At 43.9% G+C, this 72,089-nt stretch overlaps 1 protein-coding gene across 1 annotated transcript; it reads right to left on the reverse strand.

Moving 5' to 3' along the window:
- Nucleotides 1–15,420: 15,420 nt before the first annotated feature.
- LOC140493728 (junctional adhesion molecule-like) lies at nucleotides 15,421–52,055 on the reverse strand. Its single transcript, XM_072592531.1, has 4 exons — nucleotides 51,777–52,055; nucleotides 38,641–39,027; nucleotides 30,128–30,475; nucleotides 15,421–15,842 (listed from the first exon to the last, which is right to left on the reverse strand). The coding sequence occupies exons 1-4, from the start codon at nucleotides 51,835–51,837 to the stop codon at nucleotides 15,421–15,423; spliced, it is 1,218 nt and encodes a 405-aa protein (XP_072448632.1). The 5' UTR covers nucleotides 51,838–52,055.
- Nucleotides 52,056–72,089: the final 20,034 nt, after the last annotated feature.

Below are 72,089 nucleotides of genomic sequence, written 5' to 3' on the forward strand. Positions count from 1 at the left end.
AGAATGTACTCTGGGTGGGAGACGTCACTGTCCAACACCAAGACAGACTCAGCAGCTTTCCTACTGCCTGAGCTGGTGGAATCTGAAATGACATAGCTCTTGGACTGGGTCTGTGGCGGGTGGTGAGGGAACCAACAAGAGAGAAAAGCTTGACCTTGTCCTCAGCCGTCTATCTGCCTATTATAGGATTGGGAGGAGTAACTACCACACAGTCCCATGGAGACAAAGTCCCATCATCACATTGAGGTACATCCCCATCATGTATGGCACTAGCCCTGTGTTAAATAGGACAGACTTTGAACAGATCGAGCAAATCAATTCTGGGATCCCTGATGCACTGTGGGCCATCAGTACAGCAGAATTGGGCTGTAACACAATCTGTAAACCCATGGCCTGTAATATTCCCCCACTCAGCCATTAACATCAAGTCAGGACATCAATCCTGGTTCAATGAACAATGCAGGAGGGGATGCCAGGAACAGCACCATCAAACCTGAAAATGAGATGTCAGCTATAAAACAGGGTTACTTCCGTGTCAAACAGCATGAGCAGCAATTGATGCTCTGGGGTAAGTGATTCCACTGTCAGTGCATCAGATATAAGCTCAGCAGACCTGTCACATGCAGTTATGAATGGTTGAGGACAATTAAGCAACTAACAGGAATATGAGTCTCCACAAATATCCCCATCCTCAATGAGGGGGAGCCCTGCTCATTAGTGCAAATGTTAGGGCTGAAGGATTCCCAAATCACTTGACCCAGAAGATGTCCCCAGCATCACAGATGATTCCTTACCCAGCCGCCAAATATAATTCAGTGGGTCAGCATTCACATGTAGATAGGGCTAGGGACAGAAATCATGGGACCTAGTGCTGTTCCTCACACAGCCCCTGACCCAACCTCCAGGACCCACACTTGCTTCCACTGACCTGAGACAGTGAACACCCTTCTTCAATACTGATGTACTGTCCACCCCTGTCCTGGAGACCTGACCAAGTAAGGATGGCAGAGACAAAAACAGAAATTGCAGGAAAAACTCAGCAGATACAGTGGCATCTCTGCAGAGAAAGTAGAGTTAATGTTTTGGGTTCAGTGACACTTCTTCAGTGGACCGAGAGGAGTGTGGATCTTGCAGCTGCTCCTGAGATTCAGATTTATTTCCAGATTTACTTTCAGATTTCTTACGTTTATTAAATTTCAGTCAGAAAAGCTTTTCATTTGATTCATTTTTAGCTCTTTTCTCGTCAAAAATGCCAAAGAAGCAAAACAAACTGACACAATTTTTTATGAAATGGAGTTTTCTCAATGGAAGTTTTGGACAGGCCCACATGTGGACTGTTCAGTCTTTTTCCACTATGAAATTATGAGAGAGATGTTTTAAACTCACTGAAGCAATTTTTTTTTAAATTGCTGAGGAATGTTTTGTTTCAAACCAAGTTGTAGTTTACACACCTCTTGGACAGGCTGACACATGGGATTTTACTTTTAATCAGAACATTGATAGCTGTCTGCTGGACCACTTGTGCTTAATATTAACTCTTCAGATAAAGAAATGTAGTTTATTTGAGAGTTAAGATGTGAGTGTGAGTTGCTTCTTTTTAGACTTAATGACATTGAGGGCATACAAGAGACACAGAGTTAGATGGCCAGTAGATTTCGAGAGGTGATAACACAGCAGGATCAGTCAGATAGAAGGATGACTGTCATGAAAGGTAAGAAGGTAGTTCAGAAATCTCTCATCCTGTTGAAAGGATAATCTCTCAGAGGAAAGTAGAAGGGTCAGTCAAATCTTGGGCTGTAAGAATGTATCTTATGTTTGAAGGGGTTTGACAAAATTTAAAAGAATAATTGTTGTCGGTGATTCTAATGTCAAGGACACAGACAGGAGGTTCTGCAGCAGTGAGCATGAATCTAGGATATTATACTGTTTTCTTGGTTCTAGGATTAAGGACATTACAAAATGTTTGACACATACTGTTAAAGGGAAGAGTGAGATACTGGAAGTTTTTGTACACGTTGATGGGAATGACATAGTTAGGGAAAGAATAAAGGCTTTACAAAGTGAATATCAGTGGTTAGGGAGAAGATTTAAAAAACAGACCCTCAAAAGTAATAATCTCTGGTTTACTCCCAGGGCCAAGCTCAGATGAGGGAACAAAAGGATAAAGGAGACAAATCAATGGCAGAAGAGGTGGTGTAATGTTCAGGGATTCAGATTCTTGGATCACTGCGATCTCTTCTGAGTCAGAAAAGACCGTTCACAAAGGATGGTTTTAACTGTAATGCTTTCGAGAACAACAGGTAAATAAAGAGATTGAGGTTCCAGTCAGGGATAAAAAAGAATCATATACTAAATATAAACAACTGGGTGCAAATGTATCTCTTGCACTGTATAATGAGTGTCAGAACATTCATAAGAGGGAGATCAGGAAGTCAAAGAAAAGATATGGGATAGCCTCAGCAAATAAGGTTAAGGATAATCCAAAGGGATTCTATAAGTACATTAAGACCAAGACAGCAACAAGAGATAGAGTGGAAGTCTCCTTAAAAAACAAAGAGGTTGCCTTTGTGTTTTAGATTCCCTACAATGTGGGCAGCACGGTGGCACAGTGTTTAGCACTGCTGCCTCACAGCGCCAGAGACCCAGGTTCAATTCTATGCCTCAGGCGACTGTCTGTGTGGAGTTTGCACATTCTCCCCATGTCTGCGTGGGTCTCCTCCGGGTGCTCCGGTTTCCTCCCACAGTCCACAAAATGTGCAGGTTTGGTGAATTAGCTAAGCTAAAATTGACCGTAGTGCTCGGTGAAGGGGTAAATGTACGTGAATGGGTCTGGGTGGGTTGCGCTTCGGCGGGTCAGTGTAGAGTTGTTGGGTCAAAGGGCCTGTTTCCACACTGTAACAAATCTAATCTAATCTAATGTGGAAACAGGCCGTTCAGCCCAACAAACCGTCATCGACCCTCGAAAGAGTAACCCACCCAGACCCATTTCCACTGACTAATGCACCTCACACTATGGACAACGTAGCATGGCCAATTCACCGAACCTGCACATCTTTGGACTGTGGGAGGAAACCCTCACCACACAGGGAGAACATGCAAACTCCAGCTGCCTGAGGCTGGAATTGAACTCAGGTCCCTGGTGCCAGTGCTAACCACTGAGCCATCATGCCACCCCTCAGGAGATGGGAGAGATATCAAATGAATATTTTGTGTCAGTTTTTACTGTGGAGAAAGAAGTGGAGGCTAGAGAACTCTGAGAAATAAATATTGACATTTTGAAAACAGCTTGTATTCCAGAAGAGGAATTGTTAGAGGTGTTCGAAAATATAAATATAAATCTCTGAGACGTGATCTACTCAATCCCAGGACTTTGTCAGAAGTGAAGAGGAAATTGCTGGGCCCCCTGCAGGAACATTTGTATCATCCATAAATAACAGTCAGGTGCTGAATGACTGGAGAGTGGCTCATGTTCAAGCAGGAATGTCAGGAGAAGCCTGGGAACTTCAGACCTGGGAGTCTGACTTCGGTGGTGAGGAAGTTGTTCTGAAAGTTTAGATTTATATGCATTTGGAGAGGCAAGGAATGATTCGGGACAGTCAACATGGTTTTGTGCAAGGGATATCGTGTCTCACAAACTTGATGGAGTTTTTTGAAAAAGTAAACAAGAAAATTGATGAGAGCAGAGGGGTTAACATTGTTTACTTAGACTTTGGTAAATCCTTTGACAAGGCTCCGCATGGTAGACTAATTAGTGAAGTTAGATCCCATGGGATTCAGGGTGAGCTTGGCAAGTGGATGCACAATTGGCTGAAAGGCAGAAGACAGAGAGTGACAGTGGAGGGAGGGTTTTGTTCTGGAGGCCTGTGACCAGCAGTGTTCCACGGGGATCAGTGCTGGGCCCACTTTGGTCAGTCATTTATATGAACAATTTTGATGAGACTACAAAAAGCATGTTTTGCAAGTTTGTGGTTGATACCAAAATTGATAGAATATTGAACAGTGAAGAAGGTTATCTTAGAATACAAAAAGATCTTAGTCAAATGGGTCAATGGGCTGAAGAGTGACAGGAGTTGGGATGTTATGTTCAGGTTGGACAGGATGCTGGTGAGGCCTCTATTGTGTCCAGTTCTGGTCACCCTGTCATTGCAAGGATATCATTGAGCTGGAGAAGAGATTTACCAGGATGTTGCAAATAAAGCAGGCCTTGAGTTATCGGAAGAGTACGGAGCGACAAGGACATTTCTCACTGGAGCGTACAAGGTTGAGAGGTGACCTTATTAAGATCGATATAAGCATGAGGAATATAGATAAGGTGAACGGCAGGTGTCTTTTTGCTCAGGTGGGAGATTTCAAGAGTCAGACATATCTTTAAGGTGACAGAAGAAAGATTTTAAAAAGACATAAGGAAGGAGGCTGAGGGGTGACCTTATAGAGGTTTACAATATTACTAGAGGCATGGATCGGATAAATAGGCAAAATCTTTTCCCTGGGGTCGGAGAGTCCAGAACTAGAGGGCATAGGTTTAGGATGAGAGGGGAAAGATATAAAACAGACCTAAGGGGCAACCTTTTCACGCAGAGGGTGGTATGTGTATGGAATGGGCTGCCAGACGAAGTGGTGAAGGCTGGTACAATTTCAACATTTAAGCGGCATTTGGATGGGTATATGAATAGGAAGGGTTTGGAGGGATATGGGCCAGGTGCTGACAGGTGGAACTAGATTGGGTAGGGATATCTGGTCGACATGGATGGGTTGGACCGAAGGGTCTGTTTCCATGCTGCACATCTCTATGACTCTATGCCTCTAAGGGGCAGTTTTATTTTACAGAGAGAGTGGATTATGTGGAATGAACTTCCAGAGAAATTGCTGGATGTGGGGACAGTTACAACGTTTAAAAGACATTTAGATAATTTCTTGAAAAAGAAATGTTTGGAGGGATATGTACAAAGCGCAGGCAGGTGGGACTACTTTAGTTTAGGATTATGGTCAGCATGGACTCGTTGAACTGAAGGGTCTGCTCCTGTGCTGTATGATTCTATAACTGATTATAGCTGGGAAAAGGTTGGTATAGAGGCTGAAGATGGGGAAGGGGGGTGAAGGGGCAGGAGTAAACACTCAGTGGAAACAGACCCCAGACAGAGAGAAAAGCAATTGGACAGACAAACAAAAGGGGAAAGGTCAGCCTGGGAGAATGAACAGCTGCTGATGGAGACCATTCGTCACTGACAATGGATTGTTTTGGTGGTAGCCCATGTGATGACAAGGCCTGGTGTGTGGGGGTTGGGGGAAGGAGGTAGGAAAAGGTGCTGAGGCCGTAAAATTATTCACCTCAATATTGAGTCCAGAAGGTCACTGGGTCCCAAAACGTGGTGTGTGGAAATGGCAGGCAACTGGATGCTGATAATCATTTTTGTGGGCAGAACATTTCTGTTCTGCAAAGTAATCACCCAGTCAGTGTTTTGTTTTCCCAATACAGAGTTAGAAGTGGACTGTGCAGAGTTGGTGGATTATGAGCAGCCCTGAGTCTGTGTGAGGTGGTGCTGATGGAGAGAGAGGGCTCAAGATTGTGCATATGGCAACACATGACACTGAGTGTGTATGGCAGATTTCATTCTCTAAATCAAGTTGCTATATTATTACCAGACCATGGGCTGCTTTCTCTTGAGAGAGCGATAGAGAGAGAGAGAGAGAGAGAGACAACTGGTGGTGGTTTAACCTGAGGGCCACCACACCTCAGTGAGGGGAGAGTTGAGAAGGAGGGTCCTTCATGGTCACCTGAGCCAATGTGGGGATTGAACCCACACTGTTGGCATCACACTGCTTTGCAAACCAACCGTCCAGCTAACTGAACCAAAACCCAGATTCCCGAAAGTGTATGATTGAATCAGATCGGCTTTTCCAAATCTCAACAATGGTCACATGCAACCATTAGGTTAGTTTTTTTTTAAAATCTTGATTTTAAAAAATTCACCTGCTGCGGTGGGATTTGAACCCATGGCCCCAGCATTGGGTGTCTGGATTTGTCACCCAGTGACAGTAACAGTGCACCACCAACTCCTGGTATAACCCAAGGCTGAATGCAGGGCTAGGATAGGTCCCACATGGCTGGGATTTCTCACACAGTCAGATGGACACTGGGGGAATGTACTTGCATTGATGGAACTATTCCTGATGAAGGTTGGAACCAAGAGGGACACATTAGTCTGTAGCACCTTCCTGTTCAAGGAGATGATCTTCATGTCAGTATAACTTTGGGTCATTTGGAGATTGAACTAAATATTCTGAGTGTGTCAATGTCTTTCAATACTGACATCAGAAGCACCTAAAAATACCAGCACATCATAGTACATTAAATATTTTTAAAAATTTGAAACCAAAAGCTAAAACACTACAGATGCTGGACATTTTAAATAAACATCAAAATGCTGCAAACACTCAGCAGGGCAGACAATACCGATGGAGAGAAACAGGGTTAATGTTTTAGTTCCATGTCCTTTCAGCAGAAAATCAAATCACAAAACATTCACAGAATCTGTTCCACTCTCATTGTGCACCTTCTACAGGCTAAAGAATGTGTGAACGGTTTCTTACCGTGTACCTGCAACCGAGTCTCTTTCTGGATCAGATACAAAAGATTGTGTCTTGACCTGTATTCCACCAGACACAGGTAAGTGTGATTGTCCCTCACCCTCAGCTGGTTTATCCTGGTCGAGGCGTTTCCCTCCTCTGGGTTCCCGATGAGCTCGTACCGATTTCCACCATGTCCAGTTGTCCAATTTCCCTGTGATTGGGCTGTAAATGTAACGATGTGTTGGTAGGGCTCCTTCCTCATCCAGGTAACAGTGGTCAGGGTGTGGGAGTCCCAGCTCCTGAAGATACAGGGTAAAGTAACTGAATCTCCCTCTGTCCCAGTCACCACTGAGACATTTCCCTGAGCAGCTGAGGAAAGGACAAACATCAGAATGGATGAGGTCAGTGTGCAGAAGGTCTTATTTCAATATGTTACATTCCTTTCAACTTCACAATAAAATGAACAATTAAAGACTCCACTCATATCTCTAACAGGTCTGTGCTGGACATTCCCCAAGAAGAGTCACCCTGATCAAAATGTCTCCTCGCCACTCAATTTGAAAACCTTGATTACAAGATTCAGAATCAGACATCACCAGGTTATAGTCCGACAGGTTTAATTTGAAGCACTAGCTTCCGGAATGCTGCTCCTTCATCAGGTGATTGTGGAGTATAAGATTGTAAGACACAGAATTGACAGCAAATGTTTACAGTGTGATGTAACTGAAATTATATATTGAAAAAGACCAGGATATTTGTTAAGTCTCTCGTCCGTTAGAGTGACCATGTTGGTTTCAGTTCTTTTAGATGTAAATCACAATTTTCTTTTAAAAGTTACATTCACGAGTGAACTTTAACAATTGGTGTTTGTCAGCCCAGATAATGTATTGAAGGTGTGAGCTCCCCTGGGTGATACTGTCTGTGCCACAATGTTTAGACTGATTCTAATCTAAAAAATGACTTTATAGAAACTTACATGGATTCATGCAGTTTTTGGAGCAAAGTATGATGAAACTCTGAAAGTACAAATTCACCCCACAAACGTATAAGTGTGTGTGTTTGTGTTTGTGTGTGTGTGTGTGTTTGTTGGGGGGTGGCTGTGAGTGTCTTTGAAAGAGTGTGCGCATGTGTGTGAGTATGAGTATAAAGGGGTCTAAGTCTGTAAGATGGAGCATGTGTGATTGTGGGAGTGTATTTGTGAGCGTATGAAAGAGCATCTGCGCCAGTATGTGTGTCTGGAGGAGTGTGTATTTGGGAGTGTCTGAGTGTGTGTGGGCACGCGCATGTGTGTGTTTGTGTGTGTGTGTGTACGCACATGTGTGTGTTTGTGTGTGTATATGTATGTCTGTGAGTGCAGGACCATTGAAGTGTTCTCTGACTGGTTGAGGGGCGGGGTGGGGGGGGGGGGGGGGGGGATGTGGGGAGCACTCCTGTCTGTTGATTGTTGTCCGGTGCCCATCCATCCAATGCTGTAGCCTCTGTTTGCTCTCACCAATGTAGCATGCCTCAGGGCATCCTTGCCTGCAGCGAATGAGATAGCCAACATTGGCTGAATTGCATGAGTACCTGCCACATACAGCAGTCTGGGACATTCAACCTTGGACTTTCAGGTGACCATCCTCCAAGGCGGACTTCGGGACAGGCAGCAACAAAAAGTGGCCGAGCAGAGGCTCTTGGCCAAGTTCGGTACCCATGGGGATGGCCTCAACTGGGATCTTGGGTTCATGTCACACTACAGGTGACCCCATCACGCAACACACAGACACAGACACACACACACACACACACACACACACACACACACACACACACAGACACTCCTACACACACACACACACAGACACTCCTATACACACACAGACACTCCTATACACACACACACACACACACACACTCCTACGGTTACACACACTCTCCTATGGATGCACACACTGATGCATACCCTCACTCATATGCTCACACATTCACTGCCACACTCACGCATTCACCCTCTCACAGACTTTATACTTACACTCACACACAGGCACACACTCCTCACAGACATTCACAACCACCCCCCTCACCCCTTCCCCACCCCCCCCCCCCTCCTCCCCCCCCCCCCCCCCCCCCCCCCCACACGCACACGCACACACACACACACATGCACATATAGGTTTGTGGGGGTGAATTTGTACTTGCAGAGTTACATTTTACTTTGCTCAAAAATCCATGTAAGATTCTACAAATTCATTTTCTTAGATTAGAATCAGTCTAAACATTGTGGCACAGACAGTATCACCCAGGGGAGCTCACACCTTCAATACATTATCTGGGCTGATAGACACCAATTGATAAAGTTCACTTGAGAATGGAACATTTAAAAAAAAGTTTTGTGATTTTCATTTTAAAAAAATGAAAGCCAACATGGTCAATCTAATGGATGAGAGATTTAACAAGTAATCCAGGTCTTTTTCAATATATAATTTCAGTTACATCACACTGTAAACCTTTGCTATAAATTCTGTGTCTTACAATCTTACGCTCCACAACCACCTGATGAAGGAGCAGCGCTCCAAAAGCTAGTGCTTCCAAATAAGCCTGTTGGACTATAACCTGGTGTTGTGTGATTTTTAACTTTGTACATCCCAGTCCAACACCAGCATCTCCATATCTTGATTACAAGATATTTCCATGATGTGGAGATGTCAGTGTTGCACTGAGGTGGACAAAGTCAGAAGTCACACTACACCAGGACTTCACCTGATGCAGGAGCAGTACTCTGAACCTTGTTATTTCAAATAAACCTGTTGGACTATAACCTGGTGCCATGTGCCTGCTGAAGGTACTAACAGATTGGATCCATTGAACCCTCCTGAATTCATTCATGCAGAACCCTCCACCCATTGCTCAAAGTTAATTTTCTTTAAATGAGGTCAAGGATTTTACAGCCTTCCCCCTCACTCTGTCCAGCAAACACATTCAAAGTATTGACCACACTCTGTGTGAAGGAGAACCCCCTGGTGTCATTCCTAATGGAACCATTCACCAGCTCCAACCTGTGACCTTTGAAATGAGCACAGGTTAAATTAAACTCAGAGTCCAGATTAAACTTTTCTACATTAAGTAAGATATTTGGGTGCAGGAGGAGGGGCATAATCAGCCATGTGGTTCTTTGCTTCATCAACTTAAAAGAGAAGCTGAGAGATTAAATGTTTCCTCATTTCAATTTAGAGAAAATCCGTTATTTTGCAATTGTTCCCCTGTTTGACTTCTGTTCACAAGAACAAATATCCTCTCAGAATCTGTCTTGTCAAACATCTCAGCATCTTGAGGAAGGGTCACTCTGCCTGAAACATTAACTCTGATTTCTCTCCACAGGTGCTCCCAGACCTGCTGAGCTTTTCTGACAATTTCCATTTTTGTTTCTGATTGGCAGCATCTGCAGCTTTGTTTTTGGTTTTTCCTCAGGATGTTCTTTGTTTCATTAATTTCTCCTTTTGTTTTATTCCATCATGGGTATCGCTGGCCCAGATGATGTACATGTATTGTCCATCCTGATTGCCCAGGTGAAGCTGCTGTTACGAGACGGCGGTGAAGCCTTCTGCTAATTAAACCAAAACCCCAGAAAAGCTCACCTCGCATCGCCATCTGTTAAAGTATGAGGAACAGAGAACTCCCAAAATTCACTTTTATATTAAAAAAAGCAATTCATTCTTTGACTTGAAAACCAAAGAGCTGTGTGCCAACTGTACCATGTGATCTTTCCATGACTCACTAAAGATCACTGCATCATCCAGATATACTGCACAGTTTGTTACCACAGCCACACCTCTGTTCACGAGCCTTTTAAATGTGGCTGGTGTGTTCTTCATTCCAAAGGGCAGCACTTTGAATTGACATAACCCATTTGGGGTGACAAACGCAGAAATTTATTTCACTTTCTCTGATAAAGTGATGACAATACCCAAACAGTAAGTCCAACTTTGTGACGTAAGGGGCTTGTCCAAATTTCTCTATACAGGCCTCCAATTTTAGTATTGATCTGAGTTTGATTTTGTAACTGCCTTAACCTTCCAATGGTCCACGCAAAATTGTTGAATCCCGTCAGGTTTGGCAACTAACACGATCATCGAACTCCACTTGCTTTGACTCAGTACGATGATAGCTTCACTGAGCATTGCATCCACTTCCTTCTGGACCTATGTGGCATTGAAAGGATTAAGCCTGTAAGTGTGTTGTTTTATTGGAACAGCATTTCCTACTTCTACCTCGTGCACAAGAGGATCAGGCCTCTCCATCTTATTCCTGCAAATGTCCTTGTACTGCTGCAACAATCCTTTCAACTGGTTCTTTGTTCCAGTTGACCTCCGACTTCAGTCCTGTCAATTTCTCTTTAATTAATTTCAAAGTACCTCTCACTTCATGTCCGAATATTAACTCAAAGGGAGTGAACTGAGTAGATTAATTTGAGCCATCTCTAATGGCAAACAATATGAATGGGATACCTTCATCCCAATCATTCAGGTAATCCTGACAGAACACTCTTAACATGGTCTTCAGGGTCTGATGCCACCTTTCCAAAGCTCCCTGAGTTTCAGGATGATCTGCACTTGGTTTAATGTGCTGTATGCCTAATCTATCCATGACTTCTTTAAACAGCTGAGCAATAAAATTAGACAATGGTCTGACTGAATCTCTCTGAATAGCTCATACCAAGTGAAGAAAGCTAATAACTTCTCTACCACCCATTTTGTCTTCATGCTCTGGCAAAAGTTAACAACATCTTTGTGCATTCCAGGCCAATACAACTGCTTTTGTACCTTAATCTGAGTCTTCCTTAGACTGAGGTGACCTCCTACTGGTAGTTCATGTGCTCCATGGAACATCTCCTGTCTGTATACGACCAGCAACACAATCTGGTGGAAGTTGAGTGATGTGAGTTTTTAACCTCGTCAGCAGAATAACCTCTTCTAGAGCCTCAAAGGTCCTATCGATCTTTAAATCATGTTCCCATCTGTCAAAATGACTGATTGATTCTTTCAAACTCAATACAAGTCTGACTTGATTCCTTCTTTATATTTCTGAACCACTGTCTATACATTTCTGGTACCAATTCAGAAGCACTCAAAATAGCATGTTTGACATCATCATAATCTCTTGACCCCTCATCTGACAGCACTGCAAATACCTCACTAGCTCTGCCGACCAGCTTATTCCGAACTAACATTACACAGAGGTTCCCTGACCACTCCCTATGCCGAGCCAAATTGTCTAATGAAATAAAAAAGGCTTCAACATCTTTCTCATCAAAATGTAGCAGAGCTTTGACGTATTTGTATATATCACGACCTTCACTCTTCATCTCCTTCCTGTTAACTTGACTTTCCTGACTAATTCACAACTTCGAAGTTCAAATTCTCTCTCCCTTTCTCTTTCTCTTTCTTCGCTCTCTCTTTGCTCTGCTAACAACATTCTCTCTTTCTTTTTCACTCTCTCTCTCTCTTTCTTTTTCCTTTCTCTTTCTTCACTCTTTCTCTCTCCCTTTCTTCTCTTTTTCTCTCTCCCTCTGTCTCTTTCCCTCCATTTATTCTATCTCTCTTTGTCTCTCTCTCTCTCTCTTTTTTCTCTCATGGATCCTTTTCTTTATCTTGAAACTCCATTTTCCTCAATTGTAAACTAAATTTTTCGAACTCTCCTGCACTTCTCTTTTTCTCTGACACACCAGAGTGCTTGACTAACTCCCTTACAATTTCAGCTTTCCCATGTCCCTGGTTCGATCCAATTCTAAGGGGGATTTAAACAATCCTTTGATAAGTACATGGATGATGATGGGTTAGTGTAGGGGGATGATCTGAGAATAGTTCACAGGTCGGCACAACATCGAGGGCCAAAGGGCCTGTACTGTGTTGTATTATTCTATGTTTTATGTTCTATGTTCTAACCTCAATGCTAATTCTAAAATTATGGTCTTCTGCTGTCTTTCTAAACTTTCTTGGCAAATTTGGAACCATTTTCAAACCACAGAACGTCTTCAGCAATTTTAAGAGCCATTTCTCTCACTTTTAATTTAACCAACCACAAATAACTGAAAATAAATCAATTCTCTCACCCAAATTTTCTTTAAAAATCTCGGACACTAATCGGCAAATGTTTAAATCTGCTGGGATCTTTTGTACCCAAATCTTTCCAAATCTCAGACTGGATCTGTCTAAACCTGTCCAAATCGAAGTTGAGCCCCCAAACTGTAACGACATGGTGGTGAACCCCTCTGCTAATTAAACCAAACACCCAGAAAAGCTCACCTCGCATCGTAATCTGTTAAAGTCTGAGTGAGAGAGAACTCCAAAATTCCACTCCTTAAACAAAAAAATCAAATTATTCTTCAACTCTCAAAGTGAACATTAAACAACAACTATTTCCAACTCTAAGACTCCTTTCCCTTAACTGATTTCTCACACACACACACACACATACACACACACACACACACACATTCACTTTCTCACACTCACAACCCCCATCCCAGACAGACACACACACACAGATAGACAAAGACCCACATGCACACATATATTTTGTGTGGTGAATTTGTACTTGCAGAGTTACATTGCACTTTGCTCAGAAACTGCATACATTCATGTAGAACTCTGAGCTCAAAAACTGCATGAATTTATGTAAAACTCTGTTGTCTCACTTTTTAGATTAGAGTCAATCTAAACATCAGGTCATAGACAGAGAACACAGGGGGCTGACACCTTCAACATATTGTCTAGCTATCACCACTGTTAACAGCTAAACCGAGAATGCCCTTTAAAAAAAAGGTTTTGTGATTTACACATGAAAGAAGTGAAACTATCACCGTATTCGAACAGATGAAAGGCTTAACAGACAATCAATTTTTCAATGTATAATTTCAGTTACATCACACGGCAAATTTTTGCTATAAATTCTGTGTTACAATCGAGATCTCCACAATCACCTGATGAAGGAGCGTCGCTCCGAAAGCTAATGTGCTTCCAATTAAACCTGTTGGACTATAACCTGGTGTTGTGTGATTTTTAACTTTGCCTTAACTGCTTGCTATCTGCCTCCAATTCTATAATAATATACTGTTCCAATAACCACCTGTATTAAAATTACATCAGCTTCATTACAAAACCACACAGTGGCTGTTATTCTCAGTGTGTTTCTTCATTCAGCTAAAGATCTCCTGGGTCGACTTCTGTCTTTCACTGCAAAGATGTTTCATATGAAGAAGGTCCCTTTGATTGAGAATGTTTTGTACAGCAGTCTCTCAATGGCAGTTACTCTCTGTCTAACTTTCAAAATATCTGCTTTTTTTAATACCCCAAACATCAGATTGTCTCATTAGTTTGAGGTTGGCAAAAACAATAAATTCAAACTCGATTGGGTTTTAGTATTCTGGGGGATAATTTAATCTGATTGTTTAGATTCAAATCATGCTCAAAACAACTGAGGTTCCTCGTTTGCAGTGACATGTTACATATTTTCAATTTGGCCAATTAAACTGCTGGAAACTGTCAGTGACTGAATTGAATTGAATTGAATTGAATCGAATGGAATCGATTCGAATTGAATTTATTGTCACATGTACCGAGGCACGGCAAAAAGCTTTGTCTTGTGAGCAGTACAGGCAGATCACAGAGTTAAGTAGCATAGATAGTAAATAATAGGTAAACAACGGAAAAAACAAAAAGACAGGTACAGGCGAATGTGCCTGTTGTTAACATCAAGGCTGTATTTGAGCGAGTGTAGCATCAAGGAACCTGAGCAAAACTGAATCCAGTGGGAAGCCGAGGGGGGAAACCTCCATGGGTTTCAGTCAGACCTGGCACAGAGGAAGCTGGTTGTTCTTCTTGGAGATCAGTCATCTCAGCTCCAGAACACATCTCTGCAGGAGTTCCTCAGGTTAGTGTGTCCTTGGTCTAACCATCTTTAGCTGCATCATCAATGACCCTCCCTCCACCATAAGGTCCGAAGAAGGGATGGTTGTTCACTGATGAACATGGGACACAGGAGAACATCTCCATCTACAAGCTTCCCTCCAAGACACTCACCATCCTGACTTGGGAATATTTCATCATTCCTTCAGAGTCACTGGGACAAAGCCTTGGAAATCCTTTCCCAACCGTATCGTGAATGTCTCTGCAGCTGAGGGAATACAGCAGTTCAAGAAGGATAGCAGATTTCCCTCCCAAAAGGACATGATTAACCCAGATTCTTTTTTTAATGGTGATGGTTACACAGTCATTATTAGACTAGTTTTCAGTTCTAGATATTTTCAAATTCAAATTTCACAATCTGCCACAATCCCCAGGACATTAGCCTCTGGCAAGGACAGTTCCCCCCATTTTCTCCTCAGCCAATAGAGGGGGAGGATAGCAACAGTGAGGTTCTCAGCCAATGTGAGCTGAGGGTTCCTTCACCCTGAGATGAGCTCATCCAATGAGGGTTCAGGAGGTGCCAGGTCTCTCTTGTCCTCACCCAATGCTGATAAAGCTGGACCCTCATTGGTGGGGATCTTGGAGCTTGGATTGTCAGTGATGTTTTCTCTGTTCCCCATCCCAGAGCAATGAAGCCAGTTTGAACGTGATAATGAACGAATGTGACTGTGGGAGGTTTCAAAGATGGTGATGGAATGGTCTCTAAATTCCAGTCATGTCTCTCTCTCTCTCTCTCTCTCTCTGTTTGTCTCTCTCTCTCTCCTTCTATCTCTCTCTCTCTCTCTCTTTGTGCCTCTCTGTCTCTGTCCTTCTCACTGCCTCCTGCCTGAGACCAACTGGAAGAGCCCAGGAGAAGGAGCCAACCCAAGAGCTCCCAGACCAGGTGGAGCCTGTCCCCATTGAGCTGTCAGGGCAGTGACACATCAGAACGTTGTTCCTCACCTTCCACTTTCAGGCGTGTTCCTTTTCCAGATCCAAACTTGTCAATATTGAGCTCCACACGACACCGATAGGAACCACCATCCTCCTGGCTCAGTCCCTCCATCATTATTGAGGCATCTTTGTTGCTGAGGTTCCCCACGAATCTGAATCGATTCCCACCGTCCCACTGTATCACATTCTCACACAGCTCACCCTGGGAATGGTCTGGACCAGGAACCGTCCACTTAAAGATTAAAGCTCGTGTTTCCTCCTTGTACCATAAGATGGAGCCGGTGAGTGTGAGGTTAGTGTCAGGGTGGGTGAAGCTGCAGGGTAAGACAGCGGTGCCTCCTTCCTCAGCCCTCACTTCATCCGCGATTGTCATTGACCAACCATTAGCAGAATCCGCTGTGAAGGGAGAGAGAGAGAGAGGATATGAACACAGCACAGACACCAAACAGTGAGGTAAAACACTGAATCTGTTATTTAGTGAGAAAAGATATAATATGATACAATAGTGGTTTCTGAACAGACTAGTGACAGAGTGGAATGAGCTTCGGGCTGGATACAACAGAGGGCTTCAGGTGGTTTGTAAACATCCTGAGGTTAGACTGTGGGGGGTTGTTGCTCTTGGTTGAAGAGAGGGTTTGGTGCCTGAGAGTTATCTGAACTCTCCATTGTTCCAGGAGACCCAGAGTGATCTGAAGAGCAGGACTCAGGGCCCTCTCTGCAGAACCTTTTCTATTTCCCATCACTTTCTACTCTATTACCCAGCCAGCCTTCAGCAACCTGGCCCATTCATCAGTCACAGCAGAGGGATGGGGGATGCAGTGGAAGCATTGTGGGGGTGGGGGTGGAGGTGGAGACAGACAGACATGAAGATGGAAAAAAAGTAAACTGAAGTAAAAAAGTAAACTCATCATTGTGCGAGAGAACTCCTATCTCGTTAAAGGAAGTTATGACTGGTAATGATTTAACCTGAGAGTCACTCTGCCTCAGACAATGGGCAAGGTTGAGAAGATTCGAACTTCATGGTCACCGCAGACAATATGGGAATTACACATCCCTTGTTGGCATCACTCCACATCACAGACCAACTGTCCAGCCAACTGAGCTAACTGACATTGAGAAGGCAATCCAAGTAAATCCAGAAGGCAGTGTGAATATCGTCAAGTGAGGGCATAAGGGAGTGTGGCATGGCTGGATGGCATTTACTTGCGAGTAAGGCAGACGAGCTGAGGGTGTAGATTAATGAGTGGGGATGAGATATTGTTGTTATCACAGAGACATGGTTGAGGGTGTGACAGGATTGATAGCACAATGTTTTGGGCTATTGAAATGTGAGATGAGACATGTAGGGGTAGGGGGAATGTCAAAGAGGAGGGGGTGTTGCAACATTGATGAAGGAGTTAATCACTGACATAAGATGGATGATATCTTAGAATGTTCCTCAAATGCGGTCTCATGGATCAATGTAAAAACAAACCTCCATCACTACACTCTGTCTCTTACCATCAAGCAAATTTTGTATCCAACTGGCATTCTCTCCCTGAATCCCATGCCACCTAACTTCACTAATTAGTCCACCATGTGGAACTTTGACAACAGCTTTACACAAGTTCATGTAAACAATATCTCCCCTTCTGCCCTCACTGGTCTTTTGGTTACATTTTCAAAAAGCTCAGTCAAGTTTGTGACACATGATTTCCCCTGCACAAAGCCACTTTTATGTTTTTGAAGACCTCCAACACTTCCTCTTCAGTAAAGTGAGTTGCTTTCAAGACATTAATATTTATTTGCCTGAGTTCCCTTGCATCAATTTCTTTCTCCACAGTAAAAACTGGTGCAAAATATTTGACAATAGACAATAGACAAAAGACAATAGGTGCAGGAGTAGGCCATTCTGCCCTTCGAGCCTGCACCACCATTCAATATGATCATGACTGATCATTCCTAATCAGTATCCTCTTCCTGCCTTATCTACAGAACCCTTGATTCCACTATCTTTGAGAGCTCTATCCAACTCTTTCTTAAATGAATCCAGAGACTGGGCCTCCACTGCCCTCTGGGGGAATGCATTCCACATAGTCACCACTCTCTGGGTGAAGAAGTTTCTCCTCATCTCTGTCCTAAATGGTCTACCCCATATTTTTAAGCTGTGTCCTCTGGTTCGGCACTCACCCATCAGCGGAAACATGTTTCCTGCTGCCAGAGTGCCCAATCCTTTCATAATCTAAGATGTCTCAATCAGATCCCCTCTCAGCCTTCTAAACTCAAGGATATACAAGCCCAGTCGCTTCAATCTTTACGTGTAAGGTAATCCCGCCATTCCAGGAATTGACCTCGTGAACCTACGCTGCACTCCCTCAATAGCCAGAATGTCTTTCCTCAAATTTGGAGACCAGAACTGCACACAGTACTCCAGGTGTGGTCTCACCAGGTCCCTGTACAGCTGCAGAAGAACCTCTTTGCTTCTTTACTCAATCCCTCTTGGTATGATGGACAGCATGCTATTAGCCTTCTTCACTACCTGCTGTACCTGCATGCTTGCCTTCATTGACTGGTGTACAAGAACACCCAGATCTCTCTGTACTGCCCCTTTACACAAATTGATTCCATTGAGGTAGTAATCTGCGTTCCGGTTCTTGCCACCAAAGTGGATAACCATACATTTATGGTAAAAACAATAACTGCAGATGCTGGAAACCAGATTCTGGATTAGTGGTGCTGGAAGAGCACAGCAGTTCAGGCAGCATCCAAGTAGCTTCGGAATCAACGTTTCGGGCAAAAACCCTTCATCAGCAATTATTCCTGATGAAGGGCTTTTGCCTGAAACGTCGATTTCGAAGCTCCTTGGATGCTGCCTGAACTGCTGTGCTCTTCCAGCACCACTAATCCAGAACCATACATTTTTCCACATTAAACTGCATCTGCCATGCACCTGCCCACTCCCCTAACTTGTCCAGGTCACCCTGTAATCTCCTAACATCCTCATCACATTTCACCCTGCCACCCAGCTTTATATCATCAGCAAATTTGCGAATGTTATTGCTGATACCATCTTCGATATCATTAACATATATTGTAAAAAGCTGCGGTCCCAACACGGATCACTGCGGTACCCCACTGGTCACTGCCTGCCATTCTGAAATGGAGCCGTTTATCATTACCCTTTGTTTCCTATCAGCCAACCAATTTTCAATCCAATCTAGTCCTTTGCCCCCAATACCATGTGCCCTAATTTTGCTCCCTAACCTCCTATGTAGAACTTTATCAAAAGCTTTCTGAAAGTCCAGGTACACTACATCTACTGGATCTCCCACATCTATCTTCAGAGTTACACCTGCAAAAAATTCAAGAAGATTAGTCAAGCTTGATTTCCCCTTCATAAATTCATGCTGACTCTGTCCTCTCCTGTTACTATGCAGATGTGCCATAATTTCATCCTTTATAATAGACTCCAGCATCTTTCCCACCACTGAGGTCAGACTAACTGGTCTATAATTTCCTGCTTTCTCTCTCCCACCTTTCTTAAAAAGTGGTAGAACATTTGCCAACCTCCAATCCTCAGGAACCGACCCCAAATCTATCGAACTCTGGAAAATAATCACCAACGCATCCACGATTTCCCGAGCCACCTCCTTCAGTACCCTGGGATGTAGACCATCAGGCCCCGGGGACTTATCAACCTTCAGACCTAACAGTCTCTCCAACACCAAATCCTGGCAAATATAAATTCCCTTAAGTTCAGGTCCTTCAGCCACTGTTACCTCCGGGAGATTGCTTGTGTCTTCCCCAGTGAATACAGATCTGAAGTACCCATTTAATTCTTCTGCCATTTCTTTGTTCCCCGTAATATATTCCCCTGTTTCTGACTTCAAGGGCCCAATTTTAGTCCTAACCATTTTTTTGCCTTGCACATACCTAAACAAGCTTTTCCTATCCTCCTTTATATTATTGGCCAGTTTACCTTCATACCTCATTTTTCCCCTGCGTATTTCCTTCTTAATAATCCTCTGTTGATCTTTAAAAGGTTCCCAATCGTCAGTTTTCCAACTTATCTTTGCTATGTTATACTTTTTCTCTTTTAACTTTATATGTTTCTTCACTTCCCTCATCAGCTACGGCCACCCATGCCTCCTCCTAGGATCTTTCTTCCTTTTAGGAATGAACTGATCCTGCAACTTCTGTATTATACACAGAAATATCCACCATTGTTCCTCCATGGTCATCCCTGCTAAGGTATTGCACCATTGACCTTTGGCCAGCTCCTCCCTCATAGCTCCATAGTTCCCTTTATTCAACAGAAGTCCTGTCACTTCCGACTGTCACTTCTGACTAGGAAGCTTTTAAAGAACAACGGAGGAGACAAAGGTTAATCCAGGATATTTAGCATGAATTTGTTTTGGATATCTCCCCCCTCTCCTCTGGTTCTACACATAGATGACCTCATTGATCTTGAAGAGGCCCTATTCCCTCCCTGGTTGCTCTCTGGCTTCTAATGACTTTGTAGAATATCGTTGGCTTATCCTCAGCCTTATCTGCTGAGGTTCTCTGATGTCCACTTTTTGCACTCCTGATATCCCTCATAAGAATGCCCCGATACCCCTTACACTCTTCAAGAGATTCACTTGATCCCAGTTGTCTACACCTAAGACATGACTCTTTCATATTCTTAACCAGAGCCTCAATATATTTACTCATCCATTGTTCCCTCATCTTACTGGCCTTACCCTTCACTCTAACAGGAGGACAGTGTCTCTGAACCCTTGTGATTTCACTTGCCAATCATCCCTTTACCTGTTACCCTATTGTTCAAGGGTGGTCGTGATAAACCAGGACAGTACAAGCCAGTGAAGACAACATCAATGGTGGGGAAAATATTGGAAATCATTCTGAGGGACAGAATGAATCATTACTTGGAGAGACAAAGGTTAATCCAGGATATTTAGCATGAATTTGTAAAGGAATTTGATTGAGTTGGATTTGATGGAATCTTAGAGGAGGTGTCTAGGTATGAAGATGAGAATAATACAGTTGATGTCGTCTACAGTGACTTCAGTAAGCTTCACTTAAGGATGTCTCACTCAACTGAATCTCAGCATTTTCACCAGATAGGATTCTCTCTGTCTCTCTATGAAATGCATTAACATAAACCAACTCATTGACTCTTTCTCTCCCTCTTCCTTTGAGTACTGAAACAGCTTCAGACTTATTTTCAACGCTGATGATCTGGAGATTTTTTTACAACTCTCAACCTGGAGACTTTCGGAATTTTTTTAAAACAACTATTCTTCCGACTACTGTTCTTCTGAACTCAGCTGACTGGTGGTATTCAAAAATCTGTTTGTATCGACTGTAAAACTCACCTTGGTAAATATTCAGCAATGAACGCTCCAGGTCACTTATCTCCAGGACATGGGCGGCACGGTGGCACAGTGGTTAGCACTGCTGCCTCACAGCGCCTGAGACCTGCGTTCAATTCTCGCCTCAGGCGACTGACTGTGTGGAGTTTGCACGTTCTCCCCGTGTCTGCGTGGGTTTCCTCCGGGTGCTCTGGTTTCCTCCCACAGTCCAAAGATGTGCAGGCCAGGTGAATTGGCCATGCTAAATTGCCCATAGTGTTAGGTAAGGGGTAAATGTAGATGTAGGGGTATGGGTGGGTTACGCTTCGGCGGGGCGGTGTGGACTTGTTGGGCCGAAGGGCCTGTTTCCACACTGTAAGTAATCTAATCTAATCTAATCTAGACACTTTCTCAGTGTCTTTACTTCAATGTTCCAGATCACATTCTGACCCTTTGTTTCAAATGAACAAGTCACTTTCACTGAACTGAAACCTAAAATCTCTTTTCACTCCACTTTTGAACCCACATTCTGAGTGAACAATAATATTTTATAAACTGCCATCCCACTGTGCCCTCTAGTTCTTGATCCCTTCATGAGTGGGTACGGTCTCTCTATCTACACTATCCTGACCCTTCATGAGTGGGTACAGTCTCTCTATTGACACTATCCTGACCCTTCATGAGTGGGTACAGTCTCTCTCTATCTACACTATCCTGACCCTTCATGAGTGGGTACGGTCTCTCTCTATCTACACTATCCTGACCCTTCATGAGTGGGTACAGTCTCTCTCTATCTACACTATCCTGACCCTTCATGAGTGGGTACGGTCTCTCTCTATCTACACTATCCTGACCCTTCATGAGTGGGTACAGTCTCTCTCTATCTACACTATCCTGACCCTTCATGAGTGGGTACAGTCTCTCTATTGACACTATCCTGACCCTTCATGAGTTTGAACATCTCAATCAAATCTTCCCTCAGCCTTCCCTTTGGCCCAAATCCATTCTGACCTCAGTTATTCTGATGTCTCCAATTGTGAAGTTCAAGGGGAAACATTCTATCCACTCTATCTAAAGATTGTATGATTTGAAATATCTCTGTTCAATTATCCCTTTATTATGTTCTTCTCTTCGATGCAAAAATAACAGGCACACACAGGATCAGTGTGTATGTGAAACAATAATGTGTGTTTTTATGTGAAGGGAATATTTTGATTGACTGGGATGTGATGTTTATTGTCAATCTGACTTCGATTTTGCTGCTTCAGACTGTCTAACAAGTCATGGGGCTGACCCATCATATGCTGATGAAGTATGTAATGATTGACAGCAGTTTAAGGTGTATGTTGTCACAACATCTCCTATGTAATAAAGTGTTATAATTGACTCCCAACTTTCTCTTAAAGGGCCATCTAGCGAATTAGGATCCATTCATGATGACAATCTCTGGTAGAGTCCTGAGTAGGCTGAAGGCAAAATGTGACTTGAAGTGGGGACACTCCCCACTGCACCACAACAATGTCCTACATATTGAACAGGACATAAGCTCAATGTCAAGATCACTTAGCTCACCAAGACCAGAATACTGACTCCCCGTGACAACCCAGCAATCCTCCCTCCCTTATGGCCCGATAGGTTACAGTGCTGAAGCCAGAGGCAGCTAGACCCAACGACATTGGAAAAGCTTCGAAAAAAGATTGACATGAATTGTACGAGATTGGAGTGGTTTACTAGGAGATTCCATGAGGGAAGATTATTGCTACAAAACCACATATTGAAGCAGTGAAGAAAGACAGGAACAAGGTCATTGCTCAGTATTGTACTGAAAAGTGAAGATTCTGTGTGGTTCACTCAAGACAAGTGACTGCCATTACTCGGGGGTGCAATAGCAGAGTTGTCTTGTAAGGAGGCTATAAATCTAGAGATCCAGGTCATTTTCTGGGGTAATGGAGTTCAAAGCCCTCCATCGTCGAGTTTCATTTATTTTAAATCTGGAATTAAGAATCTCATGATGACCATAAACTCTCGGGAAGGAAATTTGTTATTCTTACCTGGACGGTTCACATTGCTTAACGATGGAAAAGGAAACATTGCTATCAGCTCTTCAACACTTTGAAATTTATGTCTGATATGGAATTAATGAGACAACAGTTTTCGCTAATTATAATCTGCTAATCTTGTAGAAAAGCTTAAAGAGAAGACTTCAGGTCATACAGATGGAGCTTAGACCTGCAGATGGAGAGGTGCCAGAAGACAGGAGGAAAGCCAATGTGGTACCATGATTCAAGAAGTGAGCAAGGGATTAACCAGGTATCTACAGGCCAGTCAGTCTAACCTCAGTGGTAGGGAAACTATGGAAGCAATTCTGAGGGGCAGAATTCATCTACACTTAAGAGATGGAGATGGATCAAAGGCAGACAGAATGGTTTTGTTAAGGAGAGCGAGGCAGAAGATGGGATTCGATAGGCTGTTTAGCCTGACCTCGGTTATTTGAAAGATTTTACAGAAATCATGGGACCTAGTGCTGTTCCTCACACAGCCCCTGACCCAACCTCCAGGACCCACACTCGCTTCCACTGGCCTGACACAGTGAACACCCTTCTTCAATACTGATGTACTGTCAACCCCTGTCCTGGAGACCTGACCAAGTAAGGATGGCAGAGACAAAAACAGAAATTGTGGGAAAAACTCAGCAGGTACAGTGGCATCTCTGCAGAGAAAGTAGAGTTAATGTTTTGGGTCCAGTGACACATCTTCAGACATAAAATGATCAAAAAAGGTGGACCGAGAGGAGTGTGGATCTTGCAGCTGCTCCTGAGATTCAGATTTATTTCCAGATTTACTTTGAGATTTCTTACGTTTATTAAATTTCATTAATATAAGCTTTTTATTTGATTCATTTTTAGCTCTTTTCTCGTCAAAAATGCAAAAGAAGCAAAACAACCTCACACAATTTTTTATGAAATGGAGTTTTCTCAATGGAAGTTTTGGACAGGCCCACATGTGGACTGTTCAGTCTTTTTCCACTATGAAATTATGAGAGAGATGTTTTTAAACTCACTAAAGCAATTTTTTTTTTTAATTGCTGAGGAATGTTTTGTTTCAAACCTAGTTGTGTTTACACACCTCTTGGACAGGCTGACACGTGGGATTTTATTTTTAATCAGAACATTGATAGCTGGGGCTGGACCACTTGTGCTTAATATTAACTCTTTGGATAAAGAAAGGTTTATCTTTGGATAAAGAAAGGTAGTTTATTTTAGAGATAATATGCTATTGTAAGTTGCTTCTTTTTAGACTTAATGACATTGCAGGCATACAAGAGACACAGAGTTAGATGGCCAGTAGATTTTGAGAGGTGATAACACAGCAGGATCAGTCAGATAGAAGGATGACTGTCAGGAAAGGTAAGAAGGTAGTTCAGAAATCTCTCGTACTGTTGAAAGGATAGTCTCTCAGAGGAAATTAGGAGGGACAGTCAGATCTTGGGCTGTAAGAATGAATCTTATGTTTGGAGGGGTTTGACAAATTTAAAAGAATAATTGTTGTCGGTGATTCTCCTGTCAAGGGCACAGATAGGAGGTTCCGCAGCAGTGAGCATGAATCTAGGATATTATACTGTTTTCTTGGTGCTAGGATTAAGGACATTGCAAAATGTTTGACACATTCTGTTAAAGGGAAGAGTGAGATACTGGAAGTTTTTGTACACATTGAAGGGAAAGAATAAAAGCTTTACAAAGTGAATATCAGAGGTTAGGTAGAAGATTTAAAAACTAGACCCTCAAAAGTAGTAATCTCTAATTTACTCCCAGGGCCAAGCTCAGATGAGGGAACAAAAGGATAAAGGAGACAAATCAATGGCAGAAGAGGTGGTGTAATGTTCAGGGATTCAGATTCTTGGATCACTGCGATCTCTTCTGAGTCTGAAAAGACCGTTCACAAAGGATGGTTTCAACTGTACTGCTTTCGGGAACAATGGGTGAATAAAGAGATAGAGGTTCCAGTCAGGGATAGGACAGAATCATACACTAAATATAAACAACTGGGTCCAAATGGATCTCTTGCACTGTATAATGAGTGTCAGGCCATTCATAAGAGGGAGATCAGGAAGTCAAAGAAAGGATATGGGATAACCTCAACAAATAAGGTTAAGGATAATCCAAAGGGATTGTGTAAGTACATTAAGACCAAGACAGCAACAAGAGATAGAGTGTAAGTCTCCTTAAAAAACAAAGAGATTGCCTTTGTGTTTTAGATTCCCTACAATGTGGGTGGCACGGTGGCACAGTGGTTAGCACAGCTGCCTCACAGCGCCAGAGACCCGGGTTCAATTCTACGCCTCAGGCGACTGTCTGTGTGGAGTTTGCACATTCTCCCCGTGTCTGCGTGGGTCTCCTCCGGGTGCTCCGGTTTCCTCCCACAGTCCACAAAATGTGCACATTTGGTGAATTGGCTAAGCTAAAATTGACCGTAGTGTTAGGTGAAGGGATAAATGTACAGGCCCTTTGGACCAACAAGTCCACACCGACCTGCCAAAGTGCAACCCACCCAGACTCATTTCCACTGACTAATGCACCTCACACTATGGGCAACGTAGCATGGCCAATTCACCGAACCTGCACATCTTTGGACTGTGGGAGGAAACCCTCACCACACAGGGAGAACACGCAAACTCCAGCTGCCTGAGGCTGGAATTGAACTCAGGTCCCTGGTGCCAGTGCTAACCACTGAGCCATCATGCCACCCCTCAGGAGATGGGAGAGATATCAAATGAATATTTTGTGTCAGTTTTTACTGTGTAGAAAGAATTGGAGGCTAGAGAACTCTGAGAAATAAATATTGATGTTTTGAAAACAGCTTGTAATACAGAAGAGGAATTGTTAGAGGTCTTTGAAAATATAAATATATATCTCTGAGACGTGATCTACTCAATCCCAGGACATTGTCAGAAGTGAAGAGGAAATTGCTGGGCCCCCTCCAGGAACATTTGTATCATCCATAAATAACAGTCAGGTGCTGAATGACTGGAGAGTGGCTCATGTTCAAGAAGGAATGTCAGGAGAAGCCTGGGAACTTCAGACCTGTGAGTCTGACTTCGGTGGTGAGTAAGTTGTTCTGAAAGTTTGGATTTATATGCATTTGGAGAGGCAAGGAATGATTCGGGATAGTCAGCATGGGTTTGTGCAAGGGATATCGTGTCTCACAAACTTGATGGAGGTTTTTGAAGAAGTAAACATGAAAATTGATGAGGGCAGAGGGGTAAACATTGTTTACTTAGAATTTGGTAAATCCTTTGACAAGGCTCCGCATGGTAGACTAATTAGTGAAGTTAGATCCCATGGGATTCAGGGTGAGCTTGGCAAGTGGATGCACAATTGGCTGAAAGGCAGAAGACAGAGAGTGACGGTGGAGGGAGGGTTTTGTTCTGGAGGCCTGTGACCAGCAGTGTTCCACGGGGATCAGTGCTGGGCCCACTTTTATCAGTCACTTATATGTACAATTTCGAAGAGACTACAAAGAGCATGTTTTGCAAGTTTGTGGTTGATACCAAAATTGATAGAATATTGAACAGTGAAGAAGGTTATCTTAGAATACAAAAAAATCTTAATCAAATGGTCAATGGGCTGAAGAGTGACAGATGGAGTTTAAGATAAGTGTGAGGTGTTGCACTTTGGGAAAACAAACAAAGGGAAGACTTACACAATTAAAAGTAGGGCCTTGGGTAGTGCTGAAGAACAGAGACCTAGGGATTCAGGTACAGAATTCTTCCAAATTTGCATCATCTCTGTATATGGTGGTTCAGCACACTTGCCTTCATTGATTAGACCTTTTTCAATCGGAGTTGGGATGTTATGTTCAGGTTGGACAGGATGCTGGTGAGGCCTCTATTGTGTCCAGTTCTGGTCACCCTGTTATTGCAAGGATATCATTTAGCTGGAGAAGAGATTTACCAGGATGTTGCAAATAAAGCAGGCCTTGAGTTATTGGAAGAGTCCGGAGCGACTAGGACATTTCTCACTGGGGCGTACAAGATTGAGAGGTGACCTTATCAAGATCGATAAAAGCATGAGGAATATAGATAAGGTGAATGGCAGGTGTCTTTTTGCTCATGTGGGAGATTTCAAGACTGAGGCATATCTTTAAGGTGAGAGGAGAAAGATTTTAAAAAGACATAAGGAAGGAGGCTGAGGGGTGACCTTATAAAGGTTTACGAAATTACGAAAGGCATGAATAGGATAATTAGGCAAAATCTTTTCCCTGGTGTTGGAGAGTCCAGAACTAGAGGGCGTAGGTTTAGGGTGAGAGGGGAAAGATATAAAACAGACTTCACGCAGAGGGTGGTATCTGTATGGAATGAGCTGCCAGACGAAGTGGTGTAGGCTGGTACAATTGCAACATTTAAGAGGCATTTGGATGGGTATATGAATAGGAAGTGTTTGGAGGGATATAGGCCGGGTGCTGGAAGGTGGAACTAGATTGGGTTGGGATATCTGGTCGGCCTGGACGGGTTGGACCGAAGGGTCTGTTTCCATGCTGCACATCTCTATGACTCTATGCCTCTAAGGGGCAGTTTTTATTTTACATAGAGAGTGGTTTATGTGGAATAAACTTCCAGAGGAAATGGTGGATGTGGGGACAGTTACAACGTTTAAAAGGCATTTAGATAATTTCATGAAAAAGAAATGATTGGAGGGATATGTACAAAGCGCAGGCAGGTGGGGCTACTTTAGTTTGGGATTATGGTCAGCATGGACTCGTTGAACTGAAGGGTCTGCTCCTGTGCTGTATGACTCTATAACTGATTATAGCTGGGAAAAGGTTGGTATAGAGGCTGAAGATGGGGAGGGGGGTGAGGGGACAGGAGTAAACACTCAGTGGAAACAGACCCCAGACAGAGAGAAAAGCAATTGGACAGACAAACAAAAGGGGAAAGGTCAGCCTGGGAGAATGAACAGCTGCTGATGGGGACCATTCATCACTGACAATGGATTGTTTTGGTAGTAGCCCATGTGATGACAAGGCCTGGTGTGTGGGGGTTGGGGGAAGGAGGTAGGAGAAGGTGCTGTGGCCCTAAAGTTATTCAGCTCAATATTGAGTCCAGAAGGTCACTGGGTCCCCAAAAGGTGGTGTGTGGAAATGGCAGGCAACTGGATGCTGAGAATCATTTTTTTGTGGGCAGAACATTTCTGTTCTGCAAAGTAATCACCCAGTCAGTGTTTTGTTTTCCCAATACAGAGTTAGAAGTGGACTGTGCAGAGTTGGTGGATTATGAGCAGCCCTGAGTCTGTGTGAGGTGGTGCTGATGGAGAGAGAGGGCTCAAGATTCTGCATATGGCAACACATGACACTGAGTGTGAATGGCAGATTTCATTCCCTAAATCAAGTTGTTATATTATTACCAGACCATGGGCTGCTTTCTCTTGAGAGAGAGAGAGAGAGAGAGACAACTGGTGGTGGTTTAACCTGAGGGCCACCACACCTCAGTGAGGGGAGAGTTGAGAAGGAGGGTCCTTCATGGTCACCTGAGCCAATGTGGGGATTGAACCCACACTGTTGGCATCACACTGCTTTGGAAACCAACCATCCAGCTAACTGATCCAAAGTCAGGAGGCATGGGATAGAGGGAAATTTGGCCAATTGGATAGAAAACTGGCTAACCGGTCGAAGTCAGAGAGTGGTAGTAGATGGTAAATATTCAGCATGGAGTCCAGTTACAAGTGGAGTTCCGCAGGGATCAGTTCTGGGTCCTCTGCTGTTTGTAATTTTTATTAATGACTTAGATGAGGGAGTCGAAGGGTGGGTCAGTAAATTTGCAGATGATACGAAGATAGGTGGAGTTGTGGACAGTGAGGAGGGCTGTTGTCGGCTGCAGAGGGACTTAGATATGATGCAGAGCTGGGCTGAGGAGTGGCAGATGGAGTTCAACCCTGCCAAGTGTGAAGTTGTCCATTTTGGAAGAACAAATAAGAATGCGGAATACAGGGTTAATGGTAGGGTTCTTGGTCAGGTGGAGGAACAGAGGGATCTTGGGGTCTATGTACATAGATCTTTGAAGGTTGCCACTCAGGTGGATAGAGTTTGTAAGAAGGCCTATGGAGTATTATCGTTCATTAGCAGAGGGATTGAATTCAAGAGTCGTGAGGTGATGTTGCAGCTGTACAGGACTTTGGTTAGGCCACATTTGGAGTACTGTGTGCAGTTCTGGTCGCCTCACTTTAGGAAAGATGTGGAAGCTTTGGAGAGGGTGCAGAGAAGATTTACCAGAATGTTGCCTGGAATGGAGTGTAGGTCGTACGAGGATAGGTTGAGAGTTCTCGGCCTTTTCTCGTTGGAACGGCGAAGGATGAGGGGTGACTTGATAGAGGTTTATAAGATGATCAGAGGAATAGATAGAGTAGACAGTCAGAAACTTTTTCCCCGGGTACAACAGAGTGTTACAAGGGGACATAAATTTAAGGTGAAGGGTGGAAGGTATAGGGGAGATGTCAGGGGTGGGTTCTTCACCCAGAGAGTGGTGGGGGCATGGAATGCGCTGCCCGTGGGAGTGGTAGAGTCAGATTCATTGGCGACCTTTAAGCGGCATTTGGATAGGTACATGGATGGGTGCTTAATCTAGGATAGAAGTTCGGCACAACATCGTGGGCCGAAGGGCCTGTTCTGTGCTGTATTGTTCTATTGTTCTATTGTTCTAACCCAGATTCCCTAAAGTGTATGATTGAATCAGATCAGCTTTTCTAAATCTCAACAATGGTCACATGCAACCATTAGGTTAGCTTTTTTTTAAATTCCAGATTCAAAAAAAAATTCACCTGCTGCTGGGATTTGAACCCACGGCCCCAGAATTGGGTGTCTGGATTAGTCACCCAGTGACAGTAACAGTACACCACCAACTCCTGTTTTCGCCCATGGGTGAATGCAGGGCTCGGATAGGTCCCACGTGTCTGGGATGCCTCACACAGTCAGATGGACACTGGGGGAATGATCTTAATGTCAGTATAACTTTGGGTCATTTGGAGATTGAGCTAAATATTCTCAGTGTGTCAATGTCTTTCAATACTTACATCAGAAGCACCTAAAAAATATCAGCAAAGCATAGTACATTAAATATTGAAAAAAATTCAATTTGAATCCCAAAGTTAAAATACTACAGATGCTGGACATTTTAATTAAACATCAAAATGCTGCAAACACTCAGCAGTGCAGACAATACCGATGGAGAGAAACAGGGTTAGTGTTTTAGTTCCATGTCCTTTCAGCAGAAAATCAAATCACAAAACATTCACAGAATCTGTTCCACTCTCATTGTGCACCTTCTACAGGCTGAAGAATGTGTGAACGGTTTCTTACCATGTACCTGCAGCCGTGTCTCTTTCTGGATTAGATACAAAAGATTGACTCTTGATCTGTACTCCACCAGACACAGGTAAGTGTGATTGTCCCTCAGTCTCAGCTGGTTTATCCTGATTGAGGCGTTTCCCTCCCCTGGGTTCCCGATGAGCTCGTACCGATTTCCACCGTGTCCAGTTGTCCAGGTTCCCTGTGATTGGGCTGTAAATGTAACGATGTGTTGGTAGGGCTCCTTCCTCATCCAGGTAACAGTGGTCAGGGGAGGGTAGGATCTGGTCTCAAAGATACAGGGTAAAGTAACTGAATCTCCCTCTGTCCCACTCACCACTGAGAGGTCTCCCTGAACATCTGAGGAAAGGACAAACATCAGAATGGATGAGATCAGTGTGCAGAAGGTCTTATTTCAATATGTTACATTCCTTTCAACTTCACAATAAAATGAGCAATTAAAGACTCCACTCATATCTCTAACAGGTCTGTGCTGGACATTCCCCAAGAAGAGTCACCCTGATCAAAATTTCTCCTCGCCACTCAATTTGAAAACCTTGATTACAAGATTAAAAATCAGATATCACCAGGTTATAGTCCAACAGGTTTAATTTGAAGCACTAGATTTCAGAGTGCTGCTCCTTCATCAGGTGATTGTGGATATAAGATTGTAAGACACAGAATTTATAGCAAATGTTTACAGTGTGATGTAACTGAAATTATATATTGAAAAAGACCAGGATATTTGTTAAGTCTCTCGTCTGTGAGTGACCATGTTGGTTTCAGTTCTTTTATATGTAAATCACAATTTTCTTTTAAAAATTACATTCTCAAGTGAACTTTAACAATTGGTGTCTGTCAGCCAAGGTAATGTATTGAAGGTGTGAGCTCCCCTGGGTGTTACTGTCTGTGCCACAACATTTAGACTGATTCTAATCTAAAAATTGACTTTATAGAAACTTACATGGATTCATGCAGTTTTTTGAGCAAAATTTGATGAAACTCTGAAAGTACAAATTCACCCCACAAACGTATATGTGTGTGTGTGTGGGTGTGTGTGTGTGTTTTTTGGGGGGTGGCTGTGAGTGTCTGTGAAAGAGTGTACGCGTGTGTGAGTATGAGTATAAAGGGGTATAAGTCTGTAAGACTGAGCATGTGTGATTGTGGGAGTGTATTTGTGAGCGTATGAAAGAGTATCTGCGTCCGTATGTGTGTCGAGAGGAGTGTATGTGTGTGTGTGTGTGTGTGTGTGTAGGACCGCTGAAGTGTTCTCTGACTGTGGAGGTGGGGGACGGGGGGGAGCAGTCCTGTCTGTTGATTGTTGTACGGTGCCCATCCATCCGTTGCTGTAGCCTCTCCTTGCTCTCACCAATGTAGCATGCCTCAGGGTATCCTTGCCTGCAGCGAATGGGATAGACAACGTTGGCTGAGTTGCATGAGTCCCTGCCACATACAGCAGTCTGGGACATTCAACCTTGGACTTTCAGGTGACCATCCTCCAAGGCGGACTTCGGGACAGGCAGCAACAAAAAGTGGCCGAGCAGAGGCTCTTGGCCAAGTTCGGTACCCATGGGGATGGCCTCAACCAGGATCTTGGGTTCATGTCACATGACAAGTGACCGCATCACGCTACACACACACACACACACTCCTACGGACGCACACACTGATGCAAACCCTCTCTCATACGCTCACACATACACTGCCACACTCACACATGCCCCTCTCACAGACTTTATACTTACACTCACATACAGGCACACACTCCTCACAGACATTCACAACCACCCCCCTCCCCCCTTCCCCACCCCCGCCCCACACACACACACACACACACACACACACATATGCACATATAATTTTGTGGGGGTGAATTTGTACTTGCAGAGTTACATTTTACTTTGCTCAAAAATCTATGTAAGATTCTATAACTTCATTTTTTTCGATTAGAATCAGTCTAAACATTGTGGCACAGACAGTATCACCCAGGGGAGCTCACACCTTCAATACATTATCTGGGCTGACAGACACCAATTGTTAAATTTCACTTGTGAATGTAACTTTTAAAAAAATGTTTTGTGATCTACATGTAAAAGAATTGAAGCCAACATGGTCATTCCAATGGATGAGAGACTTAACAAATAATCCAGATCTTTTTCAATATATAATTTCAGTTACGTCAGCTGTAAACCTTTGCAATAAATTGTGTGTCTTACAAGCTTATACTTCACAACCACCTGATGAAGGAGTAGTGCTCCAAAAGCGAGTGCTTCCAGATAAACCTGTTGGACTATAACCTGGTGTTGTGTGATTTTTACCTTTGTACATCCCAGTCCAACACCGGCATCTCCAAATCTTGATTACAAGATATTTCCATGATGTGGAGATGCCAGTGTTGCACTGAGGTGGACAAAGTCAGAAGTCACATGATACAAGGACTTCACCTGATTCAGGAGCAGTACTCTGAACCTTGTTATTTCAAATAAACCTGTTGGACTATAACCTGGTGCCGTGTGACTGCTGAAGGTACTTACAGATTGGATCCATTGAACCCTCCTGAATTCATTCATGCAGAACCCTCCACCCGTTGCTCAAAGTTAATTTTCTTTAAATGAGGTCAAGGATTTTACAGCTTTCCCCCTCACTCTGTCCAGCAAACACGTTCAAAGTATTGACCACACTCTGTGTGAAGGAGAACCCCCTGGTGTCATTCCTAATGTAACCATTCACCAGCTCCAACCTGTGACCTTTGAAATGAGCACAGGTTAATTTAAACTCAGAGTCCAGATTAAACTTTTCTACATTAAGTCAGATATTTGGGTGCAGGAGGAGGGGGATAATCAGCCATGTGGTTCTTTGCTTCATGAACTTAAAAGAGGAGCTGAGAGATTAAATGTTTCCTCATCTCAATTTACATAGAAAATCCGTTATTTTGCAATTGTTCCCCTGTTTGACTTCTGTTCACAAGAACAAATATCCTCTCAGAATCTGTCTTGTCAAACTTCTCAGCATCTTGAGGAAGGGTCACTCTGCCTGAAACGTTAACTCTGATTTCTCTCCACAGGTGCTCCCAGACCTGCTGAGCTTTTCTGACAATTTCCATTTTTGTTTCGGATTTGCAGCATCTGCAGCTTTGTTTTTGGTTTTTCCTCAGGATGTTCTTTGTTTCATTAATTTCTCCTTTTGTTTTATTCCATCATGGGTATCACTGGCCCAGATGATGTACATGTATTGTCCATCCTGATTGCCCAGGTGAAGCTGCTGTTATGAGACGGCGGTGAAGCCTTCTGCTAATTAAACCAAACACCCAGAAAAGCTCACCTCGCATCGCCATCTGTTAAAGTATGAGGAACAGAGAACTCCAAAAATTCACTTTTATATTAAAAATCAATTTATTCTTTAACTCTCAAAGTGAACATTAAACAACATCTATTTCCAACTCTTAGCCTCCTTTCCCTAAACTGCTTGTTATCTGTCTCCAACTCTATAACAATCTACTGTTCCAAGAACCACCCATATTAAAGTTACATCAGCTTCGTTACAAAACCACACAGTCGCTGTTATTACTGGTGTGTTTCTTCTTTCAGCTCAAGAAGTCCCTTAGTTGTCTTCTGTCTTTCACTGTAAAGATGTTTCATATGAGAAAGGTACCTTTGATAGAGAATGATTTGAATCGCAGTTTCTCAATGGCAGTTACTCTCTGTCTAACTTTCAAAATGTCTGCTTTTTTTTATCCCCCAAACATCAGGTGATTTCATTGTTGTGAAGTTGGCAAAAACAATAAATTCAAACTCGATTGTGTTTTAGTATCCTGGGGCATAATTTAAACGGATTGGTGAGATTTAAATTATGGTCAAAGCAACTGGTATCTAGTTTACAGCTAAATGTTACATATTTTCAATTTTCCAGTACAGTCTGAGACTGCTCGTTAGTCACGTGACAGGTGCCTGCATGTTCTCAGTGCAGAACAGCTTTCACTCTCACTTAAAGGTACAGTACGCACCTTCAACTTCATAACAACCCCCCCCCGAAAAAAAATGGACCATCATAATGAAAAGATGTCTCCATTTTTTGCCTAATTCTTAATCCCATGACAATGAAATTCATAGGATATTAATTGAAGTTCATATTAATTTCCGCACACATATGTATAACATTGTTATCTGTTCAACCTTATTTAAAATTTATCCATTAAATTTGCGATAATGTTGTTCCGACAGTACCAAACTCAATAATTCCTTTTCGATGGTAGAATATTTTTCTCTGGTGGGTGTTGGGTTTCTTTGAAAAGTAACCAACTGGCTATTCAATTCCATCATCATCTTCCTGTAGCAGTACAGCCTCAAGACCAATATCATGAGCATCGATTGCAACTTTGATTGCAACATTTGGTGCAGCTAAAACTGGTGCCGCGGTTAATACAACTCTTACATTGTCAAGTGTCTCCAGGCATTGTTCCATCCACCGAAATGTTGTGGTCTTCTTCAGGAAATCCGTGAGTGAAGTCACTACCCTGCTGACATTTGGAACAAACTCCCAGTAGAATCCACTTAGTCCCCAAAATCAAAGCACTTCTTTCTTTGAGGTTGTTTGTGGAAATTCCTCGATGGTCTTTGTCTTTGCATTCCTGAGGGTCAACATTTCATGCCCGATGTATTGTCCCAATAATGTCTCCTCTGCCTTCACAAATTGTGTTTTCTTCAATTTTATTACCGCTTTGCTTCTCTTAATCCTTCAAAGAGCTGTGTGCCAACTGTACCATGTGATCTTTCCATGACTCACTATAGATCACTGCATCATCCAGATGTACTGCACAGTTTGTTACCACAGCCACACCTCTGTTCACGAGCCTTTTAAATGTGGCTGGTGTGTTCTTCATTCCAAAGGGCAGGACATTGAATTGACATAACCCATTTGGGGTGACAAACACAGAAATTTATTTCACTTTCTCTGATAAAGGGATGACAATACCCAAACAGTAAGTCCAACTTTGTGATATAAGGGGATTGTCCAAATTTTTCTGTACAGTCCTCCAATTTTAGTATTGATCTGAGTTTGATTTTGTAACTGCCTTAACCTTCCAATGGTCCAAGCAAAATTGTTGAATCCCGTCAGGTTTGGCAACTAACATGATCATCGAACTCCACTTGCTTTGACTCAGTTCGATGATAGCTTCATTGCGCATTGCATCCACTTCCTTCTGGACCTGTGTGGCATTGAAAGGATTAAGCCTGTAGGTGTGTTGTTTTATTGGAACAGCATTCCCTACTTCTACCTCATGCACAAGAGGATCAGGCCTCTCCATCTTATTCCTGCATATGTCCTTGTACTGCTGCAACAATCATTTCAACTGGTTCTTTGTTCCTGGGACAGATTGTTCACTAACCTATCCCACTCCTCAAGGACTTCTTCATTGTTTAATATATTTTCAGGCAATCAAACTGCACAGCATGAGATTTGATTCCTCACTCTGTGGGCCAGTAACTAACACTGTTCCTCCAGTTCCCCCTCTCTCTATTATAATAATGTTTCAACATATTCCCATGACATACCCAATATAGTTTTTTCCTGTCCAGCATCTTTACCAGATAGTTTACCTGACTCAACTTTTTTCTCAATTTGTCAGGGACCACAGAACCTGACTTTGAAAGGATATCCTGCCATTGGTAACAATACTAACACGTCATCCCCACGGGAAAATGTCTGAATTCCGGAGTTTTTATCTGCCACCTGCTTCAATCTACACTGCACCCTCTTTCAGTGCTGTTTAGCTAACTCACCTGCCTGATTTGATCTCTCTCTCTCCTCTGATACACAATCCAAGGGTGTGACCTCCGACTTTTGATTTAACCAACCACAAATAACTGAAAATAAATCAATTCTCTCACCTACATTTTCTTTAAAAATCTTGGACACTAATCGGCAAGTGTTTAAATCTGCTGGGATCTTTTGTACCCAAATCTTTTCAAATCTCAGACTGGATCTGTCTAAACCGGTCCAAATCGCAGATGAGCCCCCAAACTGAAACTTTAACTGCGACTTCAACCAAACACCCAGAAAAGCTCATCTCACATCGTAATCTGTTAACGTCTAAGTGATAGAGAACTCCCAAATTCCAATACTTAAACAAAAAAATCAAATTATTCTTTAACTCTCAAAGTGAACATTAAACAACAACTATTTCCAACTCTAAGCTTCCTTTCCCTTAGTTGCTTGCTTTCTGCCTCCAACTCAATAACAATATACTGTTCCAATAACCACCTGTATTAAAATTACATCAGCTTCATTACAAAACCACACAGTGGCTGTCATTGTCAGTGTGTTTCTTCTTTCAGCTAAAGATCTCCTGGATCGACTTCTGTCTTTCACTGCAAAGATGTTTCATATGAAGAAGGACCCTTTGATTGAGAGTGTTTTGTACAGCAGTTTTTCAATGGCAGTTACTCTCTGTCTAACTTTCAACATATCTGCTTTTTTTTTATATACCCCAAACATCAGATTGTCTCATTAGTTTGATGTTGGCAAAAACAATAAATTCAAACTCGATTGGGTTTTAATATTCGGGGGGATAATTTAATCTGATTGTTTAGATTCAAATCATGCTCAAAACAACTGAGGTATCTCGTTTGCAGTGAAATGTTACATATTTTCAATTTGGCCAATTAAACTGCTGGAAGCTGTCAGTGACTGAATTGAATTGAATTGAATTGAATCGAATCGAATCGAATTGAATCGAATCGAATTGAATTGAATTTATTGTCACATGTACCGAGGCACGGCAAAAAGCTTTGTCTTGTGAGCAGTACAGGCAGATCACAGAGTTAAGTAGCATAGATAGTAAATAATAGGGAAACAACGGAAAAAACAAAAAGACAGGTACAGGCGAATGTGCCTGTTGTTAACATCAAGGCTGTATTTGAGCGAGTGTAGCATCAAGGAACCTGAGCAAAACTGAATCCAGGGGGAAGCTGAGGGGGGAAACCTCCATGGGTTTCAGTCAGACCTGGCACAGAGGAAGCTGGTTGTTCTTCTTGGAGATCAGTCATCTCAGCTCCAGAGCACATCTCTGCAGGAGTTCCTCAGGTTAGTGTGTCCTTGGTCTAACCATCTTTAGCTGCATCGTCAATGACCCTCCCTCCACCATAAGGTCAGAATGGGGATGGTTGTTCACTGATGAACATGGGTTACAGGAGAACATCTCCACCTACAAGCTTCCCTCCAAGACACTCACCACCCTGATGGGAATATTTCATCATTCCTTCAGTGTCACTGGGACAAAGCCTTGGAAATCCTTTCCCAACCGTATCGTGAATGTCCCTGCAGCTGAGGGAATACAGCAGTTCAAGAAGGCAGCTCACCATTCCTTCTCCAGGGCTGGCCAATAAAGGCTGACTGTGCATGGGACACCCACATCCACTTGGACAATGAAAAGATAGTTCCAAGTCAGGATGGCCTGTATCTGATGTCATTGTTCACTGAGCTCTTCAAGGTCCCTACTTTGGAAGGTGCTGGTGGAGGAAATGTTGCTGTCTTGCTGCAGTGCATTTTATAGTTATTTTTATTCCTACAATGATGTTAGGGTGGGATTTCCAGGACTTTGACCCAGTAATAATGACAGAGCAGTGAGATATTTTCCTGCACTGTTCCAGGCAAGTGGGAAGTATTTCATCACACTCCTGACTGGCCAATAGGCTTTGGAGTCAGGAGGTGTGTAAATTCATAGGATTCTTAGCCTGTGACCTGCTCTTGCAGCCACAGTTTCATTTGCACTCCTGGGTTCACTCCTTATCCACAACTGAGGGGCAGTTAAGAGTCAAACACATAACTGTGGGTATGGAGTCACATGTAGGTCAGATCGGGTAAGGATAGCAGATTTCCCTTCGAAAAGGACATGATTAACCCAGATTCTTTTTGAATGGTGACGATTACACAGTCATTATTAGACTAGTTTTCAGTTCTAGATATTTTCAAATTCAAATTTCACAATCTGCCACAATCCCCAGGACATTAGCCTCTGGCAAGGACAGCTCCCCCCATTTTCTCCTCAGCCAATAGAGGTGGAGGATAGCAACAGTGAGGTTCTCAGCTCATGTGAACTGAGGGTTCCTTCACCCTGAGATGAGCTCATCCAATGAGGGTTCAGGAGGTGCCAGGTCTCTCTTGTCCTCACCCAATGCTGATAAACCTGGACCCTCATTGGTGGGGATCTTGGAGCTTGGATTGTCAGTGATGTTTTCTCTGTTCCCGATCCCAGAGCAATGAAGCCAGTTTGAACATGATAATGAATGAGTGTAACTGTGGGAGGTTTCAAAGTTAGTAATGGAATGGTCTCTAAATCCCAGTCATGCCTCTCTCTCTCTCTCTCTCTCTTTGTGCCTCTCTGTCTCTGTCCTTCTCACTGCCTCCTGCCTTAGACCAACTGGAAGAGCCCAAGTGAAGGAACCAACCCAAGAGCTCCCAGACCAGGTGGAGCCTGTCCCCATTGAGTTGTCAGGGCAGTAACACATCAGAACATTGTTCCTCACCTTCCACTTTCAGACGTGTTCGATACCGTGGTTGACACTTGCCGATATTGAGCTCCACACGACACCGATAGGAACCAGCATCCTCCCGGCTCAGTCCCTCCATCATTATTGAGGCATCTTTGTTGCTGAGGTTCCCCACGAATCTGAATCGATTCCCACCGTCCCGCATTATCACATTCTCACACAGCTCACCCTGGGAATGGTCTGGACCAGGATCTGTGCACTTAAAGATTAAAGCCCGTGATTTCCCCTTGTACCATAAGATGGAGCCGGTGAGTGTGAGGTTAGTGTCAGGGTGGGTGAAGCTGCAGGGTAAGACAGCGGAGCCTCCTTCCTCAGCCCTCACTCCATCCGCGATTGTTATTGACCAACCATTAGCAGAATCCACTGTGGGGGGAGAGAGAGAGAGAGAGAGGATATGAACACAGCACAGACACCAAACAGTGAGGTAAGACATTGAATCTGTTATTGAGTGAGAAAAGATATAATATGATACAATTGTGGTTTCTGAACAGACGAGTGACAGAGTGGAAGGAGCTCCGGGCTGGATACAACAGAGGGCTTTGGGTGGTTTGTAAACATCCTGATGTTAGACAGTGGGTGTTTGTCGCTGTTGGTTGAAGAGAGGGTTTGGTACCTGAGAGTTATAGAACATAGAACATAGAACAATACAGCACAGAACAGGCCCTTCGGCCCACAATGTTGTGCCGAACATCTATCCTAGATTAAGCACCCATCCATGTACCTATCCAAATGCCGCTTAAAGGTCGCCAATGATTCTGACTCTACCACTCCCACGGGCAGCGCATTCCATGCCCCCACCACTCACTGGGTAAAGAACCCAGCCCTGACATCTCCCCTATACCTTCCACCCTTCACCTTAAATTTATGTCCCTTTGTAACACTCTGTTGTACCCGGGGAAAAAGTTTCTGCCTGTCTACTCTATCTATTCCTCTGATCATCTTATAAACCTCTGTCAAGTCACCCCTCATCCTTCGCCGTTCCAACAAGAAAAGGCCGAGAACTCTCAACCTCTCCTCGTACGACCTATTCTCCATTCCAGGCAACATCCTGGTAAATCTTCTCTGCAACCTCTCCAAAGCTTCTACATCTTTCCTAAAGTGAGGCGACCAGAACTGCACACAGTACTCCAAATGTGGCCTAACCAAAGTCCTGTACAGCTGCAACATCACTTCACGACTCTTGAATTCAATCCCTCTGCTAATGAACGATAATAGACCATAGGCCTTCTTACAAACTCTATCCACCTGAGTGGCAACTTTCAAAGATCTATGTACATAGACCCCAAGATCCCTCTGTTCCTCCACCTGACTAAGAACCCTACCATTAACCCTGTATTCCGCATTCTTATTTGTTCTTCCAAAATGGACAACCTCACACTTGGCAGGGTTGAACTCCATCTGCCACTCCTCAGCCCAGCTCTGCATCATATCTAAGTCCCTTTGCAAATGACAAATGCCCTCCTCACTGTCCACAACTCCACCTATCTTTGTATCATCTGCAAATTTACAGACCCAACCTTCGACTCCCTCATCCAAGTCATTAATAAAAATTACAAACAGCAGAGGACCCAGAACTGATCCCTGCGGAACCCCACTTGTAACTGGACTCTCCATTATCTGAACTCTCCATTGTTCCAGGAGACCCAGAGTGATCTGAAGAGCAGGACTCAGGGCCCTCCCTGCAGAACCTTTTCTATTTCCCATCACTTTCTACTCTATTACCCAGCCAGCCTTCAGCAACCTGGCTCATTCATCAGTCATAGCAGAGGGATGGGGGATGCTGTCGAAGCATTGAGGGGGTGTGGGGGAGGGGATACAGAGAGACATGAAGATGGAAAAAAATAAACTGAAGTAAAAAAGTAAACTCATCATTGTGCGAGAGAACTCCTGTCTCGTTAAAGGAAGTTATGACTGGTCATGATTTAACCTGAGGGTCACTCTTCCTCAGACAAGGAGCAAGGTTGAGAAGATTCGAACTTCATGGTCACCTCAGACAATATGGGAATTAAACATCCCTTGTTGGCATCACTCCACATCCCAGACCAACTGTCCAGCCAACTGAGCTAACAGACGATGAGAAGGAAATCCAAGTAAATCCAGAAGGCAGTGTGAATATCGTCAAGTGAGGGCATAAGGGAGTGTGGCATGGATGGATGGCATTTACTTGTGAGTAAGGCAGACGAGCTGAGGGTGTAGATTAATGAGTGGGGATGAGATATTGTTGTTATCACAGACACGTAGTTGAGGGTGTGACAGGATTGACAGCACAATGTTCTGGGCTATCGAACTGTGAGATGAGACATGTAGGGGTAGGGGGAATGTCAAAGAGGAGGGGGTGTTGCAACATTGATGAAGGAGTTAATCACTGACATAAGATGGATGATATCTTAGAATGTTCCTCAAATGAGGTCTCATGGATCAATGTAAAAACAAACCTCCATCACTACACTCTGTCTCTTACCATCAAGCAAATTTTGTATCCAACTGGCATTCTCTCCCTGAATCCCATGCCACCTAACTTCACTAATTAGTCCACCATGTGGAACTTTGACAACAGCTTTACACAAGTTCATGTAAACAATATCTCCCCCTCTGCCCTCACTGGTCTTTTGATAACATTTTCAAAAAGCTCAGTCAAGTTTGTGACACATGATTTCCCCTGCACAAAGCCACTTTTATGTTTTTCAAGACCTCCAACACTTCCTCTTCAGTAAAGTGAGTTGCTTTCAAGACATTAATATTTATTTGCCTGAGTTCCCTTGCATCAATTTCTTTCTCCACAGTAAAAACTGATGCAAAATATTTGTTTCGGATATCACCCCCCTCTCCTCTGGTTCTACCCATAGATTACCTCATTGATCTTGAAGAGGCCCTATTCCCTCCCTGGTTGCTCTCTGACTTCTAATGACTTTCTAGAATATCGTTGGCTTATCCTCAGCCTTATCTACTGAGGTTATCTGATGTCCACTTTTTGCCCTCCTGATATCCCTCATAAGAATGCCCCGATAGCCCTTACACTCTTCAAGAGATTCACTTGATCCCAGTTGTCTACACCTAAGACATGACTCTTTCATATTCTTAACCAGAGCCTCAATATATTTACTCATCCATTGTTCCCTCATCTTACTGGCCTTACCCTTCACTCTAACAAGAGCACAGTATCTCTGAACCCTTGTTATTTCACTTGCCAATCATCCCTTTACATGTTACCCTATTGTTCAAGGGTGGTAGTGATAAACCAGGAGAGTACAAGCCAGTGAGGCCAACATGAATGGTGGGGAAAATATTGGAAACAATTCTGAGGGACAGAATGAATAATTACTTGGAGAGACAAAGGTTAATCCAGGATATTTAGCATGAATTTGTAAAGGAATTTGATTGAATTGGATTTGATGGAATTTTAGAGGAGGTGACGAGGTATGAAGATGAGAATAATACAGTTGATGTCGTCTACAGTGACTTCAGTAAGCTTCACTTAAGGATGTCTCACTCAACTGAATCTCAGCATTTTCACCAGATAGGATTCTCTCTGTCTCTCTATGAAATGCATTAACATAAACTAACTCATTGACTCTTTCTCTCCCTCTTCCTTTGAGAACTGAAACAGCTTCAGACTTATTTTCAATGCTGATGATCTGGAGATTTTTTTACAACTCTCAACCTGGAGACTTTCAGAATTTTTTAAAACAACTACTCTTCTGACTTCTGCTCTTCTGAACTCAGCTGACTGGTGGTACTGAAAAATCTGTTTGTATCGACTGTAAAACTCACCTTGGTAAATATTCAGCAATGAACTCTCCAGGTCACCTATCTCCAGGACACTTTCTCAGTGTCTTTACTTCACTGTTCCAGATCACATTCTGACCCTTTGTTTCAAATGAACAAGTCACTTTCACAGAACTGAAACCTAAAATCTCTTTTCACTCCACTTTTGAATCCACATTCTGAGTGAACAATAATATTTTATAAACTGCCATCCCACTGTGCCCTCTAGTTCTTGATCCCTTCATGAGTGGGTACGGTCTCTCTCTATCTACACTATCCTGACCCTTCATGAGTGGGTACGGTCTCTCTCTATCTACACTATCCTGAGTCTTCATGAGTGGGTACTGTCTCTCTCTATCTACACTATCCTGACCCTTCATGAGTGGGTACTGTCTCTCTATTGACACTATCCTGACCCTTCATGAGTTTGAATATCTCAATCAAATCTTCCTTCAGCCTTCCCTTTGGCCCAAATCCATTCTGACCTCAGTTATTCTGATATCTCCAATTGTGACTCCCCGTGACAACCCAGCAATCCTCCTTCCCTTATGGCCCGATAGGTTACAGTGCTGAAGCCAGAGGCAGCTAAACCCAACGACATTGGAAAAGCTTCAAAAAAAGATTGACATGAATTGTACGAGGTTGCAGTGGTTTACTAGGAGATTCCATGAGGGAAGATTATTGCTACAAAACCACATATTGAAGCAGTGAAGATAGACAGGAACAAGGTCATTGCTCAGTATTGTACTGAAAAGTGAAGATTGTGTGTGGTTCACTCAAAACAAGTGACTGCCAATACTGGGGGGGGCAATAGTGGAGTTGTCTTGTCAGGAGGCTATAAATCTAGAGATCCAGGTCATTTTCTGGGGTAATGGAGTTCAAAGCCCTCCATAGTCGAGTTTCATTTTATTTTAAATCTGGAATTAAGAATCTCATGATGACCATAAACTCTTGGGAAGGAAATTTGTTATTCTTACCTGGTTGGTTCACATTGCTTAACGATGGAAAAGGAAACATTGCTCTCAGCTCTTCAACACTTTGAAATTTATGTCTGATATGGAATTAATGAGACAATAGTTTTTGCTAATTATAATCCTCTTATCTTTGTAGAAAAGCTTAAAGATAAGACTTCAGGTTATACAGTTGGAGCTTAGATCTGCAGATGGAGAGGTGCCAGAAGACAGGAGGAAAGCCAATGTGGTACCATGATTCAAGAAGTGAGCAAGGGATTAACCAGGTATCTACAGGCCAGTCAGTCTAACCTCAGTGGTAGGGAAACTATGGAAGCAATTCTGAGGGGCAGAATTCATCTACACTTAAGAGGTGGAGATGGATCAAAAACAGACAGAATGGTTTTGTTCAGGAGAGGGAGGCAGAAGATGGGATACGATAGGCTGTTTAGCCTGACCTCGGTTATTTGAAAGATTTTACAATCCATTATTAAGAATGAGATTGTGGAGAAGAAGAAGTTCTTTGAGAAGGTGACAAGACAGGTCGACGAAGGTCAAGCAGTTGATCTGGTGTATGTGGACTTCAGCAAGGCATTTGATAAGGTTCCGCATAGTAGGCTCATTCAAAATGTCAGGAAGTATGGGATACAGGGAGATTTGGCTATCTGGAGTCAGAATTGGTTGGCTAACAGAAGGCAGAGAGTGGTTGTAGATGGAAAGTATTCTGCCTGGAAGACAATGATGAGTGGGGTCCCCCAGGGGTCTGTTCTTTGTAGTTTTTATAAATGACTTGGATGAGGAGGTTGAGGGGTGGGTTAGTAAATTTGCAGATGACATAAAGTTTAGAGGTGCCATTGATAGTATTGAGGGTTATTGCAGGCTGCAGCGCAACATAGACAGGATGCAGATCTGGGCTGAGAAATAGCAGATGGAGTTCAACCTGGATAAATGTGAACTGATGCATTTTGGAAGGTCAAAATCGAATGCTGAATATCGGATTAAAGACAGGATTCTTGACAGTGTTGAGTAACAGAGGGATCTGGGTGTGCAAGTACATAGATCCCTCAAAGTTGCCACCCAAGTGGACAGCAAAGCATATCGTGTTTTGGCTTTCATTAACAAAGGTGATTGAGTTTAAGAGCTGTAAGATTTTGCTACAGCTCTACAAGTCCCTGGTGAGACCACACTTGGAATATTGTGTCCAGTTCTGGTCACCCTACAACAGGAAAGATACAGAGGCTTTGGAGAGGATGCAAAGAATAGACAATAGACAATAGGTGCAGGAGAAGGCCATTCTGCCCTTCGGGCCTGCACCACCATTCAATATGATCATGGCTTATCATCCTCAATCAGTATCCATAACCCTTGATTCCACTATCCTTGAGAGATCTATCCAACTCTTTCTCAAATGAATCCAGAGACTGGGCCTCCACTGCCCTCTGGGGCAGAGCATTCCAAACACCCACCACTGTCTGGGTGAAGAAGTTTCTCCTCATCTCTGTCCTAAATGGCCTACCCCTTATTTTTAAGCTGTGTCCTCTGGTTCAGCACTCACCCATCAGCAGAAACATGTTTCCTGCCTCCAGAGTGTCCAATCCTTTAATAATCTTATATGTCTCAATCAGATCCCCTCTCAGTCTTCTAAACTCAAGGGTATACAAGCCCAGTCGCTCCAGTCTATCAGCGTAAGGTAATCCCGCCATTCCAGGAATTGACCTCGTGAACCTACATTGCACTCCCTCAATAGCCAGATTGACTTTCCTCAAATGTGGAGACCAGAACGGCACACAATACTCTAGGTTTGGTCTCACCAGGACCCTGTACAGCTGCAGAAGAATCTCTTTGCTTCTATACTCAATCCCTCTTGTTATGAAGGCCAGCATGCTATTAGCCTTCTTCACCACCCGCTGTACCTGCATGCTTACCTTCATTGACTGGTGCACAAGAACACCCAGACCTCTTTATACTGCCCCTTTACCGAACTTGACTCCATTTAGGTAGTAATCTGCCTTCCTGTTCTTGCCACCAAAGTGGATAACCATACATTTATCCACATTAAACTGCATCTGCCATGCATCTGTCCACTCGCCTAACCTGTCCAGATCACCCTGTAATCTCCTAACATCCTCCTCACATTTCACCCTGCCACCCAGCTTTGTATCATCAGCAAATTTGCTAATGTTACTATTAATACCACCTTCTATATCATTAATATATATTGTAAAAAGCTGCTGTCCCAGCACTGATCCCTGCGGTACCCCACTGGTCATTGCCTGCCATTCCTAAAGGGAGCCGTTTATCACTACTCTTTGTTTCCTGTCAGCCAACCAACTTTCAGTCCAAGTCAGTACTTTGCCCCCAATACCACGTGCCCTAATTTTGCTCACTAACCTCCTGTGTGGGACTTTATCAAAGGCTTTCAGAAAGTCCAGGTACACTACATCCACTGGATCCCCTCGTCCATCTTCAGAGTTACATCCTCAAACATTCCAGAAGATTAGTCAAGCATGATTTCTCCTTCATAAATCCACGCTGACTCTGACCTATCCTGTTACTACTATCCAAATGTGTAGTAATTTCATCCTTTATAATTGACTCCCCAGCATCTTTCCCACCACTGAGGTCTGACTAACTGGTCGATAACTTCCTGCTTTCTCTCTCGCTCCTTTCTTAAAAAGTGGTACAACATTAAGCACCCTCCAATCTGCAGGAACTGATCCTGAATCTATCAAACTCTGGAAAATAATCACCAACTCATCCACGATTTCTAGAGCCACCTCCTTCAGTACCCTGGGATGTAGACCATCAGGCCCTGGGGACTTATCAACCTTCAGACCTAACAGTCTCTCCAACACCAATTCCTGGCAAATATGAATACCCTTCAGTTCAGGTCCTTCAGCCACTGTTACCTCAGGGAGATTGCTTGTGTCTTCCCCAGTGAATACAGATCTGAAGTACCAATTCAATTCTTCTGCCATTTCTTTGTTCCCCGTAATATGTTCCCCTGTTTCTGTCTTCAAGGGACCAATTTTAGTCTTAACCATTTTTTTCCCTTTCACATACCAAAATAGCTTTTACTATCCTCCTTTATATTTTTGGTCAGTTTACCTTCGTACCTCATTTTTTCTCTGCATATTTCCTTCTTAGTAATCCTCTGTTGTTCTTTAAAAGCTTCCCAGTCCTCCGTTTTCCCATCTTCTTTGCTATGTTATACTTTTTCTCTTTTAACTTTATATGTTTCTTAACTTTCCTCGTCAGCCATGGCCACCCATACCTCTTCCTAGGATCTTTCTTCCTTTTTGGAATGAACTGATCCTGCATCTTCTGCATTATACCCAAAAGTATCTGCCATTGTTCCTCCACTGTCATCCCTGCTAAGGTATTGCACCATTGAACTTTGGCCAGCTCCTCCCTCATAGCTCCATAGTTCTCTTCATTCAACTGAAATATTGTCACTACCGATTGTACCCTCTCCCTTTCAAATTGCAGATTGAAGCTTATTGTATTATGGTCACTACCTCCTAATGGCTCCTTCACTTCGAGGTCCCTGATCAATTCTGGTTCGTTGCACAATACCAGATCCAGAATTGCCTTCTCCCTGGTAGGCTCCAGCACCAGCTGCTCTAAGAATCCATCTCGGAGGCACTCCACAAAGTCTCTTTCTTGAGGTCCAATAACATCCTGATTCTCCCAGTCTATCTGCATGTTGAAATCCCCCATAACAACTGTAGTAACATCTTTGTGACAGGCCAACTTCAGCTCCTTATTCAACTTACACCCGCCATCCATACTACTGTTTCGGGGCCTGTCTTTGTGGGTCTTTCTACCCTTAGAATTTCACAGCTCTATCCATACTGACTCTACATCCCCTGATTGTAGGTACCCCCCGCGCAAGGGACTGAATATCATCCTTTACCAACAGGGCCATCCCACCCCCTCTGCCCGTCAGTCTGTCCTTACGATAGCACGTATAGCCTTGAATATTCATTTCCCAGGCCCTGTCCACTTGAAGCCACGTCTCAGTTATCCCCACAATATCGTAGCTGCCAATTTCCAAAAGAGCCTCAAACTCATCCATCTTATTTCTAATACTTCGTGCATTCATATATAGTATTTTTAATTTGTTACTGCTCTCACCCTTCCTATCAACCCCTATTTCACTCAACCTTACGGCATGATCCCTTTTAGAATTTTCTGCTTCATTGATACCGTTGACTTTCTTGACTTCCCTTGTTCTAACTTTCCCTTCAATTTCCTTCTTAAACTTCCAGTTTGCCCCCTCACCCCCCGCTATTGAGTTTAAATGCAGCTGTGTTGCAGTAGCAAACCTGCCTGCCAGAATGCTGGTCCCCAACCTATTAAGGTGCAAACTGTCTCTTTTGTATAATTTATGCTGACCACAAAACATACCCCAGTGATCCAAGAATTTAAATCCTTGCTTCCTGCACCAGTTCCCCAGCCACATGTTCAAGTCCATTATCTCCCTGTTCCTGGCCTCTCCAACCTTCAGAAAGCATATGGTGTTTCGGCTTTCATTAACAGGGGGATTGAGTTTAAGAGCTGTAAGGTTTTGCTACAGCTCGACAAGTCCGTGGTGAGACCACACTTGGAATATTGTGTCCAGTTCTGGTCGCCCTACTATAGGAAAGATACAGAGGCTTTGGAGAGGGTGCAAAGAAAATTTACCAGGATGCTGCCTGGACTGGAGGGCTTGCCTTATGAAGAAAGGTTGAAAAAGCTCGGATATATCTCTCTGGAGAGAAGGAAGAAGAGAGGAGACCTGATCGAGGTGTACAAGGTAATGAGAGAAATAGATAGAGTCAATAGCCAGAGACTTTTCCCCAGGGCAGGATTGACTGGTATGAGGGGTCATAGTTATAAGATATTAGGAGAAAGGTATTGAGGAGATGTCAGAGGTAGGCTCTTTACACAGAGAGTTGCGAATGCATGGAATGCATTGCCAGCGGTGGTGGTGGTGGAGGCAGAGTCATTAGGGACATTTAAGCGACTGCTGGACATGAACATGCATCGCAGGGAGTTGAGGGGTGTGTAGGTGAAGTTACTATAATTTACATTAGGATTAAACCTCGGCACAACATCGTGGGCCGAAGGGCCTGTTCTGTGCTGTACTTTTTTATGTTCTATGTTCTAAGTTCTAAGTACAGTTGGCAGTTCAGAAAACAAATGCAATGTTAGCATTACATTCGAGAGGGTGTAAATTCAAGGCTAGGGGGTGTATGGCCTATGCTGTATAAGGCTACATCTGGCCAGACGACATTTGGAATATTGACAGCAGTTTTGGGCCCCAAATCTGAGGATGGAGCTGTTGACATTGGAAGAGATCAAGGAAGTTACAAGAATGATCCAGGGGGTGAAAACTTGTTATGATGAGTACAGATTCTGGGTCTGTACTCAAGGAAGTTTAGGAGGATGAGGGGGATCTGATTGAAACTTACAGAATACTGAGAGGCCTGGATATCATGAACGTGAAGATGTTTCTACTCGGGGGAGAGATGAGGACCCAGGGGCACAGCCACAGAATGCAGGGTTAGATTTGAGACGAGGAAGAATTTCTTCAGCCTGTGGTGAGAATTCTGTTGAACTCATTGCTGCAGAGGACTGTGGAGGCCAAGTCATTGAGTGTATTTCTGACAGGGTTCTTGATTAGTCAGGGGTTCAAGGGTGTTATGGGGAGAAGGCAGAGAATGTGTTTGAGGAACATATCAGCCATGATCACAAACAGAGCAGACTTGATGGGTCAAATGGCTTAGCTCTACTCCAATATCCTACGGTCTTATATCTGACCAACATAATTGAATTTGTTTGAAGCAAAGACCAGGTGTGCAGATGAGGCAATGATTTTGATGTTGTCTACTTGGACTTCAGCAAGGCTTTTATCAATCTCCACATGGGAGACTGATAGTAAAGGTCAGAGCCCATGGGATCCAAGGACATTTGGGAAATTGGATCCACAATTTGCTGACAAGCAGGAAGTAGAAGATGAAGGATGAGGGACCCTTTTCCGACTGGATGTTCGTGTCCACTGGGGGCCCACCGGGGTAGGTGTTGGGATCCTTGCTGTCTGTGGTTTATATCAATGATATAAACTTATATGTCGGCAGATTGATCAACAAGTTCCCAGAGGATAAACAACTTGGTGGGGTGATCAATAATGAGGAGGATAGCCTTAGGCAGAAAGAAAATGTGGACAGGCTGGTCATGAGGTATGTGAGGGCAAGGGCTGGATAATCGGATTAGAATAGATAGGTGACCAGCACAGACTCAGTGGGCTGAATGGCCTTCTGTGCTGTTAACTTCTATGAGCTGATCACCATGTAAATCTAAATTATCTACCATTTCCCTGTTCCATGTTTTAAATTCCCAACTTTCTCCCTCACATAGTTCCACAATTATTTTCTTTCTCTGTATATGCCCAGAGCATCGATTGCTGTTAGTTTTTCTATTTCTTGTCCAGTTACTGTCATCCCAATTGTCTCCACCTTTACGATCTTTATTGGTATCTGCTGTTGGTTTAGAATCACAGAATCAGATGGTGCAGAAGTGGCCCTTCAGCCCATCAAGACTGGACCATCAAAATATATACTACTGCTGACTAATGCACCGATCACAATGGGCAATTTAGCATGACCAATTCACCTGACCTCTCCATCCTAGGATTGTGAGAGGAAACTGGAGCACCCAGAGAAAACCCACACAGACATGGGGAGAATGTACAAACTCCACACAGACAGTCACCCGAGGTGGGAATTGAACCCAGGACCCTGGCGCTGTGAGGCAGCAGGGCTAACCACTGAGCCACTGTGCAACCCAGATGAAGCATATTCATTTAACGCCACTCCTATCTCTTCAGACTCCACACACAACTTCCCACTACTGTCATTGACCTGCCCTAATCTTTCTCTAGTCATTTTTTTTATTCCTGATACACCGAAAGGAAGCTTCAGAGGTTTCCTTGATCCTACCTGCCAAAGAATTCTCATGTCTCCTCCTGACTCTTCTTAGCTCTCTCTTTAGGTCCTTCCTGGCTAACGTCTAACAATCAAGTGCCCTATCTGAGTCTCCCATCTCATCTTTCCATAAGCTTCCTTCTTCCTCTTGACAAGAGCTTCAACTTCTTTCGTAAATCATGGTTCCTTCACTCAACCACGTCCTCCCTGCCTGACTGGTACATACTTATCAAGGACACGCAGGAGCTGTTCCTTGAACAGGCTCCACATTTCAATTGTGACCATCCCCTGTAGTTTCGTTCCCCATCTTATGCTTCGCAAATCTTGCCTCATTGCATCATAATTGCCTTTCCCCCAGCTATAACACTTGCCCTGCAGTATATACCTGCACCTTGCCATCGCTAAAGTAAACTTAACCAAATTGTGGTCACTATCATCAAATCTAACAGCTGGCCCAGTTGATTGCCCAGTACCAAATCCAATGTGGCCTCGCCTCTTGTATCTTTCTCTGTACATCTCCGACCCATTCCCATCACACTTTGATTATCATTCACCTCTTCACTACCCAGCATTCTCTGCTCTCTTTTTTTATTATTGTTTGACAGGAAAACTAATAAAATATGGACAATTATGAGTGCTCAGATAGGATAGGCAAGAAGGTCCTTTCTTCATTCATACTGTGGTTAGTAAACAGGGAATATAGATTTAAGGTCGGAGATAGAGGGTGAGAGGAGACTTGAACAGATTCTTCCTCAGGTCGAGGTTAATCCGACTCTGGAACACACTGCCTGAAAGGGCGGTTGAGTTATAAACACTGGTAACATTTGTACTTCGATGTTCATTTGCATTTCTGTTTGCCTCTTCAGTAGCCTGCACCTCTGCTCTGTCATTTCTATTTTTCCGAATCCCTGCAGTGTGAAAACTGGAGATTTGACCCAACAAATCCACATTGACCCTCTGAACAGCATTCCTTTTTGATTTTCAAAATTCCCTCCAACTGAATCCCACCTCCCACCGTGATCTCCACCCCACTAATTACATTAAATCTCTCAATCAGTTGGTTAAGAAGGCTTTTAGATGGAGAGCTGCAAAATGAGAGAAGTAGAGTGAGATCATTGTTGACTGATACAGACATGATCACCCAAAATGGTCTCCTTCTACGCTGTAAATGTCTAAGATTCATGAATCTACAAGGAAAACATGAAGGAATAAATCATCACGCTCGGAATAGTCAATTGTCACTGCTTTCATTTTTGATAAAACAAATGAATTCTCCCTGATGTAGAAACCGCAGTGAAGGAAAAGGCACATCGTGCTGAGCAGGAACAGTTTGGGAACGAAATACCAGACAGTAAACAGACCATCAAGGAGGAGGCAATTCCATGATGAACAAAGTGGATTTGAAAGTTCAGTATTAGAAAGTACTTACTGTGACCCCGTACTGAGACTGACAGCAGGACTGCAGAAAGACAAACATAGAGAGACCTCATCGTTAATACTTCACCATTTCATCCTTCTCACTCCCTTACTCTTGTCGTTTTACAGAAAAATACAGAAGTTACTTGACTTCCTACCAAATAAATGTGAGGCAATCATACACGATACGAACAACAAACGGGAAGTCTGTGTACGGTCAGTAGGAGCTGAGAGAATGACAAAGCTATTATAAAACTGAGGCACTGCAACCGTTGAGAAAAGGGGATGTTACTTCAGCTTCCAACACAAATCTCAAAATCAACAGCGTCAGCATCAAACACTCTGTGAGCTGGGGCAGGACAGTGTTAGAGACAGAGGAAAGCTCTTTCAACACCATCTCCATCAAACACTCCCAGGACAGCCACAGCTCGGGGTTGGATCCAGAGTAAAACTCCTTCTACTTTTTAACATTGAAAATAACCAGAAGGAAAGCACCTTGACATTATCCCCCCGAATGGATACAAAGACTCAGGAGGCAGACAGGATTCAGGCACATGGCCAACGTTTATTCAAGTAAAAACCAGTTCGTGCAGGGAGACGACCAAAGGGCCCTTTCTCATACACCCGCTCTCTCTCAGACACACACACATACACTCCCCACACTCACACCCAAGCAAAAATCCTCTCACAGGCTTATGCACCGTCACACTCACACACACACACTACCAAGTACGCACACACGCAAACACACACCCTCAAGCACTCACATTCACATCCATACATACACACTCAAGTGCAAACACTCACACTCTCTCGTTCCCTCACTCACTCACATACACATACACACCCACTCTCCCTGTCCCTCACATGCTCACACACATTGATATTGGGTGAATGTGAATTTGCAAAAGTGCAGGGACATTCCATTTTGTCAAAACGTCCACAACCTGCAGGCAGTCAATGCAGGCAGCCAATCTATGTAACATTTTATAAATTCCTACTTTGGAAATAGAACCAGTCTGACTCAAGATTGGAATACATACAAACTCTAACCTCACACCTTTAATGCATTGACTGAACTAAGATGTCACTTTTTACACTAAAACTGTAAGTTATCTCAAGAATGTGATTTATTTTTTTAACAGTACAGCACAGAACAGGCCCTTCAGCCCACGATGTTTTGCCAACCATTGATCCTCATGTACGGTAAACCTAATGTATAAACCCTCAAATTTCTGTGACCATATGCATGTCCAGCAGTCTCTTAAATATCCCCAATGACCTCACTTTCACAACTGCTGCTGGCAACGCATTCCATGCTCTCACAACTCTCTGCAAAATGAACCCGCCTCTGACATCCCCGCTATACTTTCCGCCAAACAGCTTAAAACTATGATCCCTCGTGTTAACAATTTCTGCCCTGGAAAAAGTCTCTGGCTATCAACTCCACCTATGCCTCTCATTATCTTGTACACCTCAATTAGGTCCTCTCTCTTCCTTCTTTTTTCCAATGAAAACAGTCTGAGCTCAGTCAACCTCTCTTTGTAAGATAAGCCCTCCATTCCAGGCAGCACTCTGGTAAACCTCCTCTGAACCCTCTCCAAAGCATCCACATCTTTCCTATAATAGGGCAACCAGAACTGAACACAGTATTCCAAGTGCAGTCTAACCAAAGTTTTATAGAGCTGCAACAAGATCTCACGGCTCTTAAATTCAATCCCCCTGTTAATGAAAGCCAAAACACCATATGCTTTCTTAACAACCCTGTCCACTTGGGTGGCCATTTTCAGGGATTTATGTACCTGCACACCAAGATCCCACTGTTCGTCCACACTGCCAAGAATCCTATCCTTAATCCTGTACTCAACTTTCAAGTTCGACCTTCCAAAATGCACTAATTCGCATTTATCCAGGTTGAACTCCATCTGCCACCTCTCAGCCCATCTCTGAATTCTGTCAATGTCCCGCTGCAGCCTACAACAGTCTTCTATACTGTCAACGACACCTCCAACCTTTGTGTCGTCTGCAAACTTGCTAATCCATCCTTCAATCTCCTCATCCAAGTCATTAATAAAAATTACAGAGAGTAGAGGCCCAAGAACAGAGCCCTGTGGAACACTGCACACCTCCAGGTAGAATACTTTCCTTGCACTACCAGCCAATTCTGTATCCAGACAGCTAAATTTCCCTGTATCCCATTTCTCCTGACCTTCTGAACGAGCCTACCATGGGAAACCTTATCAAATGCCTTACTGAAGTCCATATACACCACATCTACCACTCAACCCTCATCAACTTGTCTAGTAACATCCTCAAAGAACTCAATAAATTTTTTGAGGCATGACCTGCCCTCACAAAGCCGTGCTGGCTGCATTTAATCAAGCCATGCTTTTCCAGATGGTCATAAATCCTATCCCTTTCTAACAGCTCGCAGACGTGAGACTGACTGGTCTGTAATTGCTGGGAATTTCTCTGTTTCCCTTCTTGAAGAGAGGAATTACATTTGCCTCTCTGCAGTCCTCAGGTATGACTCCTGTGGAGAGCAAAGATGCAAAGATCTTTGCAAGCGGTGAAGCAATCACATTTCTCGCTTCCCAAAGCAGCCGAGGACAAATCTGGTCTGGCCCTGGTGACTTGTCAATCTTAATGTTTGTCAAAATTTGCAGCACATCAGCTTCCTTGATCTCTATCTGTTCCAGCATGCTTACCTGCTCCTCAATGATTTCATACACTACAAGGTCCTTTTCTTGAGTAAAGACAGAAGCATAAAAGTCATTTAGGGCCTCCCCTACCTCCTCAGACTCTATACACAAGTTCCCTACGCTATCCCTGATCGGCCCTACTCTTTCTTTGATAATTCTCTTATTCCTCACATTCATGTAAAATGCCTTTGGATTCTCCCTAATCCTTCCTGCCAAGCCTTTCTCGTGCCCACTCCTGGCTCTCCTCAGACCATTTTTGAGCTCCTTCCTCGCCTGCTTGTAATCCTCTAGAGGTAAAAATCAACGAGGCTTTTGCCCGAAACGTCGATTTCGAAGCTCCTTGGATGCTGCCTGAACTGCTGTGCTCTTCCAGCATCACTAATCCAGAATGTAATCCTCTAGAGCTGAGCAAGACCCTTACTTCCTCCATCTTATGGAAGCTGCCTTCTTTCTTTTGATGAGAAGCGCCTCCGCTCTCGTCATCCAAGGTTCCTTTATCTTAGCCCTTCTTGCCTGTCTCAGAGGAACACATCCATGCATCACTTGCAACAACTGTTCCTTAAACAGTCTCCACATGTCTATAATGCCCTTTCCATGGGACAATTGCTCCCAGTCCATGCTCCCCAACTCATGCCTGATAGCATCATAGTTTCCATTTCCCCAATTAGATATCCTCCCATTGTGCCTGCTTCTCTTCTTCTCCACAGCTATGTAGAATGTGAGGCAGTTGTGGTCACTATCACCAAAATGCTCTCCCACCGCAAGATCTGACACCTGCCCCAGCTCATTGCCGTGCACCAAATCCAAAATGGCCTCCCCCTTGTCAGGCCTGTCAATGTACCGAGTTAGGAAACCCTCCTGAACACACCTTACAAAAACAACAACTTCCAAACCATCTGCTCAAAGGAGGTTCCAATCAATATTGGGAAAGTTAAAGTCACCATTACAACAACCCTACTACATTCACACTTTTCCAAAACCTGCTGACCTATGCTTTCTTCAATCTCCCTGCTGCTATTGGGGGGCCTGTAGTAAATCCCTAATGAGGTGACTGCTCCCTTACTGTTCCTAACTTCCACCCATACTGACTCAGTAGGCAGACCCTCCTCGACAATGGTAACTTCTGTAGCTGTGATACCCTCTCTGGTTAGCAGTGCTACACCCCCTCCTCTTTTCCCCCCCTCCCTATTCTTTTTAAATGTTCTAAACCCTGGAACTTCCAGCAACCATTCCTGCCCCTGAGAAACCCACATCTCTGTTATGGCCACAATATCATAGCACCAGGTACTGATCCATGCTCTAAGCTCATCACTTTTGTTCCTGATACTCCTTGCATTAAAGCAAACATACTTTAATCAATCCCTTGTTTCTTTCCCAGGAAATCCCTTCCCACTGGCTGCGCTACCTCTTGCTATTGCCTCATCTCCATCAACTCTCACCACCGGTATATAGCTCAGGTTCCCACCCCCCCTGCCATACTAGTTTAAACCCTCCTGAACCACTCGAGCAAACCTTCCACCCAGGACATTGGTCCCCTTCCAGCTCAGGTGCAACCCGTCCTACATTCACAGGTCCCACCTTCCCCAGAAGGCATCCCAATTATCTACATATCTGAAGCCCTCCCTCCTAAACCAGCTGCGAAGCCATGGGTTAAGCTGTGCCAGCTTCCTGTTCCTCACCTCTCCAACTTGTGGCACCGGTAGTAAACCTGAGAACACTACTCTGTTCGTCCTGCTCTGCAGCTTCCACCCTAACTCCCTGAAATCACTTTTTATATCCTCAATCCTTTTCCTGGCTATATCATTGGTGCCAATATATAACACGATTTCTGGTTGTTCGCCCTCCCCTTTCAGAATTTTATACACCCGATCGGAGACATCCCGGACCCTGGCACCAAAGAGGCAACATACCTTCCGGGAATCCCGATCCTGACCACACAATCTCCTGTCAATTCTCCTAACAATCAAGTCTCCTACCACGAGCACTTTCCTATTCTGCCCCCCTTCCCTTCTGGGCCACAGTGTCAGGCTCAGTGCCAGAGCACTGACCACTATGGCTTTCCTCTGGTCGGTCACCCCCCCAGCAGTATCCAAAATGATATACTTATTGCTGAGGGGAATGTCCACAGGGGATCTCTGCACTGTCTGTCTGTCCCCTTTCCTCCCCCTGACTGTAACCCATCTATCCTTATCCTGAGACTCAGGAGTGACCAACTGCCGGTAACTCCTCTCAATTCCCCCCCTCAGCCTCCCGAATGATCCGCAGTTCATCCAGCTCCAGCTCCAATTCCCGAACACAATTTTCAATGAGCTGGAGTTGGGTGCACTTCCCACAGATGGAGCCAGCGGAGACATGTGTCATGTCTCTCACCTGCCACGTTCTGCAGGAGGAGCAAGCCGCCTTGCTAATATATATGGTCACTTACTTTCCTTCCCGACAGCCCCTCTGATCTGGGTCACTTCCCCCGCTGCTCCCACACCTACTGTGGAGGATAAACACCGCTGGTGACTCCCGTTAAGTAATGTTAAACATCCCCTTTAACTTAGCTGGAGCCTTCCTGGTTTGCCTTACCTCCGCTGCTGCTCTCACTCTAAAAGATCGCTGGTGTCGAAGGGTAAGTACTCCTTTCCTTTGAGAGAAGTTCTGGGATTTACATCATAATGAGCCTAAAACCGTAACCCATTCTAAAATGTGAAAGACTTAACACCAATCTCGGTTTGATCAATCTATCGTTTCAGTTGCATGACACTGTGATCTTTTGCTATAAATTCTGTGCCTTCTGATCCTGCTCCACAGCTCCCTGATGAAGGAGCAGCGCTCCGGAAGCTCGTACTTCCAAATAAACCTGTTGGACTCTAACCTGGTGTTGTGTGATTTTTAACTTTGTCCCATGTAAGACACTTCCCGTTTGCTGAGCTGGGCTTTCTTTGGTTTTATTTTTAATCCAGAAGCTCCAATGGTTTTTAACGTTTTCAGTTCTGTCTTGTAGTGGTTTCCCTCAGTACTAGAAGCAATCAGCATCTCGTCAACCTGTTATAATCTTACACACTCTGTTTTGGGACCTTTTGCGATTACATCAGCCATTGCAGAGCTAATGAAGAGCCCTTGTGGTCCTCTTGTCCAGGTGTACTGTCAGTCACCTGTGGGAAAGGGAAATGTATATTGGTGTTTGGGGTCGAGAGGCAGAGTCCAGAACCCGTTTGCTATGTCTAGGATTATAAAGGGCTTGGTTTCTGACCCTATATTGTTTATTATAGTGTTGGGATCTGCATCACCAGTCCCCAGTTTATCTGCATATTTCTTTAGACTGCGAGAGTCAGTCATTATTCTGTATGATCCTTCAGGTTTCTTCACTGGCCAATTTTGGGAGTTTGTGGTGCATCCCTCAACACGTAGTCCTGGACCTTGGAATGTGCCACTCTGCAACACTCAATCCGGGTCAACTCCTTCAGCTGGAAGATCAACAGGTTTCGGACCGCCCAGAGAGCATCCTTCACCGAGTTGATGATCCTCCAGGCACAGTTGATGTTCGTCTCGGTGTGCGTCCCAGGGAACAGACCGTAGAGCACGGAGTCCCGCGTCACAGCACTGCTCGGGACGAACCTCGACAAACACCAATGCATTCCTCTCCAGACTTCTTCTGCGTAGGCACATCCCAGAAGGAGGTGTGTAACAGTCTCGTTCCCCCCCGCAGCCGCTTCGAGGGCAGCGTGCGGTGTTGCTGAGAGTCCAGGCGTGCATAAAGGATCTCACAGGCAGAGCCCTTCTCACCACCAGCCAAGCCACGTCTTGGTGCTTGTTGGAAAGTTCTGGCGATGAGGCATTCTGCCAAATGGCTTTGACAGTCTGCTCAGGGAACCGCTCGATAGGATCCGCCCTCTCCTTTTCCCGAAGGGTCTCAAGGACACTACGTGCTGACCACTTCCTGATGGACTTGTGGTCAAAGGTGTTTTTCTTCATAAACTTCTCCACGAAGGACAGGTGATACGGAACGGTCCAACTACTCGGAGCGTTCCGCAGCAGCGATGCCAGGCCCATCCTTCGCAAGACCGGGGACAGGTAGAATCTCAGTACGTAGTGACACTTGGTGTTTGCGTACCGGGGATCCACGCACAGCTTGATGCAGCCACACACAAAGGTGGCCATCAGGGTGAGGGTGGCATTGGGTGTATTATTTCCCCCGTTGCCCAGATCTTTGTACAGCGAGTCCCTTCGGACCCGGTCCATCTTTGAACTCCATATAAACTGGAAGATGGCCCGGGTGACTGCAGCGGCACAGGTTCTGGGAATAGGCCAGACCTGTGCCACGTACAACAGCAATGACAGTGCCTCACACCTGATGACCAGGTTTTTTCCTGCAATGGAGAGTGACCGTAGCTTCCATCTGCCCAGTTTCTGCCTCACTTTGCTGACACGCTCCTTCCAAGACTTGGTGCACGACCCACTCCCCCCGAACCAAATACCCAGCACCTTCAGGTGGTCGGTCCTGACGGTGAAGGGGATTGAGGATTGGTCGGCCCAGTTCCCAAAGAGCATGGCCTCACTCTTGCCTCGGTTTTCCTTGGCCCCCGAGGCCCGTTCGAACTGGTCACATATGCACATGAGTCTGTGCACGGACAGCGGATCCGAGCAGAAAACAGCAACGTCATCCATGTACAGGGAGGCCTTAACCTGCAGGCCCCCGCTGCCAGGAAAAGTTCCCCCTCTCAGGCTCGCATCCTTCCTGATGGACTCGGCAAATGGCTCTATGCAGCGCACAAACAAGGCAGGAGAGAGAGGACAGCCCTGCTTGACTCAGATCTGACTGGGAAGTTATCTGATTCCCACCCATTGATTGAGTCTGCACTGACAATGTTGGTGTTGAGCAGATTCCCTCCCCAAAGCCCATTTTACCCAGCAATAATACCACTCAGCCATTGTGTGCTAGCTCCTTCCTAGCCCAATTGAGTACTCTCTTAACTTGTGTTAATTTCTTAATATTTTTATCCTCCAGTCTCTATTTACAGGTCCCTTCACCCAGTAGCAATAAAATAACATCATCTATGGATTCAAAATTCCTAAAGGAAGTATCCATCCATTCCATGAGAAGTAGAATGGGTTAATTAGTTTTCAACGATGCAAAAAGGGGAGGGGGGCACAATCTCTTGCAGGTAATTAAATCATCCGTCATTCCTCCTCCTCCAAAATAAATGTTATACTTTAGGAAAAAAAACACCTCCTTTGTTAAATTTGCCTTTCCTAATTATTTTATCAGCTTTATCAGATTTTAGAACAGACCATCAGAATTTTGATCAAAGAGAATTGTATTTCCAAGATTCCACATTTCATATATTTTTTTAATTGTCTCACACCAAAGTACCTTTACAATGAGCAAATCTTATCATCTGGAATTAAAGATTCACTCATGTGTTAGAACAGTGTTTGGAAGTTCATTCTGGCAAGAAACTGCAATCCCAAATATTGGTAATTTCTGGAATGAAAATTTTACCCAAGTCCAAACACAGCACGGAGCCAATTCCAAAAGCTTTTACCAAGCCTGATGAACCAACTTCTTAAATCAACATTTTGTCGCAGACTTCTGCCATGCACAACCACTGATAGTTTCTTAAATGGACATTATATTAACCAGACTGGCTCACATATGGCACATATCACACTTCTAAATCACCCAACATTTCCAAAATACAAACTAACTTCAACATATCCCCAGATCTAAAGTTCCAAGAAACAAAAACACACAAATTGCACAAGAAAACATTTTGCAAACAACACTCGTGCATTCAAACCAAACCACAAAGAGTTAACCCTTCTCCAAGGTTCAGTGAACCAGCCCGGTGCAGAAATTCAGTCTTCCTCTGTCACTTTTTCAGTTATGAACACTGCAGCTATTTCAGCTTAATTCTGTTCCTCTTTTGTATTCTGCTTGAACAGACCCACAAAGCTGATTAACTCATTGGTCGATTTCTCTTTCTTTGACCCAGCCACCAAGCTTCCTGTTCTGATTCAGTTCCCTCCCTATTCCAACTGTCCTCTATCATATCTTTAATTTAGGTTTTATTTTTCTCAAACACAGACTGGTCTGGAACCCAATGGATTTTTCTTTTCAGTTCTGTTCTGCCATTGTCCTCGACTCTATGTCGGGCTGTGTCTGATTCCATTTGGAGTCATAGAGTCATAGAGATGTACAGCAGAGAAACAGACCCTTCGGTCCAACCCGTCCATGCTGACCAGATATCCCAACCCAATCTAGTCCCACCTGCCAGCACCTGGCCCATATCCCTCCAAACCCTTCCTATTCATACACTCATCCAAATGCCTCTTAAATGTTGCAATTTTACCAGCCTCCACCGTTTCCTCTGGCAGCTCATTCCATACATGTACCACCCTCTGTATGAAAAAGTTGCCCCTTAGATCTCTTTCATATCATTCCCCTCTCACCCTAAACCTACGCTCTCTGGTTCTGGACTCCCCGACCCCAGGGAAAAGACTTTGTCTATTTATCCTATCCATGTCCCTCATAATTTTGTAAACTTCGATAAGGTCACCCTCAACCTCTGATGCTCCAGGGAAAACAGCCCCAGCCTGTTCAGCCTCTCTCTATAGCTCAAATCCTTCAATCCTGGCAACATCCTTATAAATCTTTTCTGAACCCTTTCAAGTTTCACAACATCCTTCAAATACGAAGGAGACCAGAATTGCATGCAATATTCCAACAGTGGCTGAACCAATGTCCTGTACAGCCGCAACATGACCTCCCAACTCCTGTACTCAATACTCTGACCAATAAAGGAAAGCATACCAAACGCTCATTCACTATCCTATCTACCTGCGACTCCACTTTCAAGGAGCAATGACAAGGAGACTCCAAGGTCTCTTTGTTCAGCAGCACTCCCTAGGACCTTATCATTAAGTGTAGAAGTCCTGCAAAAATTTTCTGTCGCAAAATGCAGCACCTCACATTTATCTGAATTAAACTCCATCTGCCACTTCTCAGCCCATTGGCCCATCTGGTCAAGATCCTGTTATAATCTGAGGTAACCTTCTTCACTGTCCACTACACCTCCAGTATTGGTGTCATCTGCAAACTTACTAACTGTACCTCTTATGTTCGCATCCAAATCATTGATGTTAATGACAAAAAGTAGTGGACCCAGCACCGATCCTTGTGGCACTCCACTGGTCACAGGCCTCCAGTCTGAAAAACAACCCTCCACCACCACCCTCTGACTTCTCCCTTTGAGTCAGTTCTGTATCCAAATGGCGAGTTCTCCCTGTATTCCATGAGATCTAACCTTGCTAATCAGTCTCCCATGGGGAACTTTGTCGAACACATAACTGAAGTCCATATAGATTACATCTACTGCTCTGCCCTCATCAATCTTCTTTGTTACTTCTTCATGCTTTAGGGTCTCCCTTGCTCTCTTTGTTTTCACATTGTCCCTTGCTGAAGACTCTTGGTCTCTCTTTATCTTGCATTCTCTCACCAAGTCTCTTGGTGTCTCTTTGTCTCACGCTGTCGCGTGCCGGGCACCCCCAGTCCACCCCGACCTGTAATTCTGTCTCCACCTGCTCACTCCAATTAAACTTTTTTTTTGCCCTGGCTTTTCACGCACCAAGTGCCTTATATTCTAAGAGGGGTGGTACATAAAATTTTGCTCACCCACATCTCGGCTTCAAGCTGAGATTCCTCATTGTATCGTCAATCTGTAGGAGCGAGAACCCAGACTGGAGACAAAGAGTCAGGAGACAGACAGGAATCAGGGACGTGGCTGACTTTTATTCAATCAGAAACTGGTGAATGCATGGAGAGGGCCAAAGGATCATCCCCGAATCTGTCTTCAACATGAGAACACAATCGATCCCTGAACCTGCAGCTCAGGCTGGAAGAGAGATCAATGACACACTCTGATTTTTGCAGTCAAAAACAGTCTTTTCATACAATGTGTTTCTACAATGATCATACCCAAAATAGTTGCTGTGCCCTCCTTTTCCCCTCCATTGGACCATTCGTGTAAAACACATGATCAATGATGGGCATTCCTATAGATAATCCTGGGTTTCTTTTGTCTTTTAACAATCATTGTTTTCTCTAGGCTTGGGATTTTTCAATGTTGTATTCCAAACTTAATAGCTGTTCTCTTTTGGTCATGTCCCAGGTTTGTTTAGCTCTGAGAACTCCTTGAATTCTATTGTTCATTGTATTTGCGATCTCTATCAAATTTTATTCTTCTTTTTCAATAAAATACAGTTGATTCTGTTATAAAATTTGCAATATTCAAATGTTGTCCTTCCTCCTCCTGGTAACACTCTTTCGCGAATGAGACAAGATATGCCAAGCATTTCCTCAATGTTTTCTCTCAGTGTCTTTATTATAAAGTTTTATAATTCTGTTTAAACACACCCAGCACAGGGTTGGATACAGAGTCATGTTCCTTCTACTTTTTAAACCTGAAAATAACCTGAAGGAAAGCACCCTTGACATTATCTCCATCAAACACTCCCAGGGCAGGTACATCACAAGGTCTGATACAGAATGAGGCAATCCCTACTCTTTCAAAACTGAAAGGAAATGGAAAATAAAGATCCCTTATAAATGTCCCCATCTAACAATCCCAGGACAGGAAGAGCACAAGATCAGATAAAGAGTTTCCCTCCTTCTCTCTGGTAACCCAGATCCCCCTGTATTGCTGAAGGGACAGTGACTGGGGACACAGATGGAGGCTGCTATCCTGGACTGTCCGTCCTGAGCACACATTGTGGGGATAAGGGGTGAGCCAGGGTCACAGATCCCTGCTGAGTTAATCACTAATCCGGGTGGAGAAAGATACAAATTCAGTGAGTCTGGTTTGACTTTAAAACCAAGCACAGGTCTTAATAGAACAAAGAAATCAGTTGTGGATGCTGAAGCCTGTGTGTGGTTTGCATGTTATTTCTTTAATTTCTATACTTTCCTTCTCAGACCCCAGACGCTTTGGGCTGTATCTTGTGTCTTTTTGGTAAGTCCAAGCAGCACTAAGTTTTTTTGAGCATTGTTACCTGGCTCTCTCTCATTCCAGGAGAAAAACAGCCTGCAAAGGGGCAGAAAGAGTCTGGACGGAGAGTGTGCTGCTGATTATTCGGTTCCTCATCCCTTATATGGAGACCATCCGAGCAGGGCCAGGACAGATCGGAGGCTGCACTCGGCTGAGTGCACCAGGGGCCCCTGAGAAAGGCTGTCTCCCTGACTTAACTGTGGATGGCTGACAACTGTAAGAAGCTTCCTGTGTCTGTGCAAAATGCTAAATGTGACAGGTGGGAGGGTACTATCTCCACCACAATGACATTATATTGATAATTTTAAAACAACGAGTATAAAGAGACATTGCAATACCCACATCGATATGTCTAGCTCCCCCCCCCACCCCGCCCCCCATACTCCTTGAGATGCCCTCGCCGATCATCATTCTTGTCCCAACCTCCACAGGTCCCTCTGCCTTTCCCCACCAGGCCTCAACTCCCCCATCCCTTTCAGGAACGATTCCACCACTGTGCCTCCTGAACAATCAATGGACTGGTCCCCAGGACCGTATTCATCCCAAATCTCTGAGTGACTTTGACTGACAGCCCCTGGAACATGACTGGTCAGACCCCTGACCACTCCCAGACTAACAACACGAGGTTCTCCTGACTGAAGCTGCTGGCCCCACAGCACTGACTGTCGCCCTCTCCCTGAACTGCAGGCAGACAGATTTGCTGATGGTGCCTGGCCTGAGCAGTTGACCCCTTCATTTAACTGGCCTGAGGTCCAGCCCCCACCCAGTTTCTGACAAGGCCATCGAGTTGAATAGACATGCAGTGTGTTTGCTTGTGTGGGCAGCTGGCACATGCTGCAGGTGTTAGACTGAAGGGTGCAGCATCTGTGGAGAGAAAGCAGAGTTAATGTTTCAGGGCCAGTGATCATTGTTCAGAACTGATTACAGCTGGGAAAAGGTTGGTATGTCTGTCAAAGAAGGGCTGGAGGGAAGGAGAAGGAGTAAATGACAGCTGAAGATAGAACCCAGAGAGAGAGAGAGAGAGAGTGAGAGAGAGAGAGAGAGAGAGAGAGAGAAAGCTGGACAGACAAAGGGAATGGTAAAGGTCAGCCTGGAAGAATAAACAGCTGCTAATGGGGACCACTAGTGACTGACCATGGATTATTTGTGGACGTAGTCTATCTGCAAACAAGGCTTGGTGATTAAAGCCCGAGATGGAGCCTGGTCCAATCAAGGAGCTGCGTGCCTGTCCCTCTGCCTGCAGTAACCTTTCAATGTTAATTGCCCTCAATATGGATCTGTGCTTCCAAAGTGACCCGTCAATGTATCGGAGAGCTGCTGTGAAGATGGAGAGGGGTTGGTAAATGTTGGGATGCCAATGTCTGTGGATGATGGGTGTGTGTGTGGATGATTCCTGTGGATCATTCCCTGAGACGCTGTTTGGTGCTGAGCAGCGTGGAGACTCCTCACAGCCAGCGGTGAGCTGAAGTCTCCAGGTACCTGCTCTGTCCTCCTCCATGTTGAGGATTCAGGGTCTAGATTAGAGTGGTGCTGGAAAAGCACAGCAGTTCAGGCAGCATCCGAGGAGCAGTAAAATTGAGGTTTCGGGCAAAAGCCCTTCATCAGGAATACAGGCAGAGAGCCTGATTTTACCTGAGGATTCACCATGGAGAAAGTGAGGGCTGCAGATGCTGGAGACCAGAGCTGAAAAATGTGTTGCTAGAAAAGCGCAGCAGGTCGGGCAGCATCAAAGGAGCAGGAGAATCGATGTTTCGGCAATAAGCCCTTCTAGCTTGTTCGGCATGTTTGGTAAGACAGGAAGCTGAATGTTAGTCAGTACGGTTCGGGCAGTAATAAGACATTTAAAAAGTTATAATGCCCCTTAATTCCTAATTTGCTGCTGCCCAGTGAGAGACCTGCCTCACTGCTCAGCAAATCCATAAAAGATGCAGCGAGATGCTCCCGATACTGAGATAGACCTCAGCGCACTTCTCATCTGATTCCACCACAAATTTGATCTTGGCTCATCATTCAGGCCCCTGTAAGATTCCACTCATAATCTCAGCAGCATTAGCTGTGACAACAGGGGTAGGCCCACATGAACCAGTGGTGACTATTCAAAGTTCTCCCTGGTGACCTGCTCAATGTCTATCCATGAATCAATGTCATAGAGTCACAGAGATGTACAGCATGGAAACAGACCCTTTGGTCCAACCCGTCCATGCTGACTAGATATCCCAACTCACTCTAATCCCACCTGCCAGCACCCGAACCATATCCCTCCAAACCCTTCCTATTCATATACCCATCCTAATGCCTCTTAAATGTTGCAGTTGTACCAGCCTTCACCACTTCCTCTGGCAGCTCATTCCAGACACGTACCACCCTCTGTGTGAAAAAGTTTCCCATTAGGTCTCTTTTATATCTTTCCCCTCTCACCCTGAAACTATGCCCTCTCGTTCTGGACTCCCCGACCCCAGGGAAAAGACTTTGTCTATTTATCCTATCCAAGCTCCTTATAATTTTGTAAACCTCTGTAAGGTCACCCCTCAGCCTCCGACATTCCAGGGAAAACAGCCCCAGCCTGTTCAGTCTGTCCCTGTAGCTCAAATCTTCCAATCGTGGCAACATCCTTGTCAATCTTTTCTGAACCCTTTCAAGTTTCACAACATCTTTCTGATAGGAAGGTAACCAGAATTGCACGCTATATTCCAACAGTGGTAACACCAATGTCCTCTACAGCTGCAACATGACCTCCCAACTCCAATACTCAATGATCTGCCCAGTAAATGAAAGCATACCAAACACCTTCTTCACTATCCTATCTACCTCTGACTCCACTTTCAAGGAGCTGTGAACCTGGACTCTAAGGTCTTTTTGTTCAGCAACACTCCCCAGGACCTTACCATTCAGTGCATAACTCCTGCTTTCCCAAAATGCAGCACCTCGCATTTATTTGAATTAAACTCCATCTGCCACTTCTCAGCCCATTGGCCCATTTGGTCCAGATCCTGTTGTAATCTGAGGTCACCTTCTTCGCTGTCCTCTACACCCCCAATTTTGGAGTCATCTGCAAACTTACTAACTGTACCTCTTATGCTCACATCCAAATCATTTATGTAAATGACAAAAAGTAGAGGACCCAGCACCGATCCTTATGACACTCCACCTGTCACAGGCCTCCAGTCTGAAAAACAACCTTCCATCACCACCCTCTGTCTTCTACCTTTGAGCCAGTTCTATATCCAATTGAGTATCTCTCCCTGTCTTCCTTGAGATCTAACCTTGCTCACCAGTCTCCCATGGGGAACCTTGTCGAACGCCTTACTGAAGTCCATATAGATCACATCTACCGCTCTGCCCTCATCAATCCTCTTTGTTACTTATTCAAAAAGCTCAATCAAGTTTGTGAGACATGATTTCCCACGCACAAAACCATGTTGACTATCCCGAATCAGTCTTTGCCTTTCCAAATACATGTACATCCTGTCCCTCAGGATTCCCTCCAAGAACGTGCCCACCACTGAGGTCAACCTCACTGGTCTATAGTTCCCTGGCTTGTCTTTACCGCCCTTCTTAAACAGTGGCACCATGTTTGCCAATCTCCAGTCTTCCGGCCCCTCACCTGTGACTATCAATGATGCAAATATCTCAGCAAGAGGCCCAGCAATCACTTCTCTAGCTTCCCACAGAGTTCTAGAGTACACCTGATAATGTCCTGGGGAGTTATCCACCTTTATGCATTTTCAAGACATCCAGCACTTCCTCCTCTGTAATCTGGACATTTTGCAATGTGTCACCATCTATTTCCCTACATTCTATATCTTCCATGTCCTTTTTCACAGTAAATACTGCTGCAAAATACTCAATTAGTATCTCCCCTTTTTTCTGCGGCTCCACACAAAGGCCGCCTTGCTGATCTTTGAGGGGCCCTGTTCTCTCCCTCGTTACCCTTTTGTCAATAAAACTAATAACTGGTTGTTTGCATATTGCTGTTTGTTGAGAAATGAAAACAGAAGAAAGAGACTGAAAGGAATAAATGTTTTTTTAAACTTAAATTGGAAGTTTACAAATTGTCTGGAACAATTTAAAATCTGCAAAATAAGACTCAGTGATTTTAATTCCTGCCTTTCTAGGTCAGAGGGATTGAGGATCAACCTCATTAACATGATATAAATGTGAATGTTTCCATTTCTTCATGTTCCCTGAGTGATCCAGAAAACCATTATTAAAAACACCCTCCACACAGCTGGATATCCAGCACAATCTTCTCAAGGAATAAGCAATAAAAGCTGACCCACATCAAGGGAAAGACATTGATAGAGATACAGAAAATGTATAAAGAACGTATCGATATACCACACACATGCGTCAATCCTATATTACATATGGGATCGTTACACCTCACTGAGGTAGCAGTTTGGAAATCAAGCCTCACTCTTCCTGGGATCATCCAAAATGGTGAAGTTTTTTTAGAAGTTCACAAAATTCTCCAATTTACTTGGAGTTTTCGATCCAAGTTGAAGTGCTCTCCGACTGGAAGGGAACACTCCTGCCAGTCAGAGAACACTTCTGCATCTTACAATCTTGTACTCCACAGTCATCTGACGAAGGTGCAGTGCTCCGAAAACAAGTGCTTCCAAATAACGTTGGGCTATAACCTGGTGCTGTGTGTTTTTTAACTTTTTCCACCCCAGCCCAACACTGGTACATCCAAATCATGGTTCAAGAAGGCAGCCCATCGCCATCTTCTCAAGAGATCAACAAGGAATGGGCAATGAATGCTGGCCAGACAGTGATATGCATGTTTCATGAATGAATAAAAACAATTGCCCTGCCCCGTACCTTAAATTAATGCCCCATGGTCACTGAACACTCCATCACGGGGAAACCATTTTCAATTCAACTGTATTTATGTCCCTCATAATTTTACGCATCTCAATCATGTCTCCTCTCAATCTCCTCCTCCCTGGAGAAAACAATCTATCCGAATTCTCTTCAGAATTGAAACTCTCCAGCCCAGGTAACATCCTGGCAAATCTGCTCTGTGCCATTTCCAGATCCCTCCCATAATGTGGATTCCTGAACTTCACACAATTCTTTAGCTGTGACCTAATCAATTTTTCACCCAGTTCCAACATAACCTCACTGCTCTGAATTAAGCTCTATGCTTCAACTAATAAAGGGAAGTATCCCATAGGGTTTTTTATCCATGTTATCCACCTGTCCCGATACATTAAGGGACTGGTGTACATGCACACCAAGGTCGCTCTGATCCTTGGTGTTTCCCAGGGTCCTATTGCTCATTATATCTTCCCTTCCCTTTTCCGTCCCAAGTGTATCACCTCACACTTATCCATGTTGGATACTGTTTGCTCCTGATCAGTCTATCTGACCAGCCCGTATAGATCCTCTTGTTGTCTAAGGCGATCTCCTCAATATTTACCACCACAATGTTTTTTAGATGTTTTTTAGATTAGATTACTGTGGAAACAGGCCCTTCGGCCCAACAAGTCCACACCACCCCGCCGAAACGCAACCCACCCATACCCCTACTTCTACCCCTTACCTAACACTACGGGAAATTAGCATGGCCAATTCACCTGACCTGCACATCTTTGGACTGTGGGAGGAAACCGGAGCACCCGGAGGAAAACCACGCATACACATGCAAACTCCACACAGTCAGTCACCTGAGGCGGGAATTGAACCCGGGTCTCTGGCGCTGTGAGACAGCAGTGCTAACCACTGTGGCACCGTGCCACCCACTATTTGTTTATCATCTGGGACCATATTGATCAACCCCTCTTCATTCAAGTCTAAATCATTTACGACGAACCGCAAATAGCAAGGGACCCAACAGTGACCCCTGTGGGATCCCACCGGACACACACTTCCAGTCACAAAAGTGCCCCTCGACTATCACCCTCTGTTTCCTGCCAGTCAGCAAGTTATTCATCCAATTTACCCGAAATTTCCTTGGATCCCATGGCCTCTCACCTTTGCTGTAATTCTCCCATGTGGAACCTGATCAAAAGTCTTGCCGAAGTACAAGAAGACACAAGAACAAAAGGAATAGGAGCAGGAGAGGGTTATCTGACCCCCCGAGCCTGGTTCATCATTCAATAAGATCATGGCTGATCCTTTCATGGACTCAGCTTCATTTATTGCACACTCACCATAACCTTTAATTCCTTTACTGTTCAAAAATCTATCTGTCTTTGCATTCAAAAGACAACATCAAATTCATTCTCCTCATCTACATACCTGGTCACCTCTTCCAAAAAATTCAGGGAAGTTGTTAAGACATGACTTCTCCTGAACAAATCCATGTTCATGATTGATCCCTGTCTCTCCAAATGCAGATCCATTCCGTCCCTCAGAATTACTTCGAACAGTTTCCACCCCACTGAGTATAGACTGAGAGAAAGTGAGGACTGCACATGCTGGAGAGTCAGAGTTTAACAGTGTGGCACTGGAAAAGCACAGCAGCTCAGGCAACATCTGAGGAGCAGGAGGGTCAACGTTTTAGACATAAGTCCTTCATCAGCCTGACCTGCCACACGTTTTGACACAGAGTTTAGACTGACTAGCCTGAAGTATCCTGGTTTATCCCTTGCTCCCTTCTTGAACAATGGTACCAGACTGGCTGTCCTCCTGTCGTCCAGCACCTCTCCTGCAGCCGGAGAGGAATGGATAATTATTTAGTATTAATTATTTATTATTAATTATTATTAATTATTAATTATTATATATTATTAATTATTTCCAAAGCCCCTGGGCGGCTTGGAAGGGAACTTGGAGCTGGTGGTGATCCCATGTAACTGCAGTAACGAACAGGAATGCAGTGACTGCATCCTCACGGTCAGGAAACTGAACAGTGTTTGGGCACATTCCCTGTTCTTCCAAGACACAAACTTCAAAAGCTTTTGCCTCTGTATTTTTGAATCATTTCATTGTTTGTGTGTGTTCTGAATTCAGCCAAAGTCTCAGTTTTAATCACTTTGCACTCCCACCTCACCAACGTTCAGACACGACATGATGTTGATCTCTTCTTCCGTTGCCTTTGCCTCTGTGCCCATTTCTTTGGACAGGAGTCCTCTGTCCTCAGCCTGAGCTACAAATCTTCCAAACTCACTAACCCCTTACAGCAGATGAAGCACTCTATTTTTATATTGTTAAAAATCACACAACCCCAGGTTATAGTCCAACAGGTTGAATTGGAAGAACACTAGCTTTCGGAGCGATGCTCCTTCATCAGGTGATTAAGAGCGTCGCTCCGAAAGCTAGTGTGCTTCCAATTAAACCTGTTGGACTATAACCTGGTGTTGTGTGATTTTTAACTTTGTACACCCCAGTCCAACACCGGCATCTCCACATCATTATTTTTATATTGGTAGGCAACTAATTCATTACTGCAAGGTGTCACAGACAATGTGATAATGTTGCCATAATCTGGTGAAAGGATTGAACAGGAGAGTTGGATTCGCCTGTATTGATCACAGAGTACAGACATTGGGCAGGGCAGACACACTAAACACAGGGAAAAGTAGAGAATTATTCAAATAAGAAGGACTGCAGAATTCTGAGGTGTGGTGGGAGATAGATCACAAAAGTTTAGTCAACAGATGCACCATTGTAATCAGAGTCAAGAGTCTGATGCTGGAAAAGCACAGCAGGTCAGGCAGCATCCGAGGAGCAGGAGAATCAAGTCCTGCAGTCCTTACTTGCACCATGTCATCAGGGAGGTTAACAGCATTCTATCCTAGAATAAAGGAGGAATTGGATATAAGTGTATCAATGTTTTGTTTCAGTTATACAGAGTATTTCTGTGACCATATCTCAAATGCTGTACATAATGAAGGATATTGGTGCTGGCTCAAAGGAGGTTTCTGAGATTGAGAAGCAGGTTGTCTCATGAGGAGAGGGAGGACAGGCTGGGTTTGTTTCCACTGGAGTTTAGAATAATGAGGGACTGTGAGAATGTAAACTTCAAACTTTAATAACGGTTCAGGGGTTGAAAGAATAAACAATGACTCTCTCTGGAATAAACTGGTCCTGAGATGAAAGAGACAAGGAGGAACTGTTATCAAGGAGTTAAAAGCAACATGATAATTATCCATCCCCAGGAAGAAAGAGTCAAAGCAACATCAACATGTTGTTCCTGGAGACAGGAGATAGTTAACACCAAATGTATCAAGGAACAAGGAAGCTACTCCTGATAAGAAGGCAAGTTACAGACTTGATCACTCATGGATTTTGTGGATGAAAGGATCTAACGGATACTCAATAATGTCACATCAGAAACTCCACATGAAGTAATATCCTGTAAGAATTCATCTTCAGAATTTTTCAGTAAGAGAACTCCAGAGAACAATTCAGCAAAAGGTTTGGACCTTGGATATCCAGAGATAGACGCTTAGGTTTGAATCGTAGACTAAATTCCACCAAAAATCAGGGACTAGCTCAGTTGAATCGTGAGGCTTAACTTGTTTTTTAAGGAGTCTTATTTTATTGCTATATGCAATAAAATTTGAGAAGGTGGTTCAATATTTCATTGTCTCAAAGATTTCTTAAAATGTATTCAAATTAAGCGAAGCTTGTAGTAATTTA

This window comes from Chiloscyllium punctatum, chromosome 2 (assembly GCF_047496795.1).
Source record: "Chiloscyllium punctatum isolate Juve2018m chromosome 2, sChiPun1.3, whole genome shotgun sequence".
Classification (NCBI taxonomy): Eukaryota; Metazoa; Chordata; class Chondrichthyes; order Orectolobiformes; family Hemiscylliidae; genus Chiloscyllium; species Chiloscyllium punctatum.

Coding starts and splice junctions, on each gene's coding strand:
- LOC140493728 (XM_072592531.1), bottom strand. CDS start 51,837: ATGAGGTCTCTCTATGTTTGTCTTTCTGCAGTCCTGCTGTCAGTCTCA. Junction 39,028..51,776: donor AGTCTCAGTACGGGGTCACA/GTAAGTACTTTC, acceptor CTCCCCCCACAG/TGGATTCTGCTAATGGTTGG. Junction 30,476..38,640: donor AACACGTCTGAAAGTGGAAG/GTGAGGAACAAT, acceptor TCCTTTCCTCAG/ATGTTCAGGGAGACCTCTCA.